The sequence below is a fragment of the Monodon monoceros genome, unplaced genomic scaffold (genome assembly GCF_005190385.1).
Source record: "Monodon monoceros isolate NGI ecotype Baffin Bay Population unplaced genomic scaffold, NGI_Narwhal_1 Super_Scaffold_12, whole genome shotgun sequence".
Lineage (NCBI taxonomy): Eukaryota > Metazoa > Chordata > Mammalia > Artiodactyla > Monodontidae > Monodon > Monodon monoceros.
Window position 1 is genome coordinate 151,320,720 of NW_021703768.1, and position 70,212 is coordinate 151,390,931.

Below are 70,212 nucleotides of genomic sequence, written 5' to 3' on the forward strand. Positions count from 1 at the left end.
CTGCATTGGGTCTTCATTGCTGTGTGCGGGCTTTCTCTAGTTGTGGTGAGTGGGGGCTACTCTTCGTTGCGGTGCACGGGCTTCTCATTGCGGTGGCTTCTCTTGTTGCGGAGCATGGGCTCTAGGTGTGCGGGCTTCAGTAGTTGTGGCACTCAGGCTCAGTAGTTGTGGCTCACGGGCCCTAGAGCGCAGGCTCAGTAGCTGTGGTACACGGGCTTAGTTGCTCCGCAGCGTGTGGGATCTTCCTGGACCAGGGATCGAACCCGTGCATTGGCAGGAGGCTTCTTAACCACTGCACCACCAGGGAAGCCCAAGGATGCACCTTCTAAGCATCCCTGGCCCTTCTCCCTGTGGCACTCAGAATCTGCTTGATATTGTGGTTGTTCTTTGGAGGATTTTCCCGCCCCTCCCCCAGTGATTAGTAGACCTCTGCTATCTCTTGGGATTATAAGCCCAAGAGAGTTGCTTGCCTGTATCAGTCAGGGTCTGGCCAGAAGACCAAAACCAAACAGGGAAATGTGAACAGAGAAAGTTTAATGTAAAGAATTATTAGCTATTTACAGGGAATTAACTACTAATAGAAGATAAAAGAGAATTCTAAAGAATACCCTAGGCTGAGAGAGAATACCTATGGATGGAACAAACTTAGTTGGGGGGATCCTTTATCAAAGGCTGGGATTTAGACATCCTTGGAGAGGGTGTGACTGCAGCTCACTCGATGGTGAAGAATTTTCATTGGCCTGTCTCAGGCCACAGCTGGTCCACATCTGCTGGACCGAGGGTGGTAGGCAGGTAACCACTGGCCAGAACTAGCAAGCTGGAAGCCCATGCTCAGGTCCTGTTGGGCCACAGACGGTAGGCAGGGAACTGTGAGCTGTAACTTGCTACAAAATTTTCTGGAAGACGAGCACCCCTGAATGTCTTGCACACAAACTGCTGCACTGTTGGAACAGAAGAAAAAAGACACATCTTGACCATGAAGAGAAGCCCCTTCCTCCCATAGTATCTGTCCAGCTTCTTCTACTGACAAAGCTTATTATCATGGCAGAGGGCAAAGAAAAATGTCTGCAGGGTCCAGCTCCAATATTCCAAGCAAGGCAGTGAAGGCTGGATTCGGAGCTAAGATGCAATAAATTGATAACTGACACAGTCTACCTCCTGGCTACTCAGCTTCCACAGGCAGCCTTCTATATAGATTAAACTTCTGTATGACAACAAATCAACTCTGCATTCCACCAACATACAGCTGTCCTTTCTACAAGGGAAGAAGTTATTATCACTCTTTCCTCAGCACAAGAAGAAGCACTGTCCCAACAATCACCGTATCCATTACTGGCTATAGCAATTACTCCTCAAACTCAGGTCACAGCCCCACTGAATATTGTTACGTAAAGAGTAAATTGTAAACTTAATCTCCAACCATTTGGACATAATAATTGGAATAAAGAAAAACAAGAGGGACTTCCCTGGTGGCGCAGTGGTTAAGAATCCGCCTGCCAATGCAGGGGGCACGGGCTCGAGCCCTGGTCCGGGAAGATCCCACATGCCACAGAGCAGCTAAGCCCGTGAGTCACAACTACTAAGCCTGCGCTCTGGAGCCTGCGAGCCACAACTACTGAAGATCACGTGCCTAGAGCCCGTGCTCCACAACAAGAGAAGCCACTGCAGTAAGAAGCCTGGGCACCGCAACGAAGAGTAGCCCCTGCTTGCCACAGCTAGAGAAAGCCCACGCACAGCAATGAAGACCCAACGCAGCCTAAATAAATAAATAAATAAATACAACTTTCTAAAAAACTTAAAAAGAAAACAGCATATACAAATAAACACTCACATATAGACCTCAAAAAGAAGACTTGCAAAGCCACTATAGTCCTCATTATTGGGCATAATTATTGGTACAATGAGTCATGCCCCTTCCACACCTTGATTTTCAGACTCATAGCTCTGAGGGTAACAGCACCATATAATGGCCTCAGAATTCTGTATGACAGAACCCCATTCTTTCGCAGTGTTGTCTCCCAGAAGGTACCATAGCTAAGTCTTCAGAGAGCTATTCCACATTTCCACTGGGTCAGCCACTCCTGGGTGACAGAGTATGTGGTAAGGCTGTGACAGAGAAGAACAAACCTGACTGCATATTGGATCTATTCCTTTAGCTCTAACCTTTGTGCCCTGTGGCCTGTTGAAAGAGTGTTGCCTAGAGCCTGAAATATACATAATAGGCCTTTCTCAATGCTCTGCCTTCCAGGCTTGACCTTTAAAGGTATAACCCTTTTCCATTCATATAGAGATAAAAAGTTGAAGAGCAGAAAATAACAATTGTCTTGTTGGAGGTTTACAGGAACATTGTGACCAGACTTACGCTGAGAGCTGCAAGAACAAAGGATTGCGGGAATATGGCACCAAGAAGTGTACAACAACCAGTCACACACCCCCTCCCCTTTTAGAATAAAAGAAGCCTGAATTCTGACTCAGGTAAAGTGGTCCTTTGGGACACTAGTCATCTTCTCAATCTGCTGGCTTTCCGAATAAAGTTGCTATTCCTTGCCCCAACGCCTCGTCTCTCGACTTATTGGAGCTGTAGGAGCTTGGACTTGGTAACAAGACCAGTAGTGGGCCCAATGCTGCTTCTTTGCTGTGGAATTAATTCCTTGGTCAGAAGCAACGCTGTGCAGAGTACCATGACAGTGGGTAGATCACTGTGTGAGTCCAGAATAGTGGAGCTGAAAGAAGTATCAGGGGCAAGGAAGTCACATCTAGTCTCAGATCTAGATCGAGGTTTGTGTCTATTTCGGTAAGGGTGAATTTCTGTCCCCTCTGTGATAAGACGTACACTGTAATCAAATAGAAACCAGGTGGATGGCTACTCCTCCACCAGGGACTCAGGGCTGGTCTCTGCAGTTGTCATATGGGTCACTCGGCGGCAGCGTTACCCCAGTCAGGTATGGTCAGGGGAAGTCCATGGTACTGAACCCTGCCCAGGCTCCACTGCTGCCACTCTGGCCACTTTGCTCATGGGTCCATTGAGCCTGCTGTGGCTGGGAAAAATGTTGATGGACACCCACAGAATGTCTCATTTTTTCCACCTGATTATGAAAGGCCTCCTCTGCACGGATGCCCTTTTGTGGGCATCCACACAGAACACAAAAACCTTCACAGTCTGTTCCCTTCCAAATGTCCATACATATACTTCTTCTCCAGACATCCTCATTATTAATTTTCCCATTCTGATCCTCTTAAGATCATGAGAATCCAGCCAAATCATTAGCCACTGCCCATACATCAGGTTACACCCATTATTCTGGCCATTTCTCACTCCAGACAAAGTGCACAATCAGATGTGCTGCCCAGAGGATTTCTCTTCACCACTGATCCCAATTCAGGAGGGTCAGAGTCAGAGAAAAACAGATTTGAAGATGTTATACTATTGGCTTTGAAGATGGAGGAAGAGGTTATAAGCCAAGTAATACAGGTGGCTTCTAGAAGCTGGACAAGGCAAGGAAATGGATGACCCCTTAGAGTGTCTAGGAGAAACCCAGCCCTGCTGTCCCCTTGATTTAGCCAGTGAGATTTCTGACCTACAGTAGGGCTGTAGCACTGCAGCTGTCCACTTCTGGATGCCAAAAGCTTCTCATGCAGACCATCTGTAAACCAAGTTCCTTCTCCCTCGGTCAACTGGCCATGAAGAATTCCCATAAAGTCACAGGCCTGGACTGAGGGACAGGAGGCAACGCAGCAGGAGTTGGCAGTGAAGGAGTCCAAGCCACCTCCTTGTGTACCCTACATGTACCTTTGGACACGCCCAGGCTCACTCTCTAATTTGCCATTGCCACTGCTGCTCTATTGCTGCTGTGTGCACCCAACTTTACACATAAGGAAAACAATGCCAGGTTTGTCGTGGGAAACTCAGGCTGCATCATCACCTGATGTCCCATGGTTTGGCCTTTCTGACCCAAAGCCAGAAGCTGTTTCTCAAAAGGAGAATGGTTATATGAAAAGGAGGGGGTGAATTTGCTCTAAAATCCTGAGGTCTGTGCTATAATTATCCTCTTGGTGCTTTCCAGAAGCTTCGCACAGCATTCCTATTTGCCACAGACATTGAAAGTGTCATTTTGTTCTGCTGGATCATGAGGCCCAAGTGTTGGAGCAGATTTTACTGCCGCACAGCCTGCCATTGCTCTGGTCTCCTCTCAAAACTGGGAGCTTTCCAGGTGGCTCGCAGTTGGGCAAAGGATCACACACAAACATGGTGTGTGTTGTCTCCCCAATCTGAAAAGACTCACCAAGAATTGTGCCTCTTTTTTTTTTTTTTTTTTAGGTGGTAGGTTGTGTAAGGTTCATTTGTCTTTTATCTGAGAAGAGATATCTTGACATGCTCCAGATCATCAAAGCCCCCAAGTGAGGAAGTGGTGGACCTCTGAAATTTTATGAGGTTTATTGCTCAGCATATGATTTGTGTACATCTTATTAAGATATCTGAAGTATTTGCTGTTTCCTGTTCATCAGACCAATCAGCATCATGCCAACGTAGAGGATCATTGTGATGTTTTATGGGATGTCAAGGTGGTCAAGCGGTCTATAGATTATATTATGGCAGAACGGGAGAGCTGACATAGCCCTGAGGCAAGACTGAAGGTGAGCTGTTGGTCGCAGCAGATGAAAAAAACTGCCTCTGGAGGTCCTTACAAATTGGTATAGAGAAAAAGGCATGAGCTAGATCAATAGCTACCAAGTGCCAGGAGCTGTGCTGACTTGCTCCAGTGAAGGTACTACACCTGGGACAGCAGACGCAATCCGAGTCACCAATGGATTAAGTTTATGACAGGCCAGTCATTCTCCAAGTTCCATCTGACTTCTGCACCGTCCAAACAGCTGAGTTAAATGGGGATGTGGCATTAACCTCTGCAATTACCCCTGGGATCCAGTATTGTTTCTGTGTTCTTATTTTGGTACAGAGGGGAAGTTTCTGGTGCTTACACTTAGTTCCCTACCATGGCAGCTTTCACTCCACGGGTCAGGGAGCCAACATCAACATTCTTCCAGTTGCCAGCTGTGTCTTTTGCAATTATACATTCAAGAATTGAAGAAGGGGCTTCCCTGGTGGCGCAGTGGTTAAGAATCCGCCTGCCAATGCAGGGGAAAGGGGTTCGAGCCCTGGCCCGGGAAGATCCCACATGCCACAGAGCAACTACGCCCGTGTGTCACAACTACTGAGCCTGTGCTCTAGAGCCCACAAGCCACAACTACTGAGCCTGCGCTCTAGAGCCCATGACCCACAACTACTGAGCCCATGTGCCACAACTACTGAGCCCACATGCTTAGAGTCCGTGCTCTAAGCCAAAAATAAATACATAAATAAATTTATGAAGAAAAAAAAGAATTGAAGAAATATCAATTGATTTTTTTAAATTAATTTATTGATTTTATTTTTTGGCTGCGTTCGGTGTTCATTGCTGCGCACGGGCTTTCTCTAGTTGTGGCGAGCGAGGGCTACTCTTTGTTGCGGTACGTGGGCTTCTCATTGCGGTGGCTTCTCTTGTTGTGGAGCATGGGCTCTAGGCTCTTCCTTACACCATGCATACAAATGAACTCAGAATGGATCATGGGCCTAGATGAAAAAGGTAACACTATAAAATTCTTAGAATGAAGTTAGGTTAGGCGAAGCCTCTTTAGATATGACACCAAAAGCACAAAAGAAAAAACAAATAAATTGAACTTCATAAAAATTTAAAACTTTGAGTACATCTAGTACTGAGATCTTGGTTTCAAATACCATTCTCCAGTAAAAGGAACCAGAGCTCCTTGGAGAAATGGCTGATTCTAGTACTACCAGGTAGGAATTACACAAGATGAGACTGAAACATCTTATAGTGCCAGAAAGTAAAGAAGTGATACACACACACACACACACACACACACACACACACACACACAGAGTGATGGGAATAATGTCAAAGGAACCCAGGACCAACTCAAAGCAGAGCTGGAACAATCTGAGCAACAAAATAAATAAAGTTGTATTGGTGTATAAAAATAAATATTGAAGTGTCTATACTGATATAAATAAATGATTGAATAAATAAATAAATGAGAAGAAGAGACAAGTCACCCATGCAGAAGCATTCTAAATAATTTATGTAGCTATTCTGCCCTCAAGGAGTTGGCATAACTCCACAGTCCTTAAATGTTGGCTGCACATAGTGATTTTTTTCCAAAGAGGACAGTATGGAAAGGGGGTGGGGGAGAGAGCAACTTTACCTGACAAACACTACCTCAGCCCAGTGGTCAAGTTCAACATCAACAGTGATAAATCATGTTGAGCGTATGTACCCTTAATGCGATGTAACGAAAATGGCACTTTGCCTCTGTGGTCTTGCTCCAGAAAAACACTTAACTCCAGTCTAATTAAGAGAAATACATCAGATAAACCCAAACTAAGGGACATTTTAAAAAATACCTGACCAGTATTCCTCAAAATTGTCAAGGTCATCAAGAACACGGGAAGTCTGAGAAATCGTCAGAGCCCAGAGGAGCCTAAGGAGACACAATCACTAAATGTAACGTGGTGCCCTGGATGGGATCCTGGCACGGAAGCAGGACACTAGGTAAAAACTAAAGAAATCTGAATAAAGCATCAATATTGGTTAATTAATTGTAACAAATGTACCATACCAATGTAAGATGTTAATAACACAGGAAACTGGGTGTAGCGTATATGGGAATTCTTTGTACTATCTTTGCAAATTTTCTGTAAAACTGTTCTGAAATTAAAATTTTATTTTTAAAAAATGTAACACTTTTGTTCTTCAAAGGACATCATAAATAAAGTGAAAGGAAACTGAGAAGATTCAGTATTTTTTCTTGGAGAGAGAGGCCCAGAGAAGCAGGCAGGGCCAACGATGTTGAGTATTTTTCATGTACTTATTGGCCATCTGTATGTCTTCTTTTGTTAAGCATATGTTCAAATCTTTTGCACTTGTATTATTGGATCAACTGCCTTATTACTGCCTTTTGTGTGGAATTTTATTGGCTTAAAACAACACAAATTTATTATCTTATAGTTCTGTAGATCAGAAATCTCACTAGGCTAGAATCAAGGAGACAGCAGGGCTGGGTTCCCTCTAGACACTCTAGAGGGTCATTCATTTCCTTGCCTTTTCCATCTTCTAAAGCCACCTGCGTTCCTTGGCTTGTAACCCATTCCTCCATCTTCAAAGCCAAAAATGTAACGTCTTCAAATCTGTTTTCCTCTGACTCTCACCCTCCTGCCTCCCTTTTCTAAGGTCACTGTGATTACATTGGGCCCAACCAGGTAACCTGGGACAGTTTTCCCATCCCAAGATCCTTAATCACAACTGCAAAGTTCCTTTGCCATCTAAAGTAACACAGTCACAGCTTTTGGGGGATTAGGATGTGGACATCTTTGGGGAAGCCATTATTTAGCCTACAACACCCACAATCTATTTATTAAGTATAAAAACTAGCAATAGAACAATGCACGTAGATTCACCCCACTTATATAAAAAAACCACTATTGAGTGTTAAGAGCTTTTTTTTTTTTTTTTTTTGCGGTATGCGGGCCTCTCACTGTTGTGGCCTCTCCCGCTGCAGAGCACAGGCTCCGGATGCACAGGCTCAGCGGCCATGGCTCACAGGCCCAGCCGCTCCACGGCACGTGGGATCTTCCCGGACCGGGGCACGAACCCGTGTCCCCTGCATTGGCAGGAGGACTCTCAACCACCGCGCCACCAGGGAAGCCCCTTAAGAGCTTTTTATATGCTCTAGATCAAGTTCTTTGACACGTATCTGTGAAAACCATCTCTCAATCTGTGGCTGGTCTTTACATGTTGTTGCTAAGACACACAACAGCAGAGACGGATCTCAAAAACATTATTCTGAGTGAAAATGGCCTTACACAAAAAATTATACTGTATGATTCCATTGAGAAGAAGTTCTAAAGGAGGCAAGACTAGACTATGGTGGAAAAAAAATCCAAACAGTAGGAAAGGCCCTGATATCTGTGCAGTTCAGACCCAGGGGAGCCTCTGCTCAGGGCAGCTACTCTGTGATCTTGGCTTCTGCCCTCCCAGCAGTTGTTGAATATAAATACTCAGCAGTCCAGGCAAGACCTTTACCCAGGTCTCAGCTTATGGACCATGGTAATAAGAATGATGGTCCCCAGAGATATCCACATCCTAATCCCTGGCATCACACACGTGAATATGTTAATGTTACATCGCAAAAGGGGAATTAGGATGGCTAATCACCTGACCTTAAAATAGGGTGATTATCCTGGATTACCCATGTTGGCCCAATGTAATGACATGGGCTCTCAAAAGCAGCAGCAGAAGTCGGAGTGATGTGATGATGGAAGAGATTCAAAGTGTAAGAGGGACTTGTCCACTATTGCGGGCTTTGAAGATGGGGAAAGCAGGTCACGACCCAAGGAATGCGGGTGGCCTCTGGAAGCGGGAGATGGCCCTAAGCTGACAGCCAGCAAGGAAGAAGGGACTCAGCCCTATGTCCGCAAGGAAGTGAATCCTGGCACAACCCGGATAAGCAAGCACACCATTCTCCCCTAGAGCCTCCAGAAAGGATTGTGGCCCTGGTGACACCTTGATTTCAGTTGGTTGGGCTTCTGACCAACACAACTGCAAGAACTAAACTTGTGTTGTTTAAGCCATCACGTTTGCAGGCATTTGTTACAGCAGCAACAGAAAACAAGTACATGAAAAAAAGAAAAGAAAACTAGTACATGGACCAAGCTATGTCCTCACAAATCTATTAATTCTGTTTCTCCAGATATATCATAGACTATTTCTAAGCTCATCTTATGATATACACACACCTTAATAAACCCTAAAGCCAAATATATATTCTGTGTGCATTTTTCTTAACCTAACACATTTCTCTTCTCAAATGTTCTGTCCCCAGGATATGATGCTGCCCCTAAGATCTACCCCTACCCCAAGCCCCAAACCTGAGTCCTGTGTCATTTTGCTCTCATCTGGGCCAGGTGCTCCTTAGGCCTCTGCCTCTCTGTGGGCCTGTGTCCTCCCACCACTATTATCCTGGGTTGGAAGAAACAACTAGAGGAGTTTAAAAAGTGGTTCCCTGAGGCTGGAGCATGGGGACCATAGGACTGATGTTTTTCATGCCAGAGAGAACAGCCTCTCTTAAGACTTTCTCCTGAACAAAGCACAAAGGCAAGGCTTACAAAAGCCAAAAGATCAAAAACCAAAATCCACACACAAAATTGAATGGTCCATTAGTAAAGCCCGTGGGTGGTCCATTCAGAACTGGTTGGGTGCAGCAGTGCACAGCTTGGGCTGGTTACTGATCTGTGAACTTGTGGTTTTCCAAAGGACTGTGTTGGTTGATCCAGTCTATTACACTTTGTTTTTTCTGAAAGCTGGGCTGTCTGTTCTCTGGTGATGTTGACAAAACCAGCCCGGAGCAGGAAACCAAGCAAAGATGGAGTCCAACACTTACTGTGGTCAGGGCCTTCCTCAGTTTCCCCTTTTGGTCATATTCTGCATTTGGCAGGGATGGGAACAAGTATTAGGTATCAGGGTTTAGGCTGGACTAGATGGGCTTCTAGGCCAGGTCCTCCCCACCCTTGAAAGTGGTGGCTGCAGTCAGGGCTTGTGTGCAAGTGGGTTATTTTGAGAAACAATCCAACGAAACAGAAATGGAGGCCAAGGAAATGAGACTGAGAGGCAGGGAAGTCAATAAATACAAGGGGGTGTCATGGACTTGGTCACCTCTGTAGGCCACTGAGGTTCAAAATAGCCAAGAGGATGGAGGAGGTGCCCTAGGGCATCCGGTACGAAGAGTTGCTTGGTTTCCGTCTGTCCTAGGACCGTGTGCCTGTCAAGGTAGAGGCTCGGACTGAACAGAATTTGCTCAATGAGATACTATGATCCAAAAGCACATGCAAGTACCTCGGACAATTACAGCTCCATCACCAACAACACTGCTCCTTGGAAAAGCCAACCCGTTCATCCTGAGACCATGTCAGGGAACCAATAATTCCACCAGTGAGGTAAGAACCTTCACCATGTTTTTCAATGTGTATAATTACCTTGCTGTGCAGTACTATTTGGCATGTTTTCCCTACAGAGGTGGAACAAAAGTTGTTCTTTAATACTTAGAGCCTCTTTAGGCAGTTGACAAAACTTGACCTTGGCGCTGAGGCTGGGGCTTGGTAAAGCCCCCACGGTCATAGTTTTCACAACTTCCGTCAAGCAAGAAGTATTATCTAAGATCCTAATCAGTTCCTCGTCTTTCTTGAGATCCCAAGTTCACCAACGTGCCTGACTTGCCAGCAAGTGACCTCCTTACTGCCCATAGGCTGGGAATTCATGGACCATCCAACCAACAGCAGGCCTGCTTCCTGAAACACTTTACAGGTATCTTTTCCACGTGTGCTCCCAGGGAGGGCAGCCAGCCCTGAGTGAGTGGGACACGGCTTGGGCGCGGCATGGTCACAAGTCCGGTCTATCCAGCAATACCCTGCAGGAAGGAGGGCCGACTGACTGGGCCTATGCCAGTGGTTACAGCACCATGCGAAGTCAGGTCACCTGTTTGAAGGTTCCTCAAAAAGTTAAACACAAAATTACTATATGACCCAGCAATTCTATCCTTAGGTTTATCCCCAAAAGATGTGAAAGTATGGACTCAGACACTTGTCCACCCACATTCACAGCAGCCTTATTCACCATAGCCAAAAGGTGGAAGCAACCCAAGTGTCTAACAGCAGACGAATAGATAAACAAAATGTGGTCTATCCATATAATGGAATATTATTTGGTCATCATATTCTGACACTTGTTAACCCTGATGACACTGAAGCCCTAATCCTAACCTTGAAAACATGTGAAATGAAATAAGCCAGACCCGAAAGGATAAATATTACATGATTTCACTAAATGTGGAATCTAGAATAGGCAAATTAAGAGAAAGTAAGTAGAATAGAGGTTCACAGGGGCTGGGGCAGCGGGGAGAGAGGAGTTACTGTTTAATGGGTACAGAGTTTCAGTCTGGGATGAAGAAAAAATTCTAGAGACAGATGGTGCTGATGGTTGCACAAAACTGTGAATGCAAAACTTAATGCCACTGAGCTGTATGCTGAAAAATGGTTAAAATGGTCAATTTAATGTTTATATACATTTTATTAAACATTTTTTTTAAAGTAAAGTGACTTAGCGCAGGCAGCTTGTTTAACATTTGACCACAAACCTGGGTGGTTTTGTAGATAAAGGCAAGTCAATATGTCCTATTTTCAAAGAATCAATATCTTATTAAGATCTCCCCTAATTATTAGCCTGTAATCTACATGATCTCCCAATGGATATTTTTCCTTAGTACTGATTGTTTTCATTCAGTTGGAACAATATAATCACTCAAAGACTGCTTCATTCTAGTTTGTATAAGGACAGCCTGGTAAACTAAAGACTAGAGACAGACAAGAAGAAAGTCAAGCTCTTCTTCATACGCCTCTTAGAAAAAAGAACATTAAAAAAATACCACCTATGGTTATGCATGGATGAAAAGTTATCAGAGGACTTCCCTGGTGGCGCAGTGGTTGAGGGTCCGCCTGCCGATGCAGGGGGCACGGCTTCGTGACCCCGGTCCGGGAAGATCCCACATGCCGCGGAGCGGCTGGGCCCGTGAGCCGTGGCCGCTGGGCCTGCGCGTCCGGAGCCAGCCTGTGCTCCGCAACGGGAGAGGCCACAGCAGTGAGAGGCCCGCATACCGCAAAAAAAAAAAAAAAAGTTATCAGAAATACCAACAGTACTCTAAAACAAATAACCTCATTTGTTTTTTCTCATTGTTCATCACACAAACCACAAAAAGGAAAAATATAGAGTATCTGAGCAATAGAATAAGGTTGATCTAACGCAAACAGATCAAGCTCCACCTCTGAAGACCAACTGTACAATCACAATGCAAGAGCTTATCTACATTTTACATCACAAAGAAAAGCTCAACTGATTGCCAGAAGAGTAATACAGACCAGATCCCAACAGAAGGCACATGTGTCTAATTCTCCCCTCTCCAAAAACCCCATTAATTAGAAAACACACACACACACACACACACACACACACACACACACACACACACCCCATAATGTTGAGAGAAATTTCGGGAAGTTGAGTACAGACTAACAGAAAAACTAAAGCAGAAAAAAACAAAACCCCAAAACCCACAGGATAAGACTGTTCAGAAGTAGATAGCACTCAAGGAAAGAGAACTAAAATAAGACACCGGTTTCCATCTGTGTGGTCTGGGGAGGTGGGCGTGTAATTTGCTCTACAAATAGTGAGCAGATCCAGGGGCAGACCAGAGTAAGTTGGGCCGCAAACGTTCGGGGGAGTAGAAGGGAGAGCACTGAAAAACTTCAGGGAAATGGGAAAGGCATGGGAAACAGAAGCAGAAATGCCAGCAGGGTTCTGCCCCTGCACACCTGGAAGGGCTTGCGGGAGAGCCAGGTGAGCCGTCTCCCCACACCGCCCTGCACACAGGATGAGGGGTATCACAGCTGAGTAAAATGCGCGAGCCCTTAGGTGAGACTCAGAGCATACAAGAGATAACTGCAGAATCGTAAACATTTTTCATGAAAATGTGGCGATTTCTTTTCTACTTTCAAATACGGCTTGATCCCACTGTATAGCACGAGAGAACTATATTTAATATCCTATGATAAACCATAATGGAAAAGAATATTTTAAAAAAGAATGCATATAGGGATTGACATGTATACACTGATGTGTATAAAATGGATGACTAATAAGAAAATAAATAAACATTAAAAGAAGAATGCATATATATGTATAACTGAATCACTTAGCTGTACAGCAGAAATTAACACAACATTGTAAATCAACTATACTTCAATAAAAATAAATAAATAAAAAACAAATAGGGCTTGAACCTTTCTGAGTTAAGAATTAGCTCCCAGACACATTTTTGGGTAAATGTACATCACTTCGTAGTTAACTGGGACTCTTCAGAATCATCCTTTAGGGAAAGAAGTCTTTTCATTAAATAATTGAAGTCTCTCACGCATCCGTTAGAAACTGAGTCAGGCTGCTGGTGACAGAGGCCAATCTGTGGTTTAATCACATAGGGCTTTTAATTTTTTAAATTGAAGTATGGTTGACTTACAAAATTATATTAGTTTCAGGTGTACAACAGTGATTCGATAATTTTATAGATTGCACACCATACAAAGTTATTATAACATAGTGATTATATCCCCTGTGCTGTACATTACATCCTTGTTTCTTATTTATTTTATACATAGTAATTTGTATCTCGTAATCCCCGTCACCAATTTTGCCCCTCCCCTCCCCCCTCCCCTGCGGTAACCACTAGTTTGTTCTCCGTATCTGTGAATCTGTTTCTTTTTTTGTTTTTCTTTTTGTTTTTTTGAGCCGCCGCGTGGCATGCGGGATCTTAGATCCCTGACCAGGGACTGGAACCCGCATCCCCCTGCAGTGGAAGTGCAAAGTCTTCACCACCGGACCGCCAGGGAAGTCCCAGTCTGTTTCTGTTTTGTTATATATTGTTTTTCTCTCAGGTAGAGGAAGTGTTCAGCATCAGGTGTGCGGAGCTGAACGGCTGCAGCCAGCAGCTCCTTCTGCCTTTCTGCTAGGCCATCCCTAGCATGGGATGCCATTCTGAAGTTCACCTCATGGTCTTAGATGGCCACTGCACTTCCAAACATTAGGTGGGCATCCCAAGAAGGAGCAGGGGCAGGGGCAGAAGGTTGATCTTCCAGCTGAGCCAGCCCCTTCAAAGAACATTCTAGAAGCACCACCTGATGACTCCCACTAACTTCTAACCACCATCAGGAAGAGAGATGGAAAAGGTCACCCCAGATGAAATCTAGGTTTTGACAGGAGGGAAGAAGGAGACAGTACGTATCCAGGAGACAGCTAGCAGTCTCCCAACTGCAATGTATGAAGCCCTTCTTTCTTTTACTTTTTAGATAGAAAATCTTTTATTGTTTGAGGGTGATATGACTAGAAAGTAAAAAAGATACTGGATTTCAATTAATTCAAAACAAAAATCGCCTATTTTTAAAAGAGAGATCAGAAAATATAAAGGATTTAATAAATAAACTAGATTGAGTTCAACATACAATAAAATAATTAGAATAAAAGTCATGAGAGGGCTTCCCTGGTGGCGCAGTGGTTGGGAATCCGCCTGCCAATGCAGGGGACACGGGTTCAAGCCCTGGTCCAGGAAGATCCCACATGCCGCAGAGCAGCTAAGCCCGTGCACCACAACTGCTGAGCCTGCGCTCTAGAGTCCGTGAGCTACGGCTACCGAAGCCCGCGTGCCACAGCTACTGAGGCCCGCGCACCTAGAGCCTGTGCTCTGCAATGGGAGAGGCCACTGCAATGAGAAGCCTGGGCACCGCAACAAAGAGTGGCCCTCGCTTGCCACGACTAGAGAAAGTCCGCACGCAGCGGCAGAGACCCAACGCAGCCAAAAAAAGAAAAAAAAAAGTCATGAGAAATAGAAATTTTTAAACAGAAAACTACCAACTTTTCTGAGGGACACAAAACTAATCTGCACAACCGGAGAGTCTATGTTACAAAATAGAAAGAATTAGCATGAGAATAATTTTTAATGATGGCAACAGTTACTGGGGGCTCCGTCTGTAGCAGACAGACATTACTCCGTGTAATGGGTTCATGCATGCGTTACTCTCAGCAGTCCTGAGGCAGACAGTGACATGACCCCCTATTTAAGATTACGCTGAGGCACACAGGATTTGGACTTGCTCCTTTCCTACATCTGGAAAAGGATAACGGAAGGATTCAAGCACAGCCAGATGTCTAGAACCACTGCATTTGTCACTATTTCAATCTAAAATTTCATGTAATTTCCCCCAGCTTTGCAGAGGTACAATTGACATAATGTTGTATAGGTCAAAGTACTTTCTTTATGGTGTGTTTGGGAAGGAGGGGCCTGGAGCTGTTGGGTGCATGTAACAGCCTGAGGTAGATGCTTGATTAGAGTTCTGTCTATGGTTATTCTAGAGTTGGGAGTAGAAAGAGAACCCAAGGTCACACCAGGAGTCAGAGTTTAGATTCTAGCAAAACTAGGAAGCTGTGCCTGGGAAGAGAGAGAATGAGGCCCTGGAGAGGTGGCTCCAACTCAGGAGGGCAAAGAACCAAGACCTGGGCATCGGGCAGCCACCCTGGGCCGGAGAGGGAACGACTGGGAAAGGAGGCGGAGATGACGTGAAGGAGCTTTAGGAAGAACTGAGGATTTGTACATGGGAAATATTCCAAGTTAAAAATGAGGCAAGTGTCAACTCAAGAAAAAATGCAAAGCTGCACAATCGGGGTGCTGTATCTGGGGCGCTCTACCTGGCTTGAGAGTAGAATACATTTGCATCTTGATAATTATCATGTATTTAGCTAAAAATAGGGACATAATCACACTTGGAGGTTGGAGAGAAGGCGGATGTAAAAGAGCTAAACCTCAAGCATCATACAAGGAAGTGAATATATAATGCTGAACACTTACAAATTAAGACAAAACAGGCATATCATTTAGAAATACAAAAGTAACTGCCAGGAGAAAGAGCTAAAAGAGTTGAAAATCACTGTCCCTGGAGAGAACTGGGGATCACGGGAGAGTGGTCATTTTTGTTGCTGCTGCTATGGCCTTTGGTATCTTTGATTTTTATTTTATTATTTATTTATTTTTGGCTGCGCACGGGCTTTCTCTAGTTGCGGCCAGCAGGGGCTACTCTTCATTGCGGTGCGCGGTATATTTGATTTTGTTTTTTGTTGTTTTGTTTTTGTGGTACGCGGGCCTCTCACTGTTGTGGCCTCTCCTGTTGCGGAGCACAGGCTCTGGAGGCGCAGGCTCAGCGGCCATGGCTCACGGGCGCAGCCGCTCCACGTCATGTGGGATCTTCCCGGACCGGGGCATGAACCCGTGTCCCCTGCATCGGCAGGCGGACTCTCAACCACTGTGCCACCAGGGAAGCCCGGTATATCTGATTTTTAAATAACTGCATGTATTATTTCTGTTTTTAAACACGGAACAGAATTGATACTACGTATAAATTATTTCAATTAACCCACATGATTGTTTTTAGCACAGTCTTTTCTTTCCTTGGTGAAAACTTCAGTTCCTGATAAGTTTCTACTTTGAGAGGGTCTCATCCTTTTTCAGAGTCATAAACATTTCTGGGGCATGACTCTCTCGCATCAGGGGGATGATACCCTCTTACCTAAATGGCGAGCTGGCTTATTTAAGGGAACTTGTACTGCTGTGCACACTCTGGGTGATATTAAATTTGTTTCCAAATCATGTGCAGGGATGAACAGAAACATAAGCAATTCAAGTAATGATGTTAAGAATTAGACTGCATCCTAAAAACGTTTATTTTTGCATTCCAGGTTGAAATTCCTATAAGTAGATTTTAGAGAGAGTCTCCTTATCAAAATCCTGAATCAGATCGCTCAAGGCTGCAGAGCTGGCTTAAAGTGTAGCTCCAACCCACAACTCTGGGGCTTCAAAAACCAGCCCAGGAAAAATTGGGGGCTCTCCCTCAAATGAAGTTCCCTTCAAGGGAGGCTGTGCTCTCGGAAACTGAGAGAACTCTGACATTGGGTCTCTGAGATAGAAAATATGAGATTAAAATTCCAACTGGATTCCGTCCTCAGTTTGCAAATTTTCTTACTAAGTGATTCCATATTTGACTCTGGAGTGTTAGCAGGAATGAGCCACCAGGGGGCGCTTTCTGGGGCTTATCCCAACCCTGTTCCTCGCACCCACCCTTAAGTGGAGATTGGCTAAGGAGATGGATGGGCTCTAGAGTTTCAATATTGTGCTTGTCTGCTTTCTGGGGGAGAGTAGGGAATACCATTACCAAATGGATTTTGTGTCCAAGATGATGAATATTGAAATTTCCCCAGTTTCATTCTAGACCAGATAAAGCATTACTTTTATTGGATTGTTTTACTATTATCATAGGTTTTCAGAATGTTTTGTAGTGGGTTTGTGTAAGCCACCAGAGAATGCTAACTCAGACAGCATGACTCAACCTGTGGTGTGCACAGGCCTCCCCTCACGTGCTTATTAAAAATGCAGATTCCCAGGCACCACCCCCAACAGTTTGGGTCAGTAGGCCTGGTGCCTCTGGGACCCCACTCTGAGAGCCATAGTCTACCTTATGCTGATTGCTTGGATTTTTGTACCCAACCTTCCCAAGACTGGAAAGGGGAACACTCACGGTCCTCAAAGACCTGGGCTTCGGCACCCAATGCTCTGAAGAACTTCTCTGGTTACTAGTTGCACAGCATGCTTGTGGTATGTTAAAGTAGGTGGGATAGGTCAGCAGCCACTTATCCTGATAATGCATCCCTGTGGCCCTGTATGTGCAGGGACTGCCCTTTCCTGCCAGAAGTGGGAGGAGGCCAGAGTGGTGGTGCCATGTCTCCAAGGGTCAGTACAACATTAGTCCAAACATCACCAATCTGAACGGCAGAGTCAACGTAAGGCACTGGCAAAAGGCTCACATCTGCTGTGGGAAATGTCTGTTTTCCAACGATCAGATGACCGAGAGCACAAGACCACAGGATGATTAAGGCCAAGGCCACTTCAACACTTTTTCCCCTCGAATGGAGCTTAGAAGGAGAGAATCAGGAGATGGTGAAGAGGGGTGAGGGGGTGTGTATGCTCCAATTATCTACTACTGCATAAAAGCCCACCTAAAGCTTGGTGGTGTAAAACAGCAATCTCCCCCCCGCCTTTTTTTTTTAACAATTTGTTTATTCATTCACCTATTGATGGGCATTTGGAATGTTTCTTTTTTTTGGCTGTGTCGCATGGCACATGGGATTTTAGTTTCCTGACCAGTGATCAGACCTGTGCCCCATGCAGTGAAAGCGCGGAGCCCTAACCACTGGACCACCAGGGAATTCCCAGCAATCCTTTTTTATGCTCGTGGATTCTGTGGGTCAGGATATGAAAAGAGCACAGATTGCTCCTCATCTGCTCCACAACGTCTGGGGCTTCTGCTGGGATGAACTGAACAGCTGATGTGGGAGCCCAGATGGCTTCTTCCCTCACACATCTGGGTTCCGATGGCTAAGGAAGGGGACCAGCTGGGACTGTCACCTGGAGGCCTGCCCAGGGCGCCCCGGTCTGGGGCTTCAGGAGGTAGGCCTGCTTCCAAGGTGCCTCCAAGGGCCAGTGTCCCAGATAACCAGGTGAAGCTGCCTGGCCTTTATGGCCCGGCATTGGAAGTCACAGACTGTCACCTCTGCCATACTCCACAAATGGAAGCAATCACAAACCCGCCAGACTCAAGGAGAGGGAAAGAGAACATGGACCCTACCTCTTGAGGGGAGAAACATCAAAGAACTTGGGGCAGTGTTGTAGAACCAACATAGTAGGTCATCAGAAGAGTAAATAATAAACGATAACAGGAGAAAATTTCCCAGAGCTGAAAAAAGACACAAGTTTCAAATCGAAAGAGGATTCCCCAGTGCCAAGTAGGAGAAAAAAAAAAGACTCAAATCTGGACATATCCTGGCAATGTTTCAAATCACCAAAGATAACTACTCCTAAAAACTTCCAGAAAGAAGAACCTACTCAAGAGGAACAAGAATCAGAAGATGACATCAGACTTCTAGTTGGCAACACTAAACACAAGTATAAGATCAAAATAAACCTATTTTCAGGCAGAGGAGAGTTCAGAATGATAACCTCCCCTGAACCATCTCTAAGAGAGTATCTAAAGGGCATGTGCCACAAAGGAGGATCCGGGACACAAGAATTGGAGAGCAAAGAGACAAGGAAGGCAAGTCAGTGCATATTTTTAAAGTAGCAGTTTAAAACCAAAATCCCAAATAATTTCTGTTGGCTTTCTGTTCCACCCCTCCCAGGATGGCGGTGAGGGCAAGATTATTACCACGGGATCCCTAGAGGACCCCGGTTCAGGTAAAGCTGAGACTGGGAGGGTCTGCCCCAAGCCACCCAGTTTATTATGAATCATCATCTCCCCTGCAAGGCTTCCGGCAAGGCAGTGTAGGGTTTGCCCCTTTCCCTCCTAACCTTCCCTCTCCGTGAGATCCACTCCCTCCCACATTCTCAATGACTGGTGAAATTTCTCCTCAATTTACCAACTTAGCCATTTAATGTATTTCCTCCTTCTACGTATTAGATGCTCCCTCTGATTACACTTGCACGAGTCAGAATTAGGTTCAACCACGAACAAAAGGAAACAACACATGCATGGAAGTTGATTTCTCTCCTTGTGAATGCCCGCTTCAGCAGTGGCAGGTCCAGGGACCCTGGTGTGCCACCCTCCAGGCAGCCTCGCGCCCAGCAGCCTGCTGCCTGTGGGTTATTCATCATCGCCTCTAAGCCACAAGTCCACTTTTCTATACTGTTTTGTGATTCTGGGTCTGGAACTATGTAAATTACGTTTCACAGCCTCCTGAGCCAGCCAGCCTCCTGCTGGGTTCTGCTGTTGGAAAGTACTAGATGCAGATTGGAAGCAGAAGGCAGAAGGGGCTGATTTCCTTTTCTCCAAGGCCGGCAGCAGTAGCCAGCTGGCTCCAGCCTCTTCAGCGGCACAGACCTTGCCCTGTCCATCAGTGTCTGTACTGCACTTCCTCCCCGCCCGGGCTGTGCCTCCTTTGGAGTCCAAGTATCTGCTAGTTCCCACCTTCTCAGAGGCCTGAGCACCAACCATAGGGCATTCCAAGCTCTTGAAGCCTCTTTGAGGATACAAAGATCCTCCACTGACTAGTAGAGAAACCCAAATTAAAACTTTTGCACCCTGTAAAGCAATTATACTCCAATAAAGATGTTAAAAAAACTTTTGCACCCAGCAGACTATCAAAAATTAAGCACTCTGATGACATCAAGTGCTAAGAAGTGGCAGGTAGCTGGCAGCCAAGATGGGTGCAGAATGGATGCAACCCCCTTTGGAGAGCACCCTGACCTGTAGTAAAACTGAAACGCACATGGGTTACAACAGTAGCTCCTGCGTAAAGACTGCTCACAAATGTTTAGAGCAGCGCTCTAAGGGAAAAACCTGGAAACTGCCTAAATGTCCAACAGTGCAGAATGGAGAACTAGAGTCTGCTCAGGCCACATCTTGAGCTACATGAGGTCCAAAGGCTCACAAACAATGCTGAATTTTAAACGCTGAGGAAGGGAATTCCCTGGCGGCCCAGTGGTTAGGAGCCTGCGCTTTCACTGTTGAGGGCGAGGGTTCAGTGTCTGGTTGGGGAACTAAGATCCCACAAACCGTGCTGTGCGGCCAAAAATAAATAAATAAACTTTGAGGAATACATCTGTGTGCCATTTATAATTTTTAAAAATGCAAAATAATACTATGTACTTAGGTATACATACTTCCACGGTAAAATTTCTCAGAAGCACATAAAAAGTCAGAACCAGGGGCAGTCACCTCTAGGGGGAAGGACACAGGTTTAAGGCAGGGGACAAAGAGGTATGCAAGCATGTCGGCAATGTTTTTTCCCATACTGCACAGCAGCTCCAGGGATATAAATTTATATGTAACTTTCAAACGATCAAATAACTCAATTTTTAAACACACTTGGCAAAAATGTAGGTTACAGCATCATGATCCCATATGTGTAAAAAGACAGATTAAGAACACACATCTAACCAACTAATCTTCTGAGGAAGCACCTCTGGGTGTGAACTTTGAAAGGGATGCAAACAAGCCCCTGAGCCAAGCACAGACCAGCACCATCACTTTAACCTCTGCCTTCAAATCAGTACCTTAACACCTGCTGGTTCTCAAGCCTGGATACTCATGAGAACCCTCGGGCGGGAGTGGGGGTGCTTTTAAAACTGTAAAACTGCCTTTGCCTGGGCCACCAACTTCTTAAACCAGAGCTGGAGAATGAGGCAGGCTCGCTTTCATTCTGCAGGTGACTTTAACACACAGTCAAGGGTGAGAACCATATAGTACCAGATGCCAACTTGCCTATTTCAGAAATTCGGGGGAGATCAAGTATGGCGAGTATGGTCCTGATGACATGGCTGCTGAGGCCACGGAGGGTTCCAAGCTCCAGGTCTCGGCCACGTGTATCAGCGTGGACACAGCGCTCCCCTCCAGGAGGGAGATGCTCGGTGAGGCGGAGCCACCCTCCCTAGAGGATTCTCTGCCTCCACGTGAGCAAATGGCATGGAGTGAAGTGAGTTAATCCACAACAACCGCTTAGAACCACACTTGGCACATAGTAAGCACTCCACATTAGCTACTTTTCAAGTAAGTAAACTGTTTTGAGGAAAGTGCTCAATAAAATATTTTAATGAGGATCATGTTTACTCTTATGGCTTCATGAGCAAGCTCCCAGACCCATGTGAGGGAAAGGAAAGGCAGCTCAGACCTCCTGGTCAAACTTGTGAACAATCTCTCAACACCTAACCTGTGTATGCTCAGGAAACATCGAGAGGGACAGGAGACAGTTAAGAGTAGATCAGAGAAGAGCTCTGGGAGTGAGCCTGAAAGATCGAGGAGAAAATAAGTTCTTACCCTTCACCTCATCTACTTCCACACGATCTATTTCACAACGAAAATCTAACTGATAACGTCAATTACAAAAAGCCTGGCCGCAACGGGGAGCAAGGGTTTGCACTTGCTTTAAGATGGAGGCTCAGTTGCTTCTGTGTCCTGGCACTGTGTCGATGCAGAGCCCGTGTGGTTCTTCAGCCAAGACGCTTAAGAAAACCCAGATCCAAGATGGAGGAGGAGGTTGAGACGTTTGCCTTTCAGGCAGAAATTGCCCAGTTGATGTTACTGAGCATCAATACTTTCTACTCAAATAGAGAGCTCTTTCTGAGGGAGCTTATTTCAAATTCATCAGATGCTCTGGAAAAAATCATGATATGAAAGCTTGACAGGTCCCAGTAAACTAGACTCTGGGAAACAGCTGCACATTAATCTCATTCCAGACAAGTAAGATCCAACCCTCACTATTGTGGGTACCAAAACAGGGATGACCAAGGATGATTTGATCAATACCCTTGGTGCTATCACCAAGTCTGGGACCAAAGCATTCATGGAGGCTTTGCAGGCTGGTGCAAAGCCTCCCTGTGACTGACCAGTTTGGTGTCGAGTTTTATTCTGCCTATTTGGTTGCTGAAAGTGGTCTTTATCACCAAACACATTGAGCAGTATGCCTAGAGCCTTCTGTAGAAGGACCATCTGGTTAGGACTGACACAGGCAAACCTATGGGCTGTAGAAGAAAGATTATTCTGTATCTGAAAGAAGACCAAACCAAGTCCTTGGAGGAAAGAAGAATAAAGGAGATCATGAAGAAACACTCTCAGGGACTTCCCTGGTGGTCCAGTGGTTAAGACTTCACATGTCCACTGTAGGGGGCACAGGTTCGATCCCTGGCCAGGGAACTAAGATCCTACATGCCTACATGCCTCGGGGCACAGCCAAAAAAAAAAGAAACTCTCAATTTATTGGCCATCCCATGACTCTTTTTGTGGAGAAGGAACATGATGAAGAAGTTAGTGATGGCTGAAATGTTGTTTAACTGTGAGTGGGAAGACGCTGGACTGGATGGAGGCCCTGTCCCATGGCGGGCAGGGGGTCAGGGGAGGACTGGACGCAGCAGTCAGCTGCACCGCGGGGAGAGCCTCAGAGGCTGCCACACATGGCACTCTCCACTGTGGGCTTTCTTCACTCCCTGAACCGCCTTTGACCCTTCATGGCACCAGTGGGAACACCACTGCTGACCCCAACCTGCCCTCCTGCACCCACAATCCCTTCCAGATCATCCGGAGCCCCTAGAGCTCCCCTGGGTGGAGGTCGCACCCACCACATGGGAACCACATCTTTACCTCACCAGATCCTTTCACACAGAGGCCCAGGGAACATGGAGATGGCGCAGGCCCCGCGTCCATGACGCCACCAGCTGTGTGACACTGGGCACGTTTTGCTTGACCTGCAAGAGCTGTGATTCCCTACCTGGGAAATGGGGACCACAGCGCCTGCCTCTCGGGGCTGTGCCGCAGGCCTGAGGGGACGAGGCTAGGAGCTGTAAAGCGTGGCCAGCTGGATGTCATTTGAAGAAAAGAAAAGCAAGTCTCTTAGGACAGCCACACAGCTGAGGTTGGTTATTTCACTTTATTTAGCAAACCGTCACACTATGGGCCCCACCAAACTGCTCCTCCAGCCTCCCCCAAGGGTCTGCCTTGGAAAGAAGCTCAGAGGGTGAACAGGAAGGCCCAGGCTCCCCAGCTGGCCTCCTCTTCTGTCACACACACCACACAGCACAGAACAAGATCACTGCTCATGTCCTCAGGTGCCCACCCCAGTGTGGTCTGGGGGCCTCCAGTGTTCAACAGCCACCTGCGGGGGTCTCGACCCAGCACCAGGCACAGACCCCCTGCTCCTGAGAGGCTGGCATAGGGCAAGGGCCTCTGCACCCAGCTGTGGGGATGTCAAACCCTTTTCCCCAGCCCTGAAGCCTGTCCCCACTGGGCAAGAAGCAAAATGTACGAAAATACTTCTTTAATTATTTCTTTGAAGTGGTTAAGAAATAAGGTCATCTTATTTTTCTTTTATAATCCTAGTTAAAAAAAAAAGTTCACATTAGCGCCAGGGCCCTTCCCCAAGCCGAGCGCCCGCTGCTCAGTAGAAACGCTTGTTCCGCTCCTGCCTCTTCTGAAACACCACGGCCCCCACCACGGCACACACGATGATGCCCAGGAGGGCGCAGAGCAGCAGCAGGAATACCCGCCACCCCGTCAGGGGCCCGCTGCGGAAGTTCCCCGTCGGGTCGTCCACGTTGTCTGAGGGAGGAGAGAGGGGGGAATGAGAGGCCGGACGGGCTCCCAGGAGATGGGGGAGCAGGGCGACAGCCCATTTAGGCCCCCACACCCACCCTAGAGGCGTCAGCTGTGGCCTGCTCACACCGCACCAGTGAGGGGCAGGGGCATGCACAGAGATTGTCCAACCTCACTGGGACCAAGGTTCCCAGGGATCAAGGCTCCCAGGGATCCAGGCTGAGGTGCTTTCTGCTACAAGGAACTGGTGAACACTGGACTCCTGGGGTCTCCTTGACAGCCTGAGTCTGCCTGAGGCAGGCCCAGGACCTGCTTTCACAAGCCCACTCCCAGCCCAATGCAGTGGTCTGAGGTCCCCGGCCACAGGCTGCCCTCAATCCCATCTGGGTGCGTTCGGTTTCTCCCAGGGCCCCGACCCCCAACCCCCATCCTTCTGCTTTGACCCTTTAAGCCCTGCTTGGCCAGCTGCGTGGGGCTGCTGGGGGGGCTAGAGCAGATGATGCGTCCGGAAACCCTCGGCAGCAGAAAGCCTTCAGCCAAAGGTCGCAAAACTGGTCTATGGCAGGATTTGTTTGGCCCCCAAAACATTTAAAAGCAACTTGAATCTTAGAAAAGTGAGATGTCACATAAAATGTTGGGTTCCACTGGTGCTCTATCACCTGCTGGGCCCACATGCACAACTTTGGGGCTCCTGGGATAGATTTCGCCACACACACACACACACAGGGGCCTCACTTCCCGCACGAGAACCCTTGCTCCATGAGGACGAAGTGGTGGCTGACTAGTACCCTGGGAAGAACTCAGGCTTGGGGTTTTGCCAAAACTCAAGTTCACATCTTGCCTTTTTACCTCTTTCTAGCTGAGGAAACCTGAGGATCAGCTCTCCCAGCAGTCACAGGACCTGCTTCCACGCCGTTCACTGAAGCCGCGCACTGAGGTATCAGAGTGCCCCACGCACCACCCACACCAACAAACAGCCCCTCTGGCTTCACTGGCCGTTATCCCAGCACTGAGTGCAGGAGGATGCAGACACCAGGTGCCCACACACCTGCTCATGAGCACTATTTGCTGATCCAAGGGCCTGGCTGGACCAGGGAAGGGCAGATGGACCCCGGGCACTTGCCCGAGCCGGCCCAGACCCCACCGGGAGCGGCTGCAAGTGCATACCTTTGGGCGACTTGAGCAAGTTGACGCTGGGCTCGATCTTGGTCCAGTCAATGTTCTCCTCGTCAGGCGTGTGCTCCACCATCAGCTGGAACAGCTTCATGGAGATGATGTCATGATTGTCTGCAGGATGAGAGTTAGCTTCTAAGGGGCCTGAAGACGCTTCGGCGCACGTGGCCCAACGACCACCCCCACCACCACATAAAGTGGCCAGGTTCCCTGGGGAGAACCCAGCAGCCCCCAGCAGGCAGCATTCCAGGGGCTGGAACACCTCCAGAACTCAGCAACAAGAAACCTGGAAGGAGGCAGAGCGGACAGGAAAAAGTAGGAGTTTTACAATCAAGATCATTGGGTCTAATCCTGGCTCTGCTGTCCTCTGTGAGGCTCAGTTTCCTCATTTGTAAATGCAGGTGGTAATCTCCATCTTGCATGGTTATCAAGGCATATAAATGAGAAAGTACAGACAAGGCACAGGCGTACTGCTTGCAGATAGTATGTCTTTGGAAACAGAACCAGATAAGGACCCACACATTGTTCTATGACTAGTTGAGAAGCCTGATCCTCCCAAGGGCAGGCAGCCCCCAGACATTCCTGTCACAGAGACCCAAATACAGAATGCGGACGAACGACTTGGCAGCCAGCTGAAAGCTCGGCCAGACACACAGTAAGCGACTGTACCTGAGGAGACTTGAGAAAGGCCTGGGTCCAACTAGTATGGGCAGGAGAGAACCTCTAAATGACACTGACAATAACTGATCAACCCATTTTTGAGATGGGGAGGTTGAGGCTCCGAACCAAGACAAGGGTCCCGGTCAAGGACCTGACTCCAGCTATCAGCTCAGCTAACTGACTAGAATCTGAGGAAAGGTCCAGAAAAGGGAGAGCCTAAAGAGCAAGGACCCCCGTGGCCGGATTGGGCAGAGCCCAGCCACACCTGACACCAGTATGCACAGCCCCTGGAAGCCCAGGGACAAGCATGGACTCTGGAGTCAGGCATCAGGTAGGTCCCATCTGAGCTCTGCCGTTCCCTGGGTGCATGAACTTGACAAGATCCCTTCAACTCCCAAATGCCCAATGGTCCCAGGTGTATAAAATGGGAAAGAGACCGCTACCTATCTAAGAACACACCACGTGCCTTTATGCATGCGATGCCTGACAGGAGGCTGGCGTGCACAACCCTCCAACTAATGGTTGGACACTACTGTGTGCATGGCTCCCTCCATTGCCCTTCCCGGGGCCTCTCTAAACAGCCTTAGAGAATATCCACCTGCCGCAGATCTGGCTCTGTTCCCAGAACCTTCTCATGACACCTGCTGAAACACTGTCAGATGGAATTCCAAGTAACCCAGAGGAGGGCTGAAGTGAATCCACAGATGGAACAAGACGGGCCATGAGCTGGTAATTACTGAAGCTGGTTAACAGCAACAAGGGGCTTATTAGACCACCTCCCCTCCTATGGGTATTTAGTGGAATTTCCACATTAAAAACTTTAAAACAAACCCCCCCCCCCCGCCCCGCAAAATAGACACTGGGACAGGGTGGACCCAGATATTTGCATGGTGAAGGGCAGGCTCCTGAACGGTGCTGGCTCACAGGCCCTGGAAACACCTATCCTGACAATAAACAAGCCTCTGACTGGTTCTCCACAATGCTTCCTAGCTCTGGTAGGCAGGAGCCAGCCCCAGGCTTGGTGCCTCCCAAGGGCCTTGAGAAGGGACTAAGGACCAAGGCCAAAGGCCACCATCAAGTGCCACCCAGGCCTGGTGGCCCCAAGAGGCCTGTGTAGGCAGGCAGCATCCCAATGCTTACAGCACGCACCGTGAGCCAAACAAGACAGAGCCCTGACTCTGTGGAGCTTACAATTCAGTGAGGGGGACACAGATAATGAAATAAATTACATGGCAGATTCCAGGATGGTTAAGTGCTATGAAGAAAGATAAAGCTAGGAAAGGTGATGGGAAGTGTGCAGGGGACTGGGATGTGTGTATGCGACTTTAAATGAGGGAATCAGGGACAGGCCCACTGAGGAAGTGACATCTGGGCGAGACCTGGAGAAGCCAAGGGAGAGATGCAAGCACAAAGGCCCAAGGCAGGAGGGCAGGGGTGGGTCTGAAGAGTGGCTAGGGGCAGTGTCACCAGGGAGCAGGGAGGATGAGCCAGAGGGAAGGGGGTGGGAAGGCAGCACACAGGCTTGGCAGTGTGCCACTGGGAGGGAGGTGGGAGGAGCAGCTCTGCTGCTGTGCTGGGAGAAACTGTTGGGGCTGGCGTGGGAGGAGGGACCCTCAGGAAGCTCCTGTGGTTGTCCAAGTGAGGGAGGATGGTGGCCCAGACCTGCCAGCAGTAAAGGAAGGGAGAAAAGTGGTCTGAGGCAGGGAGAAGACAAAGCCAGCAGGACCAGCCAACGGATGAGAGGTGGCGTGTGAGAGAAAATGCAGAGACCAGAATGATACCAAGGTGTTTTGACCTGAGCAACTACAAGGACAGAGGTTCTTTTCTATCTCTGGCTGTGGGTGTGTGAAGGCTGAGAGGCCTGCTTGGCACCAGGCGGAGATGCTGAGCAGGATGCTGGTGACACAGGTCTGGAGATGGAAATCTGGGGGTCCACTGCATCCAGATTCAAAGCACCCCAGCCCCTAGAGGACAGAGAGAGATGGCGGCTGAGGGACTGCTCATGGATATGGGAAGAGGAGGAAGAAAACCAGGCAAGCGTGGAATCAAATGAAGGAAGGTCAGAAGGAAAGGGACTGGCTGTGTCACAAGCTCCCAAAATACCAGGGAACGTCAGACTGAGACTTCACACCTCGCTCAGCCCACACACTCACCAGACAGGTCGCCGGTGCCGGCTGAGGCTCCAAAGTAGTAGCCAGTGGGCAGGCGCACGCCCGTGATGTCAATGCAGTTCTTCCACTCGTTCTTGTCCTCCAGGTCAGTCATCACCTGCGGCCGACCAGCAGGTCAAGGGCAGCCTGGGGCCGGCCTGCCCACCTTCCCAAGCCCCCCCAGAGCCGCCCCTCCCGCCCGCTCACCGTCAGGCGACCCCGGGAGTAGCGCACGGCCAGGAAAGTGTCGTGATCGCGGTTGCGGAAGTCAGCCGTGCAGCCTGCCAGCTCGGTCCAGCGGCCATCCTTGCTGTGGTCGTAGGACAGGGAGCCATTGTTCACCATCACGGAGATGTACGGAAACACGCGCTGAAACAAGACACGGGTTACTCTGAGGCCAGCCCAGCCCGTGGGAGGCCGCAGGGCACCCACCACCCTGATCCCTGGAGGCTCCTCTCATGCAGGGACCAGGGAGAAGTCCCGTTCTGCTCTGCAGGAGAGCAGGGGCCTACCTCTGTGGTCTCATCATTGGGATACGTGTCCAGGAAGATGGCTAAGCCATGGAAGTTGTCTTTGCTTCCAAACACAGGCCCTGGAATTAGAAGGAGATGCTCCTGTAACGGGAGAAACTGGAGTTGTCCCATGGATACCTGAAGGACAAAGTAATGCCAGCATGGGTGGGTTAATCTGTGGTCATTCTCCCAGGAAAGAGAAGGGATCTTTAAGTGGGGGTGGGGTGGGGGACTGGAGGGTGGTCTCAGGGGTGTGGCAGAGAGGACTCAAGTTTGAAGCCTGAACTGTGAAGGAACAGCACCTGCCTATGTGCTCTGAGGTGTCAGGTGACAAGGGGATACCCAACCTGTGAAAAACAGGTGGCCATTGCAGTAAGAACCATCCCTTAACCCTTCTGTCCAAGGCCAGACAGCAAACATTTTAGACTTTGTGGGCCACAGATGGTCTCTGTCACACAGTCTTCCTTGTTTTATCCTTTTTAAAATGGTAGAGGGACTTCCCTGGTGGTCCAGTGGGTAAGACTCCGTGCTCTCAATGCAGGGGGCCCAGGTTCGATCCCTGGTTGGGGAACTAGAACCTGCATGCACGCCACAACTAAGAAGTCCACATGCTGCAACTAAAGATCCCCCGTGCTGCAACTAAGACCCGGCACAGCCTAAATAAATAAATAAAATAAAATAAAATAAAATGGTAGAATGGTAAAACCATTCTTAGCTGGTGTAGAACACCAGGCCACAATGGGGCACAGAGTTGAGCCACAGGGTCATCTTCTAAAAGAACGCTCCCTTCAGTTGCCCCCAGGTCCCAGGTTTCCTCAAAGAGGAGCAGCAGCGCCCTAACAAGGGGTGCAGAGTGGAGGATCCTTGGCCACAGACGCACAGGTCCCACCTGTGCGAGCGCCACCCTACCTGGCACCAGGCGGTCCCGGGTATACCACAAGGCAATGCCATCACCATGGAGATTCTTCTTCCCTGCGCCATGGACTTTGAAGTGAACGTGCATCTCCCAGTCCTTGAGGAAGCAAGGCTAGAGGGAGAGCAGAGAGGGCTGTTCAGAGCTCCCCAGCTTGTCTGCCAGATGGAGGTGACCCGGCACAGACCCTGCACCGAGATGACACTCAGAACAGGGCCAGGCAGCAGGGTCATGAGTGTCACTGACCAACAGACCCCCCAGCATTCTCAGCAGGGAGAAAGGGGCTGCTGGGCCTCCCAGGTCAGGAGTGGGAGGCCACAGAGTATCCCAAGGCTGCTGAGGCAGCTTTTTAACAGAATGAGGGAGTTCCATAAGCACTTACAGTTCAAGATCAAGATATTAAAGATACTAAGAGAGGAAAGATAAGTTGCAAAACAGTATCAGCATTATGTGCTCATTTTTGAAAAAGAAAGAAATTAGCATATGTGTAGAGAAAGAAGGAACTGAAAGAAATATGAACCAACATTAATGAAAGCTAACTCTGGGAGGGGAATGTCTACTTTCTATGTCTGAATCTTCTGCATTGAACATATTACTTCTGTAATTAGAAAAAACTCAAATGAAAAATAAAAACCCTATGTCCCACTGTGGGTGATCTGGCTTGTGCATCACTGATTTACCAGATTCACTGTTCTGGGCCTGGGCACCAGGAGCCCAGGTGAGGAGACCTGGCCCCTGAGAACAAAGGGTTTGCAGGCACCTGCACTACAGCCTGACACAGTGTGAAGTCAGCCCTCCCAGTTCTTGACAGTTCATTGGCTCTGGGAGACCCTGAAGATTCTGGAGGGCGCAACTGTGAGGTGATAAGAACCAGGTCTCAAGGACATATGGGCACGGAATCTAAGTCCAAGACCTGCTGAGGGGATGGAAGGCCTGGTGAACCAGTCTTGCTTTGGACTGAGACGACAAAAACTGCAACGGAAAAGTAAGAATGAATGAGAAAGGCCTCCCAGGGATTGTAGCTCAGCTATGAGTCCTCACAATCCCTGAAATTAGACTAAACAGACTCACCCAAGCCTCACATTTCAGCAAAAAAAATCTTGCAAACACAGGGGCTTCCCTAGTGGCGCAGTGGTTAAGAATCCGCCTGCCAATGCAGGGGACACGGGTTCAAGCCCTGGTCCGGGAAGATCCCACGTGTCACGGAGCAACTAAGCCTGTGCGCCATAACTACTGAGCCTGTGCTCTAGAGCCCACAAGCCACAACCACTGAGCCCATGAGCCACAACTACTGAAGCCCACGCACCTAGCCCGTGCTCCGCAACAAGAGAAGCCACCGCAATGAGAAGCCTGCGCACTGCAACAAAGAGTAGCCCCCGCTCGCCGTAACTAAAGAAAGCCCGCACACAGCAACAAAGACCCAATGCAGCCAAAAATAAATAAATAAATTCATTTAAAAAAAGAAAAAAGTTATCTTTCATTCTTCAGGGAGAAGAAAAGTGATCCGGATCCAGACGTAAAGTCAGAGATTCACGAAGGAATGAAGAACAATGACTAAAGTAGATGTGAGTCTAAAAATCTAAATAAATATTTGACTGCATAAAACAATAATGCTTTGTGTGAGTTAAAACAGAAAGATTAATAACAACGGGGTAAAAAGAGTTAAAGTGCTCTAAAAGCCTTGCATTGTCCTGGAAGGAGTTAGAAGTATGCGTTATCATTAGGCTTTGGTAAAACATTATGTGTGCTTTAAACTCCAGAGAAACCATTAAAATATTGGGAAATAAGCACAGAACTTTCAACCTAATAGAAGAGTAAAAGTGTAATAAAAATTAGCCAACCCAAAAGAAGGCAAGACCTGAGAGAAGAATGAACAGAGAACAGTCAGTACAAACAGAAAGTGAATAGTAAGATGGCAGATTAAACCCAAATAAACATATCAGTAATTTTACTAAATGTAGATAGACTAAATGCTGGTAAGGGTACACATGATCTCCCTGTATTATTTTTTCTTCTTCTTTTTTTTAATGAAGTACAGTTCATATACAATATTAGTTTCAGGTGCACCACACAGGGATTGATATTTATATACATTACGAATTGATCACCACAATAAGTCTAGTAACTATCTGTCACCATAGAAAGTTACTGTAATATTATTGACCACATTCCCTATACTGTACATTACATCCCCACGACTTATTTATTTTATAACTGGAAGTCTGTACCTCTTAATCTCTGTATTTTTTCTTACAACTCCATGTGAATCTATAATTATCTCAAAATAAAAAGTTTAATTTTAAAAATAAATAACAGATCAAAGACTTAAGAGCTAAAACTACAAAACTCTTTAGAAAAAACAACGGGGGAAAATCTTCACAACACCAGATTTAGCAATAATTTTCTAGATATTACACCAAAGCACAGACAACAAAAAAATCAAATTGGACTTCATCAAAATTAAAACCTTTTATACGTCAAAGAACATGAAGAGAATGAAAAAACAATCCACAGACTGAGAGAATATATTTCCAAATCATAATAGATAATGTCCAGAATATATAGAAAACTCCTGAAACTCAACAAAAAACCCAATTCAAAAATGGGCAAAGGACTTGGATACACATTTTTTCATAGAAGAATATATACAAATGGCTAATAAGCACATGAAAAGACGCTCAACATCATTAGTCATTAGAGAAATGCAAATCAAAACCACAAGATACCACTCTACACCCATTCGGATGGCTATCATCAAAAAACTGGAAAGGGCTTCCCTGGTGGCGCAGTGGTTGAGAGTCTGCCTGCCAATGGAGGGGACGCAGGCTCGAGACCTGGTCTGGGAGGATCCCACATGCCACGGGGCAACTGGGCCCGTGAGCCACAACTGCTGAGCCTGCATGTCTGGAGCCTGTGCTCCACAACAAGAGAGGCTCCGACAGTGAGAGTCCCGTGCACTGCAATGAAGAGTGGCCCCTGCTCACTGCAACTAGAGAAAGCCCTCGCACAAAAACGAAGACCCAACACAACCAACAATAAATAAATTTTAAAAAAAAAAAGGAAAATAAGTATTGTAAAGATGTGGAGAAACTGGAACCCTGATGCACTGCTGGTGAGAATGTAAAATGGTGTGGTTGCTATGGAAACCAGTTTGGTGGTCCTCAAAAAGTTAAACAAAGAGTTACCATATGACCCAGCAATTCCACTTCCTAGGTATTTACCAAAAAAAAGTGAAAACAGCCACCTACGTCCACCCATGTATGTAGCAACACTGTTCACAATAGCCAAAAGGTGGAAACCACCCAGTGTCCACCAACAGATGAATGGATAAACAAAATGTGGTGTGTGCGTGCGCGCGCGCGCGCACACACACACACACACACACACACAGAGGAATGTTATTTAGCCATAAAAAGGAATGAAGTACTAACACATGCTACAACACGGATGAACCTTGCAGATATTATGCTAAGTGAAATAAGCCAGATATAGACAAATATTCTATGATTCCATTTATGTGAGGTACCTAGAAGAGTCAAATTCAGAAACAGAAAGTAGAATAGTGGTTACCAGGGGCTGTGGGGAGGCAGGGAACGGGGAGTTAGTGTTTAATGAGTACAGTTTCAGCTTGGGATGATGAAAAAGTTCTGGAGATAGATGGTGGTGATGGTTGCACAACAAGGTCAATGTACTTAATGCCACTAAACTGTACACTTGAAAGTGGTTAAGGGACTTCCCTGGTGGTGCAGTGGTTAAGAATCTGCCTGCCAATGCAGGGGACACAGGTTCATGCCCTGGTCCGGGAAGATCCCACATACTGCGGAGCAACTAAGCCCGTGCACCACAACTACTGAGCCTGAGCTCTAGAGCCCGCGAGCCACAACTACTGAGGCTGCGTGCCACAAATACTGAAGCCCGTGAGCTGTAACTACTGAAGCCTGCACGCTACAACTACTGAAGCCCGCATGCCTAGAGCCTGTGCACCGCAACAAGAGAAGCCACGGCAATGAGAAACCCGCGCACCACAATGAAGAGTAGCCCCTGCTCGCCGAGAAAGCCATGCGCAGCAACAACGACCCAATGCCACCGAAAATAAATAAATAGATTTTTTTTAATTATAAAAAGAAAAGTGGTTAAGATGGTAACTTTTATGTCATGCTATGTTACAATAAAAATATTTTGAGAAATTTTATTTTCTTTTTCATGCAGATACATATTTACAGTAATCAAAGTATTTACATTTTTTACAGTATTTACATTTTTTTAAATATTGAAGATTGATTTACAATGTTAATTTCTGCTGTACAGCAAAGTGACTCAGTTATACAGATATATATATTCTTTTTCATATTATTTTCCATTATGGATTATCATAGGATATTGAATATAGTTCCCTGTGCTGTACAGTAGGACCTTGTCGTTTATCCATCCTATATATAATAGTTTGCATCTGCTAATCCCAAACTCCCAATCCTTCCCTCCCCCACCCTCTTCCCCCTTGGCAACCACAAGTCTGTTCTCTATATCGGTGAGTCTCTTTCTGTTTCATAAATATGTTCATTTGTGTCATATTTTAGATTCTACATATAATTGATGTATTTATTTTTCTCTGTCTGACTTGCTTCACTTAGTATGATCATCTCTAGGTCCATCCATGTTGCTGCAAATGGCATTACTTCCTTCTTTTTTGTAGCTGAGTAATATTCCATTCTATATCCACACCCTTATCCATTCATCTGTCGATGGACATTTAGGTTGTTTCCGTGTCTTGGCTATTGTAAATAGTACTGCAATGAACACTGGAGTGCATGTACCTTTTCAAATTAGAGTTTTGTCTGGATATATGCCCAGGAATGGGATTGCCAGATCATATGGAAAATCTATTTTTAGTTTTTTGAGGAATCTCTATACTGGCCGCACCAATTTACATTCCCACCAACAGTGTAAGAGGGTTCCCTTTTCTCCACACCCTCTCCAGCATTTATTATTTGTAGACTTTTTAATGATGGCCATTCTGACCGGTGTGAGGTGGTACCTCATTGCAGTTTTGATTTGCATTTCTCTAATAATCAGAGATGATGAGCATCTTTTCATGTGCCTATTGGCCATCTGTATGTCTTCTTTGGAGAAATGTCTATTTAGGTTTTCTGCTGGGTTTTTTTTTGCGGTACGCAGGCCTCTCACTGTTGTGGCCTCTCCCGTTGCGGAGCATAGGCTCTGGACGCGCAGGCTCAGCGGCCATGGCTCACGGGCCTAGCCACTCCGCGGCATGTGGGATCTTCCCAGACCGGGGCACAAACCCACGTCCCCTACATTGGCAGGCGGACTCTCAACCACTGCGCCACCAGGGAAGCCCTCTGCTCATTTTTTGATTGGGTTGGGGTTTTTTTTTGTTATTGAATTGTATGAGCTGTTTGTATATTTTGGAAATTAAGCCCTTGTCGGTCGCATCATTTGCAAATACTTTCTCCCAGTCCATAGGTTTCTTTTCATTTTGTTTATGGTTTCCTTTGCTGTGCAAAAGCTTATAAGTTTGACCAGGTCCCATTTGTTTATTTTTGCTTTTATTTCTATTGCCTTGGGAGACTGACCTAAGGAAATATTGGTAGGATTTATGTCAGAGAATGTTTTGCCTATGTTTTCTTCTAGGAATTTTATGGTGTCATGTCTTATATTTAAGTCTTTAAGCCATTTTGAGTTTATTTTTGTACATGGTGTGAGGGTGTGTTCTAACTTCATTGACTGCAGCTGTATGGCAGCTGTCTAACTTTCCCAACACCACTTGCTGAAGAGACTGTCTTTTCCCCATTGTATATTCTTGCATCCTTTGTGGTGACCATTACATTTAAAAAAACTGTCCCAATGCCATTGAGTATTGTACTGAAGACAATGGTTTAAAAAATTAAAGTATTTAAAAGTAAAAAACAATAAAAGGTTAAATGGTAAATTTTATGTTATTGTATTTTACCACAATAAAAATAAATGAATAACCGCCCAAAAGCCTAATTTTATGCTGTTTACAGGAGACAACTCTAAAACATAAAGAAGTGGGAAAAAGAAAAGGATAGAAAAAGATATTGCATGCAAAAACTAAGCAAAAGCAAGCTTGTGCAGCTATGCCAATAACAAAGTTTAGAAGGGGACTCTTCTTAAGAACAAAAGACTCCATTTTTCAGGAAAATTTTGGTCTCAAAATATATAAAGCAGAAACTGACAGACTACAAAGATAAAGACAAATCCATACACAGGCATTTTAATACACCTCTCCTAATAACTGATAAAAACAAGCAAAAATGTCAGAAAGATATAGAGATTTGAACCCAATCAGCAAACATGACCTAAGGATCTAAATGGCACATTTCACTCAAGCAGTAAAGAATCCACATCCTTCAGAAACACACATGGAATGTTTCCCCAAAATCCTGATCATTCGAAGGACCATTTGCAAGTCTCAACAGACCTCCAAGGATTGAAATCACAGAAACTGTTCCTTGACCACGATGAAATTAAACTAGATATCAATAACTTAAAAAATAAAGATAACTAGAAAAGCCCTCATGTATTTGAAAAAACTTAAAAACATATCTCACATACACAAAAGTCAGCCCAGAAACTAAGATTTCAAATGGGCTCTTTGGTGCCCAGGAGTTTTCTATGGCTGGGAACAATGCACTGAGAATAAGACCCCAAGCTGGTGGGAGGTGTGCCTCTGAGAAGGGCAACGATGCACTGGAAGGTGGGAAAGGAAAACCTCCCCTCCTGTCCCTGGCATGTTTGCAGGGAGATCAGTTTCAGGAAAGAGTACACATGGAACTTGAGGACCTAGAAGACCTAGACCTAGACCTAGACCTCCAAGACTATCCCGGCCTTAGAAAGTCTCTGTGTACTGCAGGTAAGACTGCAGATCATCAGACAGAATACTGTGATACAGACAACATAAAGAAGGATTTTAAGCAGATGAGGTACGGGCTAGAACTGATGTAGAAGTTGATTTTGAGGGCAGAATATGACATGGCCATGGTTTTCCATCCTGGCCGCACAGCTGAGCCACATGGGGAGCTCAGAAATCTTAATGCCCTGGCCCTCCCCCAGGCCAACTAAATCAGAATCAATCATTGGCGGTCACAGACCATTTTACAGTTAGGTAGTTTCTGTGTCTTGACTTGCAATAAAGTGAAAGGCAGACCTAATCCTTTTCTTTTTTTAATTGGAGTATAGTTGCTTTACAATGTTGTGTTAGTTTCTGCTGTATAGCAAAGTGAATCAGTTATACGTATACATATATCCACTCTTTTTTGGATTTCCTTCCCATTTAGGTCACCATAGACCACTGTGCTATACAGTAGGTTCTCATTAGTTATCTATTTTATATTGTCTGTAGTAGTGCATATATGTCAATCCCAATCTCCCATAAGTTTGTTCTCTACATCTGTGACTCTGCTTTGCAAATAAGTTCATCTGTACCATTTTTCTAGATTCCACATATAAGCATTATACGATATTTGTTTTTCTCTTTCTGACTTACTTCACTCTGTATGACAGTCTCTAGGTCTATCCACATCAAGGCAGAGCTAATCTAACAGTCAGCTGATACACTGTTAAAATTTTTGATGAAAGATCACTACATGATTTAGGGTTTATAAACCAAAGAAGTTCAAAACATTGAGTGACCCTGCTATAACAAAACTCCCTGCATCTCCATCTACTATTTAAGCAAACACAAGTTCTCAGCATTCACACAGATAAGAACAAAAAGCAGAAGTCACGCTAAAGCTTCTCATTCTGCCAATGACATCCATCCAAACAGGCGTGGGGAGATGACAGCTGGATGAGATGCATTTCAATAAATGTTTACTTTGTGTAATAATTATTCAAAAATTGTGTAATTGTGTAAGGCATTTCTTTTGATCAATTGTATACCAATGATAATTATAATAATCCCAAAGAAAATATTAAAACTTAATTTCAAGGTCCCAACAAGGTTAAAAGCTTCAATTATTACACTTATTTTATTTGCAGAGGTACATGATAGGCTAATCAGTAAAATTTTCAAGCATTAAATATACTGCATTAAGTTAAAATTCTGTGTGGGAAATAAAATGAAAATACAAGTTCAATTTTTAAAAATGATGTACAATTTGGGCTTATTCAAGTGGAACTCAAAAGGGAACCCTCCTGCACTGTTGGTGGGAATGTAAATTATACAGCCACTATGGAGAACAGTATGGAGGTTCTTTAACAAACTAAAAATAGAATTACCATATGACCCAGCAATCCCACTACTGGGCATATACCCAGAGAAAACCATAATTCAAAAAGAGTCATGTACCACAATGTTCATTGCAGCACTATTTACAATAGTCAGGACATGGAAGCAATCTAAGTGTCCATTGACAGATGAATGGATAAAGATGTGGCACATATATACAATGGCATATTATTCAGCCATAAAAAGGAACGAAACTGAGTTATTTGTAATGAGGTGGATGGACCTAGAGTCTGTCATACAGAGTGAAATAAGTCAGAAAGAGAAAAACAAATACCGTATGCTAACACATATATACGGAATCTAAAAAAACAGTACTGATGAACCTAGTGGCAGGGCAGGAATAAAGACACAGATGTAGAGAATGGACTTGAGGACACAGGGCGGGAAGGGGAAGCTGGGAGGAAGTGAGAGAGTAGCATTGACATATATACACTACCAAATGTAAAATGAACGGCTAGTGGAAAGCTGCTGCCCAGCACAGGGAGACCAGCTTGGTGCTTTGTGACAACCTAGGGGGTGGGATAGGGAGGGTGGGAGGGAGGCTCAAGAGGGAGGGGATATGGGGATATATGTATACATATAGCTGATTCACTTTCTTATACAGCAGCAACTAACAACATTGTAAAGCAATTATACTCCAATAAAGATACCAAAAATAAATAAATAAATAAAAGAGTGGATCTCAAATTGCAATATTTAGATTCCACTGAACGGGAGGCGGGGGAAGAAAGACAGCACAATTATATTCCAGACTGAAAAACTTGATGAAGGCAAGTGCAGAATTCTCTCAGCCTGTGACACTGCCAACCACCAACTACCTCCAACCATAATTAAGTTACTTGGGACTGAACCAATTTCTAGCAGTTCCAGCACTATTTGTACCTCATTTAAAAAAAAATTTTTTTTTAATGTTATGCTGAACTCACTTCCTTGAAAAATATAAGGCTACATTATAATTTTTAAAAGTTATCAGAAAACATGGGGACTTCCCTGGCGGTCCAGTGGCTGGGACACCACGCTTCCACTGCAGGAGGCCCGGGTTTGATCCCTGGTTGGGGAACTAACATCCTGCATGCCACACAGTGAGGGCAAAAGAAAAAGTTATCTGAAAATACATGGGACCTAATTAAACTTAAAAGCTTTTGCACAGCAAAGGAAACCATAAACAAAACAAAAAGACAATCCACAGAATGGGAGAAAACATTTGCAAACAAAGCAATGGACAAGGGATTAATCTCCAAAGTATACAAACAGATCACGCAGCTCAATATCAAAAACAAACAATACAATCAAAAAATGGGCAGAAGATCTAAATAGACGATTCTCCAAAGAAGACATACAGATGGCCAAAAAGCACATGAAAAGCTGCTCAACATCACTGATTATTAGAGAAGTGCACATCAACACTAGAATGAGGGGGTGGCTGAGCAGGCAGGCAGGCGGCTAGGTGGGTGGCAGCGGCCTCTGAGCAGTAGAGGGGGCTCTGGGGTGGCACCACGGGCAAGGGTAGAGGGGCAAGTTGGCCACCACCGCTGCCGGGTGGGCGGGGGTTGGGGAGGAGAGCCACTTCCGGGTAGGGAGCGGGTGGGAGAAGGAAAGGCAGGCAGCCGCTCGGCTGCGGCACTCTTTAAATTTTTTGGGGTGCCGCAGAGGCGACCCCTGGAGCTGATGTTCCTGATCCCCAGGGTGACAATGGCCGCTGCCTAACCTGGAAAGAGGAATGCCAGCTCCTGAGCAGGCCTCATTGGTGGAGGAGAGGCAACCACAGACCCATCAGGAAGCTGCCTCCACTGGCCCAGGCATGGAACCCGAGACCACAGCCACCACTATTCTAGCTTCCACGAAGGAGCAGGTAACCCTGCATGTTGAAGAAAGTTGGAAACCTATCATGATTTTTGTTATGTAATTCCTTGATGGCCTCAGATGACTTCAAAATTTTATCTTTTGGCAAAGAATAGTATTCTGAATGGATGTTTTGTGGGAGAAAGCAAAAGGGGTTCTGGTTTCTCGAGAAAGAAGAAACCTACTTCTGCTCATGGGCTACCTCTTTTGTGAAGCCATGTTCACCCCAGCCTGAAGTCAACAAGTCAACTCTCTCCTGATCTTCTTTAGCACTTTATACCACTGCTCTCTTATCATACGCTCCTTTGAATGATGATATAATAAAAAGCTACCTAAGGATAAAAAAACTACAATGAGGTATCATCTCACACCAGTCAGAATGGCCATCATCAGAAAGTCTACAGGGACTTCCCTGGTGGCGCAGTGGTTAAGACTCCATGATCCCAATGCAGGGGGCCTGGATTCAATCACTGGTCAGGGGAACTAGATCCCACATGCATGCCGCAACTAAGAGTTCTCATGCCACAACTAAAAGACCCAGCACAACCAAATAAATAACTATTAAAAAAAGAAGTCTATAAACAGTAAATGCTGGAGAGGGTGTGGAGAAAAGGAAACTCTCCTACACTGTTGGTGGGGATGTAAACTGGTACAACCACTATGGAGAACAGTATGCAGGTTCCTTAAAAAAATAAAAATAGAACTACCATATGATCCAGCAATCCCACTACTGGGCATATACCCAGACAAAATTCTAATTTGAAAAGATACATGCACCCCAAAGTTCACTGAAGCACTATTTAAAATAGTGAAGACATGGTAGCAACCTAGATGTCCACTGACATGGATAAAGAAAATGTGGTACATATATACAATGGAATATTACTCAGCCATAAAAAAGAATGAAATAATGCCATTTGCAGCAACATGGAGAGACCTAGAGATTACCACACTAAGTGAAGTAAGTCAGACAGAGAAAGACAAACATCATATGATATCACTTCTATGTGAAATGTAAAAAAAAAAAAAAGATACAAATGAACTTATTTACAAAACAGAAACAGACTCACAGACTTTGAAAACAAACTTATGGTTACCAAAGGGGAAACGTGGGGGAGGGATAAATTAGGAGTTTGGGATTAACAAATACACACTACTGTATATAAAATAAACAACAAGGACCTACTGTATAGCACAGGGGACTCTACTTAATATTCTGTAATAACCTCTATGGGAAAAGAATCTGAAAAAAGAATGGATATATGTATAAATGAATCACTTTGCTGTACACCTAAAACTAACACAACATTGTAAATCAACTATATTCTAATATAAAATAAAATTTTTTTTAAAATTTATATGACAGAAAAATGTGACAGAATGTGACTCCGGGGGAAATAGTTAATGAAGTACCCTCTGAGTGGGTGGCACTCGAGCTGAGACTTAACAGATAAGAAGAAACCAAGCAAGCATGAAGAGACTGGAGACAGTGTCCCAGACAGAGGGAACAAGTGCAAAGGTCCTGAGGCAAGAAGGTAGCCAGAGAGGCTGGAACAAAATTAACAGAGCGAATGACTGGAAATGTCAGGCACTAGGGGCCGGACTGTGCAGACATAATGCATGTTTATCCCTTCACAGGAGTCCCCAGGCTCTGAGGATCAGAGTGAAAGCTAAACAAAGTATCCCCAGATGCCCCTAGCTGGAAGGAGAGGTGGAGCTGAGGTAACAGGCAGATGAGGCAACACAAGGACAGTGTGGGCTCTCAGAACTAAATGGGGACGTCATCCAGAAGGGACCAAAGAGCAGGGTAACAAAGAAAACTAGGACACTCGCCAACAGCTTAGGCCATGGGAACGGTTGGGATCAGGCAGGGTGAGGAAGGAATACATTCTGCCCCCAATTATTCCCCTTTCACCCCTTTCCTGACCTTCCTTGGTGTGGAGTCTGTGCAGCAGCTGATCTTGGCCACTGCTTATATATGACACACCAGTGACACCTGAGGCTCCCTAACCTCTGCAGCAAAGGTCACAGAAACTAAACTGCCCATGAGTCCACTGATGACTAGACCCTCAATCAAGCACTAAGGAAGGGGACTGAGTCTGCAAGTATTTCTAAGGGGTTCCTCCACTGTCCAGGCTGGGTCAAGTGTAGCAAATAAATTGCTGGGCTTGGAAATGAGACAGATCAGAGTTTAAACGTTGTTTATGCCATTCGCTGTCTGTTAGCTCTGCAAAGACTCAGGATAGCCATCTACATCAGTCTGTTTGAGAATTAAGTGCGATAAGGTACGTTAAAGTCAGTGCCTAACACACAAAAAATACCCAATGAAGACCCCACTCGTTCCATTTATCCCACTAATGAGAGGGTTCAGTTCAGGCAGATGACAGCCCCACTACTTACTGGCTATGTGATTTTGGGGAAGGCACTTTCAACTCTGAGTCTTAGCTTTTTAGTCAGTGAAACAGAGATAACATCAGTTACTTCACATGGCTTTTGAAGGAATGAAGTAAGAAGAGTGTACGAAATGTCAAGCACAGCTCCTTACACATGGTTACTTCAATTGTCATTACCTGTTATTACTGGCGGGTGTGACCAAGATGGGGAAGGGGGCGGAGGAGGGAAGGGCGGCCTTCAAACTAAGCTCAGGTCTAGGCTGCTGACTGCAGTGGCTTACTTAATGCTCTGCCTAGCCTCTTGGGAACCACTCACCAGGTGGTTCCAGATAGAGCCCTCTTTGCTGCGCTCGTCAGGAGTCAGACGCACGTACTGGCTCGTGAGCATTGTGCTGCCTTGGAAGTCCCAGAGGAGCGTGGAGCTGGAACCGACCCCTGTGGGCAGAGACACGGGCACAGACAGGTGCGTAAAAGGCCAGGCCAGGACTCGCTTTGCCAGAGGCAGGGAGCCCACAGAACTGCTCTGACCAGAATAAAAGGCACCCCTTCCCCAACCCCATCCAGCCTCGCCCTCACCCTGAACTCATTCCCGCCCCAGGCCTCACCGTGGTAGGGCTTGATGAGCGAATGTTCCCGTTTGAGGTGTTCACTGTTGCCGTCAGTTATATCGGCAGCCACCGGCCCCAGAAACAGGAGAAAAAGTAGAAGTGTAGTAGGGCCAGGGCCGGGGCCGGGAAGCCCAGGCCTCCCCGGGCATCGCCGGCCCCAGCCCCAGCGCCAAACCCAGCCTGCCGCCGCCACCGCCGCCGCCGCCGCCGCCATTCTCCGTTCCTCTCGACCACTTCCGTCTTAGGACTTCCGCCTTCCGGGTGTTCCATCTAATAGCCTCCGGCCGGAAAGCCCTCCAACCCTAGTGTCACCTGGGAACTGCCAGCAAAAGTAAAGCCTCGCTGCCGTGGAGACGGCGGCTGTATTTGCTGAGCAGCCTCCCATCCTGGTCGAGTGCCTTGGCGGCTGCGAGGTACCTGTCAGCCAGCCTCAGCAATGGGTTCTTATGAGCGACAAGAGCAGCAACCAATCATGGAACAGCACTTTCGGCTTGTGGGCCAACGGGGAGCAGAGGGATGATTTGTGTCGGCGGGCAGCGCGAGGGTCGTCTGTGAAGTGGGGCATGCTGGAACTTGTAGTTTTCATGGGCCGCTCGCGCGGGCTGGGAAGACGAAGCCTAGAACTCTCTTGGCCTCTGGCCACTGGTGGCGTCCCTGGAGTAACCTTTCCCAGTCCAAGCAGAAGTGAGTTCTAAATTGAAGGCGGAGACTAGAATTCCAACTCCCGCGCCACCTAGAACTCACTAGGGCGAGACTTTTTAGCCATTTCTGGCTCCACGCCTTTGGAAACAGAATTCCTTTACTTGATGGCGTCCAGCATTCCCAGTTCCTCAGGCCCAGTTGGGTTTCAGCAGGAGGAGCAGACCCGAATCCCGTCCCAGTGATAGCTGGGGCCCATTCGTATCCAAACGATTGTAGTGCCTGCCTGGCGCAGCAGGAAGCGTCCAGGAAAGGTCCGGGAAAGCTGTCCGTGGAGCAAAGGTGGAAAACTGGTGGCCCACAGCCAAATAGAGCTCTTGCTGATGCTATTTCAGTAAATGACTTAACTACCGATATTTTAGATCAGGAGACAAATTCAAATTAAAAATCCAAATTTCCAGCTTCTCAGGAAAAATTGGAAGACCCAACCACACTAGGCTCATGGGGCTGCCCTGCTAAAAATGCCTTACTTTTCTAAGCTAGTCTCCACTCTGGCCACTAATTTACAGCACCTGCCTGGCCCTTCTAGACACTTGAATTAATGACCCCTGTTATAGATCACAGGGTGGGACAGTTGGTTTCCTGCTCCTTTAAGAAGTCGTCCTGTTGAATGAATGAATTTCTTCAGGATTAAGTGCTGAGACATCTTTTTTAAATTAGCGATATATATATGTATGTATATTTCAGAGATTTATCTGTATCTGTGCAAACAAGGACATGTGCATTCCACTAGACCTCCATGAGGGCTTAGATTTTTACCAGCTATAGTCACTACTTAATCCCCAGCATCTAGAAAAGTGCTTGGCACATAAAGTTGATTAATAAGTAATTGGTGAAAGAATGAATGTTTGGTCTAGAGGTCATGTTAGGGGGGAGAGCTTGTAAACTTTAAAACCCCCTATGAGGCTAGGCCCTGATCCATGGCACAGCCACCCCCCATCACAGGTATATTGACACCGTCATGCACCTTATTAAGACCACCATTGGCAATGCTCCAGGCCCAAATGCAACTCCCAATACACACACCAAGTCTGACTTTATTGAATCCCTCTGTCTGTCTGGCCTGGAACAAGGTGTCTGGAAAGAAGTGAGTTAGGACTGGGTGAAGAGGTATATTAACTAGGATAATGCTAACTGCTATAACAAATAGACTCTAATGTGTAAAACAGCTAGAAGAAGTTGATTTCTCTCTCCCTTAACAGTCCAAGGCTGGTGTTCCTGGTTGATGGATGGCTTGCCTTCTTACACTAATGTGGAGACCTAGGCTCCTTCCTTTTTGTGGCTCCACAAGCCCTTAGGGTTTCATCATCTTCTGTATCCAGTCAGCTAAAGGGGAAGGAGAGAATGTGGAGGACACAAAGGGCTGAAAAGCCTTGGCACACATCACTCCACTCACATTCAGTTGGTGGGAACTAGTTAGCACATGGCCACACCTGACTGTGAGAGAGCCTGGGAAATTAAAGTTTAGCTGTGTGCCCAGGAGGACTAGGACATGAATTTGTGGTGAAGAATCACTCAGTTTCCACCTCTGAAGGTTTCAGGTCATGGCCCTAGAAGGGGGCAGTGGAGTAGAGGGTAGAATATGAAAGAGGGGTGTCACCTTATCCTTGTAGAAAGAGGGGTCCAAACTGGAGTGGTGGGTGACTTGAGGGCTCTAAGTAAGCCCATACTTAGGTAAAATACAAGTCCCATAGTGGGTACAGGCACATGTAAGAAAGAGGCCAACTGAGGACTGGGCCAGGCTGAGGAAGCAGGGTGTCCCTCTTCAGCCGACAGTACTACACCAAGGTGGGACTTTTATGTGAATGACTATAAACGCACACGTGTCTTTGGGCACAGATGCGCCTGATTTGTTCCCTGCCCAGGTGGGCGAGCGTGTGCATACTTGGTTGCACATGTCACTGGGGTGTCTGAGTTCATATGTGCCTGTGTTCATATGTGACAGGCAGATGTGTCTGTCACATGCACATGTCCGAAGGGCTGTGCATACATATGACCGAACGCTCAGGTGTTCCTGATGAGGGAGAACCTGTGTGTTTCTAACCTGTACACCTGAAGGGTCTGTGTGCGCATGACCATGCATGCAATGTATCTGTTTGTCCACACCCAGGAACAGGCCTGCAAAGGACAGCCTGGAGATGTCTCAGGACAGAGGTAGTAACTGCATGTGCACAAGTGCTGGGGGAGGGGTGCTGAGTGTGCACACGCCAAGCACACAGCCGGTGTGGGATAGGTATGTGCTAAGTAAAGTACACAAGTGGACACTCACCTCACAGTACACATGTCCCTGTGTCTATGGTAGCCCCTGCAGGGTGCATGAAGTTGCCTAGGTGTGTGAATGTGTACTTCTGTGTGCCCAGATGTGCCCTTGGAACTCCCCAGGCTTGGCCAGACCAGGCTGGGCTCCTTGTTGGGCACACAGAGGCCTCTGCTGTGTGTTGGTGCCTGCATGGGGCACTGCCAAGGGTGCATTGGCAGCATGTGTATGTGCGTGTGAATGTGTGTGTGCGCGTGCGCACGCGCACGTGTGTGTGTGTGTGTGTGTGTGTGTGTGTGTGTGTGTGTGTAGGAAGAAGCATTCGCTCTCTTAGACCTTGCTTCTTTCTGTGGTTCGGTTTCTATAGAGACACTTCCTGTGGAAGAGAAAAGAGGTAGTGAGCTGGTGTTTCAGGATGTGAGGGCCCGCAGGAGCGGAGCTGGGCTCTCTCTCTGCTGCCTGCCCTTCGCTGTGCAGGCTCTGGCCAGAGCTGCCCACAGTCCCCATGGTGGGCGCCCCCCGCAGTGGGGACCCGTGAACAGCAGCGGCATGCCAGGGAAGCCCAAGCACCTGGGCGTCCCCAACGGACGCATGGTGAGTGCGGGCTCCAGGCCAGGCCCACAGGGAGGGGGTGGGTACACCCAGGGTGGAGCCCAACAGGCACACCCGGCAGGGCTGGGCTAGAGCCTGCATGCTGCCAGCGGGCGGGAGAAGTTGGGGAGAGGCAGCAGCAGGTGGTAGAACCTGGCACCCTCATCCCAGGACCTTCCAGACGGTTCTGATGGGGACCTGGGGCCACTCCGGTGATGAGGCCAGAGGAGAGCAGGCATAGGCTTCTGGCCCAGTCCCCACTGCTCTCTTACCTACTACCTTGGCACCATCTGGGGCTGACTGCATCCTAGGGTAGCAGGGAGTCCTGGCATGCCCTTTGCCCCCTGTACACCCCTACGGGGACCCAAGCCCCCATACCTCACTTAACCTCAGCCCCCTCCCTCACCCAGTGTCCTGATGCCCAAGGTCAGGTAAGGGGCAGCCCTTAATGGGTCACTGACCTCCACCTAGACCTACTCCAAAGGCTTCCTGCCAGAGCTAGCAGTCCTTGGGCAGCCTGGGATGGGTCAGCAGGGTCAGGCCCGGTTGGCACAGCTTCTGTCTGTTCTATTCCTGGGCTACTAGGACGGGTGGGGGGAGCTGAGCACTAGGGTGCCCCTGGCTACTGCTAAATCCTCTCCCTGGCTGCTTGGCATCCAGGTGAGAGCTGCCCTTGAAGAGACCCGCTTCAGCAGATGGAACTGGCTGTGTCGGTCTTCTCTTCTCTCCCTAGGACACCAGGCCACTTGGCAGAGTCCCAGCCCCTCCTAAAAACTCCAGAAAGTCCAGTGTCCTAGTCGCCTACCCAGCCCCAGCCTAGTACTGTGGGACAAAGCCAATGGGTCCAGAGAGACCTGGGTTCTAATCTCAGCTCTGCTGTCCCTTACTAGAGGGTCCTCTCTGACCCTCAGTTTCTTCATCTATAAAAGGAGGAGTTTGAAATGGATTTCAAAGTCTTGCTGAGACGATTAAGTGTAATAATGAATATGAGCCCCCTGACCCACCATGGGGGTTCCATAAATGTCAGCCCAATGCCCCCCTTCATTCTCAGCCCCTTTTCAAGGATCCCCTGCCTCACCAAGAAGCTGAGCCACTCCCCACCCTTACTCCTCCTCCTAATTCCCAAGACCTGTCTCCATACCTCTTCCTCCAGCATCTCTTTATTGGGCAGGAGAGAGGCAAATCCCTCCAAGCTGGCCATGTCCCCCACCTCACTATCTCTACCATCAAAATGACTTTGGAAGTTCGAGCATCCATGGGCCTCGCACTCCCTGGAGGCATGATGCTTTGGCTCACCCCTCCCAAAGCATCCAGGCCAAGGAGGAACACACCCACTCCCACGCCCACCCCAGAGGGCAACTGGGTTGCTGCTTCTGGGCAGTGTCCAGAACTGCAGGGCAGCTGAGGGGGCCCAGAGAGAGATCCAGCCTCTGCCCGTCCCACATCAACTTATAGCTTCTCTACTCAAGAGTCATTCAGAGCAGGGAAGGCCCCCAAGCTCTACCCCCAGCCCTGCAAGCCCATGGACTTGCTTTTCTCAGCGACGTTCACACACAGGTTTATCTTTGCCCTTTCCGGACCCATTCTGAACTCTGTGCCACCTCTTGGAATCCCGAGGGTAACAGATTGGCCACTTGCTGGCCATCGGGCAGCCTTCTGAGGCCACACTCAGCTGAGACAGGGAGGGACAGACCAGCATCGGATATGCATAGATGTAGGCCAGCTGTCAGCCTCCTTCCATGAGTCACCTCCTAAGGGAGGTTCAAAGGAGTACATGACGTGCTAAGGGCAGCTGGCAAGAGAGGGATCCGCATTTGAACCAGGCCAATCTGACTCGATGCCAGGTCTCCTCCACCTCCCAGAACTGCCTGGCTCCGTCCTCCCCCACCTCCTCCTGCCACCAACCCCACCCACCACCACCATCATTACCTGCTGAGGCAACTTCATTTGTCAGCCTCGTCTTTCTGCCACTCAGCTTGTCAGGGGGTTGCAATGAAACCTGTCACTTACAGATGGCTCCCAGCCTCCCTCCCAGAGATGCCTTCACAGAGTCCCAACTCCCACTTCATTTGTTCACTCATGCATTCATTCAATAATCCCTCCTTAGGGCCTGCTTGGTGCTGGCCCTGTCCCAGGCATCAAGACCAAGGCCCATCGCCCTAGGCCCTGCCCTCAAACAGCTCCTGGTCTGGCAAGGCACAAAAGGCACGAGCGCAAATACCAGAATAAAATTAAGGTTTGGGTAAGAGCAGTAGGTCAGGAATAGAGAAAGCTTGAGGAAGACCGGAAGGGAGAACAAACTTCTCCACTCACTTCGTGCATTGTTGGTGTGGAAGATGTCCTGAAACGATGTGCCAGCTGGAGGAGGGAACAGCATGGGGAAAGGCCTACACACAGGGAAACAGGATGTGTGTACAGGGACAAGGCCCAAGGGCTGGCGAGCCTGAAGCCTGGAGAGGAGCAGTTATTGCATCCTGTCACTCTCAGGGTGCCCAGTTAGTCTCCCTGCACAGGAAGACCTGCAAAGCAGAGCCCACTGTACCTTGGCCTACATTCCTGGAGTCTAGCTCAGGGCCATAGGCCAGCTCCACAAAGCTGACTCAGGCTGAAGAGCCAGGCAGCCAGGGTTCTCAGTGGGTCTACCCAGAGAGGATCTCTGGGCCTCAGTCACCCCAAGCCGGGATGAAATAAGATGATATAGAGGGCCGAGCCCAGAAGATGCTCAGTAAATCAGCCCTCCCTTTGAAGTCACCCCTCCAGGGGGCAGAATTCATCCAGGAGCCCCTGAGCCCTTTACCCCAATCGACCTTGCCCATCTATGCCACAAGGGCTGAGGCCCTGGGGCTTCCAGGTCCCCGGTACGTCTGCTGTTCACCCAGGAAGGCAGCTCAGTGGAGGGGAGACATTAGGTTTCCAGAGTCAGGCACACTTTGGCCCTAATTTCAGCTCAGGCACTTCCCAGCTGTGTGATTTCTTTGGGCCAAGGTTTCCATATCTGTAAAATGGGCGTAATAATACCTGCCACATAGGATAAGGATGTGAGGTTGGATGTGTGACATGGATGTGTGCCGTCCATGTTCTCTGTCTGTCGGAGAGCTCAGGAAATGTCGGGTCACTCTCATCTTTGTATTCTCAGATACCAGTGGCTCCCCCAGGGCCCATTTCCAAGGAAAAATGTTTGGCAAACTGAGTCCAGAGCATGGGTTGGGGTTGCCGCTTGGCCACCACACCCTTCCTCCTCCTTTCTTCCCCTTTTCTCCCATTCACTCACCACTTCTCCTCAGGCAAGCCAGGGTGGGGCAAGGCCAGCCCTGCTCAGCACAACTTCCCCAGACCCAGGAGCCTGGGCAGATCAGAGCCCCAGGCAGCGGCAGCAGCAGCATGCCACTCTCCCTGCTGCACACCTGCCACATTCACAAATGGGGCCTCGCTGACTCACCCTTCCTGGCAGCTCCAGGAGGTTGGGAATGCTGAGCCCAATGCTACCCAGGGGGAAACTGAGCCCCAGAGAAGGGAAGTTACTTGCCTCAGAATGGTCAATCTGGAATTGGACCCCATCCCCGCTCCCTGCCACCTCTGGATCTGCGTCCTGTCTCAGACCAGGTTATTAATATCTAGTGGGGCAAGAGGGGCCCAGGAAGAACTGCATGGGGTATTCGGAGTCAAAGCATCCCTGGCAAAGGGGGTACCAGCGCCTCCTGTGAGGGCAGGGGAGGGCAACTTGGGCCCTTGTGGCTGCTTGGGAGCACCTGGGCAAAGAGGGTGCTCTTTGAGGAGGGAGTTCAGGCTGATTCTCTCCTATGGTATAGGCCTGCCCTCCAGGAGCTACAGGCTGGTAGGGGAGAGGCCTACAAATAGGTGGGCAGCAGTGTGGTGGGCAGGGGGATTCGGGGCAACTGGTGTTTAGGGAAGACTGATGTCAACAGGCAGAGACTGGAGAGCTGTAAGGTGGGGGAAGCAGGAGCAGATACCAGGCAGAGGAAACAGTAAAGCAGGAAGCAGGAGTGTGAAGGGGTGTGGGGAAAATAGAAGTTTGATGAAGTGTAGGGTGGAGGTGAGGGGGAGGGCAATGGGGGAGGCTGAAGGGGTTTATTAGTCAGGCTCAGGCAGAGCTTCAGCGGTAACCCAGCAACTGCTCTGCCTCCCAGAGTGAGGAGTGGGGCCGGAAGAGGGCCTGGGAGCCAGCCCCACGTAAAGACACGATCTATTCAACAGGATGTAAAGAACAAAATGAAATAGGAGTGAAGCCAAGCCCAGGGCCCTCTGCCTTCCCTGGGGTCCTGGGCTGCCCAAGAGCATCCCGTGCCCCACCCCCTGACACATGAAAAGTGCCGTGGAGAGCCCTGAGCAAGGGAGAGGCTGAGTCCTGGGTTGGAGGGCGGGCCAGAGAGAGGCCCGGTGTGTGCTTGGTGCGGGGAAGAGGGAGGGCCAGGTGGCCACCGCGGAGTGGGAGGGGAAAGTCAGGATGGTTCCCGGAGACCTGGACGGAGGGCAGTAACCAAGACTGGGAACAGCCACAGAGCAGCCTGGGGAGGAAGAACGTGGGACAGGCAGGTGCAGGCATGAGGGCAGCTGCCATGAAAGGGAAAGAACAGCTGGAAGGGACCTTGGGCTTCAACTTGTCCCCTTCACACACCCCAGGAGTTGAGACTTTGTCCTGCAGCCCCGGGAGAGAATTCCCATGAAGCTGTGAGATGGGCAAGTGCAAAGGCAGGAGGGCGAAGGCTGGGGCAGCCAGGGGAGGGCGTGCAGGGTAGTTCCACGTCCAGCCTCCCTCTGCACAAGCTTTCCCTCCTCCTCCATAATGTCTTAGCCCCATGCTCCAGCTTGGAGGCAGGCTCAGGGAGGGGCCCAAGGTTGTAAAACTAGAGAAGGACAGGGCTAGGATTTGAATCCGTGTCTGACAGACCCGATCCCTGTGTTCTTCCCTAGACCACAGGGCTTGGCAAAATTGAAAGCTGAAGCAGGGCCAGACACCAATACTAATGCGACAACAATAATAGTAATGTTCCTTGAATATTTTCCACATGCCAGACAGTGTTATGAGCTCTCTTTCTATGTATATTTAACTTATTTAATCACAGCAAGCCTTTGAAGTCCTGACCATTATTTGCCCCATCTGTATAGAGGGAGAAACTAAGGCACAGAGAGGTAAAGTACTCTGCCCAAGGTCACACAGCACAAATGTGAACTCAGGTAGTCTGGGGCCTGCCTCCATAAATAACATAAATGCATCAAACTGGCCCCAGAGACCTCTGAGGAGAGTGTGAACCCCTTCTAGGGAAAGCGGTTGCTGCTCAGGGCCAGCCAAGGTTGCCATGCTGGGAAGAAGCTCAAGGTAGCTGGGGCAGAAAGCTGGGGTTTCATGTAAAACTCCTGACTTTCATATGTGGGAAACCCCTTTAAAGTTAAAAAAAACCAAAAACATTCTGATATTAATAATGTCCTACTTATTTGCAGGCCAGCTCTGGCCCACAGATGTGTGACCCGGGTGCTCCCAGGTTGGGGAACAGAGAGGGAGATTCCAGCCGGGAGGGCAGGGAGAAGCTTCCTGGGGAGGAGATGTTTGCAGACTTGTTTCCAGTAGGGATGGAACGAAGGGACAGGTGGCAGAAGCTCCTGTGACAGGACCTAGTGAAAATGTAGGAGGTGAGAGGGAGGAAGGAACTGGGGATCAGTCAAGCCCTGGTGTTAGGAGCCCAGGTGATGGGAGGAAAACCAGATTCAGGGAAGTTGGTTCCGTGCCCTGCTTTGGTGGTGGCAGAGGTGGTTTCCAATTGGGACTGGCTGAGTTGGAAGGGCTTGTGGGGCATTTGGGTGGAGATGTCAGCAGGAAGTTGGCTATGTGTGTTTGAAGCTGGGGAGATGTGGGAGGGAGAAAGGGCCCAGAACAGAGTCAGAGAGGGGTAGAGACCACCTTGTGTGTATAGATGATGAGGAAGCTGGAGGATTTGCTAGGAAGGTAGGAAGACCGAGGGAAACCACTGCAAGAGTCATTTTGAAAGGAGGGTTTTTCTGTTTCACTAATGGTTGGGATTCCCAGAGAAGTCAGAGTTGTGCATGTGGGGGAAAGGGGGATGCGCAGAGGAAGGGATTGGCCTCTACAGCTACTCACAGGGTAGTCCATAACCAGCAGCATCAGTGCTTGGGATCTTGTCAGAAATGGAGAGTCTTAGGCTCTCCTGAAACTGAATCTCTGGAGGTTCCCCCCCGCCATCATTCTAATGCACACTAAAGTTTGAGAACCACTGCTCTCTACTATAAAATAGCATCCTATGCCCTGCCCATGGTGGGGTGTTTCCAAGAGGAGGCAGTTGCAATAAGGAGATCATCAGTTTCAGAGACACCTCTCCTTCCTCAAAGACAACAGCAAACATTGCTTATAACACCTGCCACATGCTGGCCACTATTCTAGACGCTGGAAATATATTAAACTGATTTGATCCTCACAGCGGGCCCAGGAAGTAAGTTAACTATTATTATCATCATCCCTCACTTACAGATGGAGACAAACAAGTTACTTGCCCAAAGTCATACAACTAGTAAGTGGCAGAGACAAGATTAAAAGTTTGTGTTCCTACCCACCATGCTCTACACCCAGGCTCACCCAGTGGGTGCTGGGCATCAACAGGGGTGACTGGGGTGTACCTGGTATAAGTCCCAGTGCACACAGTGGTTGGCACATGATGGAAGGGGAGCCAGGGGCAGCCTGAGCAAAACCCTGAGCAAGCAGTGACCTGGCTGAGAATGCCCAGGGCGGCCCTCCAGGCAGAGAACACAGCTCCAGTCCTGGGGGCTGGGCCTAGAACTATCCCTTGAGAATCCACCCTGGGCTCTACTCTGACTCTCTACCTCGGGTTTCTTGTAGGTTGTGGCTGTCTCAGATGGAGGTAAGTGACAGAGTATGTGGAGGAAGCCTGGCTGGGGTGGGGGTGGGGGCTGAGGGGGGTGTATGTGGAAACAGCGTGGGGATACCCCTGCCATTTGCTGTCTTTCCAGGAAAAGTACCTGAGATGGGATTGGGCCAGGGGCTGGGGAAGGCTGCAAGGCTTAGCTGCACTTGTCCATCCCCCTGCAGAGCTGAGCAGCACGGCGGGGCCCCAGGGCCAGGGAGAGGGCCGAGGCAGCTCCCTCAGCATCCACAGCCTTCCCAGTGGCCCCAGCAGCTCCTTCCCCACCGAGGAGCAGCCTGTGGCCAGCTGGGGCCTGTCCTTCGAGCGGCTGCTGCAGGACCCGCTGGGCCTGGCTTACTTCACTGTAAGCCCTGGGGTGGGATAGGGAGGGCAGATGGCAGTGGCCACCATGGGGGGAAGGGTGGGGGGCATGGGAGAGGGCATGGATGGAGTTTCAGGCTGGCCAGAGTGGGACTCCTCTGTCAGCTGCCTCATCTGGCCTTTCTTTGGCACTCTCTTACTCTTCTCCCAGCTGGGAAGTTTCCTTCTCTCTGCCTCTTATTTTCTTTCTGTGCCTCCGGATCTCATCCCATCTGCCTGTCTGACCCTATCTGTCTGGCTTGACCTCTTGGCCCTCTCTCTATACCAATCTCTTGGACCACATCCCCTGACTGGGTCTCTGTGTCTCGCCTCTGTGTCTGTGCCTCCTTCTCCCCACCCCCAGGAGTTCCTGAAGAAGGAGTTCAGTGCTGAGAACGTGACATTCTGGAAGGCCTGCGAGCGCTTCCAGCAGATCCCCGCCAGCGACACCCAGCAGGTGGGGAGAAGGGGGAACTGAGGTGGCGAGATGAGACCAGGGCCTGAGCCATGCCCCTGACCTTCTCCTGTCCGTCCTGCCCCAGTTAGCTCAGGAGGCCCGGAACATCTACCAGGAGTTTCTGTCCAGCCAGGCACTGAGCCCGGTGAACATCGACAGGCAGGCCTGGCTCGGCGAGGAGGTGCTGGCAGAGCCCCGACCGGACATGTTCCGGGCACAGCAGCTTCAGGTGAGCGGTCCCGGAGGCGCGGCCTGAGATAAGGGGTGGCGCCTTGGAAGGGAGCTCGGTGGAGCAGAGGCAGGGCCAGATCCAGCGGCGGACCCTGAGCGGCAGAGATGGTGGGGATGGGGTGGGGAAGAGTGCAAATCTGGATGCTGGGACCCAGCTAAACGTTGGGCAGGGCGCGGGTCAGAGGTAAGACTAGAGGAGACAGTGAAGGAGGGACTAGGGGCGGGACCTGGAGCAAGGAAGGGCTAGGGGCTCGCTCCCTAGGTTGCGGACGCCGCCAAGCCCCAGGGCCGGGTCTGGGACTCTGGCGGCTCGCAGAGCGCCCACTCCAGCTCACCGCCCCGGCGCCGGTTCCGCAGATCTTCAACTTGATGAAGTTTGACAGCTATGCACGCTTCGTCAAATCCCCGCTGTATCGCGAGTGCCTCCTTGCGGAGGCCGAGGGTCGCCCCCTGCGGGAACCTGGCTCTTCGCGCCTTGGCAGCCCTGACGCCACGAGAAAGGTGCGGACGACGGCCTGTGGGGGCAGGCGACCGGGTGCAGATCTGCGAGGGTGTGCCCACGGTCTGCCTGCGGGTGGGGCCCGGCCCAGTGCCAGTGGCTTCCCTGTATCTTGCAGAAGCCGAAGCTGAAGCCCGGAAAGTCGCTGCCGCTGGGCGTGGAGGAGTTGGGGCAGCTGCCTCCTGCGGAGGGCCCTGGGGGCCGCCCACTCCGCTTGTCCTTCCGCAGAGGTGAGGGCAGGAGCGGGCCGCAGAGATGAGCGGGGTCGGGAGTCTGGGCAAGCCTGGAGAACACCCTCTTCCTCCTACTGGTCCCGCAGTCTCTAGGACTGTGAAAATCGAAATGCAGGTCCGTGTGACCCCCATGTTCCCCTGGTGGTTCGGTTCCCACGCTAGACCCCAGAAGTTTGGGAAGCCCCCCCCCCCCTCAGCAGCGAAGCTTCCAGGAACCCAAACCACGTTAGACCCCTGTAAAGGGCTCCAACAGGGTCCGCCTGGCTGGGGAGAGGCCCCGGCAGAGGGGTTGGGGGAGGGGCTGTCCTGCTCATTCTCCCTCTCCCCTAGAACTAGGGGGCGGCGCGTCAAACTCAGCCTTGCGCCGAGAGTCCCAGGGGTCCCTCAACTCCTCTGCCAGTCTGGACCTCGGCTTTCTTGCCTTTGTCAGCAGCAAATCTGAGGTGAGCCCACTGCTGGGGGAGACGTGGTGTGGGCTCGGGCCACTACTCAGGCCCCTTTGTGTGGCCACCCTCATTCCAAGTCACCGGCCCCACTTCATCCTCCACTTGATCCACATGGCCAACCACTCAGCCTCCTCACTTTCTTCCTGTCCTCACCACATTGGGCCCCATGCATGTTATGGGTGCACATCCTCTTCAGCTGATGTGTGTGCACGTGTGGGTGCCCAGGTGTGTACAGCACGTGTGTAGCAGTCAGTGGGTGGACCCGTCTCTGGGTGCCCATACGTTTGGGTGAGCATACATGTATTCCTGTAGGAGGATGTATCCTGCCTGCCTACAAGTGTGCCCTTGGGCATGTGTATGCCTGTGTGTGCCCCAGTGAGCTTACGTTTTCTGTGTACCTGTCTGTGTGTCCTTGCGTGTGTACACATCACCTCCCTTGACACCTGCTCTGAATCAGAGCCACCGGAAGAGCCTTGGGAGCTCAGAAGGCGAGAGTGAAAGCCGACCAGGGAAGTATTGCTGCGTGTACCTGCCTGATGGCACAGCCTCCTTGGCCCTAGCCCGACCTGGCCTCACCATCCGTGACATGCTGGAAGGCATCTGTGAGAAACGAGGCCTCTCTCTACCTGACATCAAGGTCTACCTGGTGGGCAATGAGCAGGTGCGAACCTGGCCTGTTCCCCAACTCTAACTCCCTTTCTGATCCTGAACCCACCCCCATTCCTGTCTCTGCTCAGCCATGACCCCAACACCAATTCCACTCCTAATTCCAGCCCCATCCCCTATCCCCACCCCCTTCCTAACTCCAGCCCCCTGCCCCATGCCCAACTCCAAATCAACCCAGCACCAACTCCTCACTCAAACTCAGATATCCACTCTCATCCCATGAAAATCCTGTCCCCACCCCATTCCCATCCTGGTTTCCAGCTTCAGCCATCATCCTCACTGTGATAGTCTCTGGGAGGAAGAGTAGGGGAAAACCACTGCTGGAGCTGAGTTTTTCCCTGTCACTCCCAGAGTTCAGACTGCCCATCCCTGAAATGGCCATTTGGGGATCCCTTACTTCCTCTGCCACCAGGGGCACCTAACTGCACCCAACCTATGAAAAACTTTCCTTTAGGTACAAACTAGCATAGCTTTAAAGAGGAGGCTAGGGCAAAATTCACTTAAACTAAACCATCCAATAAGGGGAAATCTAAAGGAAGGATGCTGTATCCCAGGGAGACGCATCAGGATTTCATTCACCCAGTAAACAGTCCTAAGCCCCTGCCAGGTGTGGCCAGAGGGAGCCAGGCTGAGTTCTGTCCTCCAGGTCCAAAGGCTGGAGGTGAGCTAGGCAGGATGTGATCAGGAGGAGGAGTTGAAGTTCCAGAGAGTTTCTGGGTCAAGGAAGGCATTTCTGGTTGGTCCCAGGAGGCTTCATGGGAGAGGTGGCCGTTGATGAGGATGAGGACAAGTTTGCCTGGCAGAGCTGTGGGGGGAGGACAGTCCAGGCACAGGTGGGAAGAAGTGCAGGGTAGGTTCAGGGGCCTGGAGCATGGGAGTATGAGGGCCACAGTAAGAGAAGCTCTGCCCACTTTCTTGGGCCACCCAGGCAGCCTCTGCAGCCCTGATGGGTTTTCATGTCTGCTAAATATAACTTCACCACCCACACTCCACCTGTCCCTGCAGCACAGCACAGGCCTATTGCCTGGAAGAGGCTGCCTCCCAGCCCCGGGCTGGTGCAGGCAGCAGGGCCTCCAGGGGTGGTAATTACTACAGCTACTTTTATGTACCTACTGTGTGCCAGATACTTCGCATCTTTCTGGCCTCACAGCTGTCTTGCGGGGAAGAGCCCTTTTTGCAGTGAGGAGACAAGAAGTGTCCTTAGTAGGTGGGAATGGAGAGAAGTGGACAAGTGTAAAAAAAAGGGACAAGGCCTGGGTGGCTGACCAAAGGTAGGTGGTGAGGGAGGAAATGCGTCCAGCTGGTCCAGTTGGTTTTCCCATGCCTGAGGGACAAGGGGCAGCTGTCCAGGAGGCAGATCCTGACCTGGCTCAGGAAGAGGTGGCCCCATGATCCAGGACTTAAGCCTGCCCCTTAACCAAGCAGCCCCATTACCATTTCGTGCCCACCCCACCTCCATGTTTCTCATAACTCTGTTCCTTTTCCAAGTCTGTCCAGCATTCTTTTTTTTTTTTTTTTTTTTGCGGTACGCGGGCCTCTCACTGTTGTGGCCTCTCCCGTTACGGAGCACAGGCTCCGGACGCGCAGGCTCAGCGGCCATGGCTCACGGGCCTAGCCACTCTGCGGCATGTGGGATCTTCCCGGGCGAGGGCACGAACCCGTGTCCCCTGCATCGGCAGGCGGACTCTCAACCACTGCGCCACCAGAGAAGCCCCATGTCCAGCATTCTTGCCACTAGGCTCTGATCCAGCCCGGTCTTGTATTCTGTCGGCATCTCTATGGCTTACCCGGCCACCGGCCCTTCCCTCTGGCCCTTAGGGAGCCTCAGTGGAGGCCCTGGGAGGAAGTGATGATTATTCCCTCAGACCCCGGGGATGGGGGAGGAGGGAAGGAGAAGGAATTTTGAGATCCTGCCTGGCTCCTGCAGAAGGCCCTGGTCCTGGATCAGGACTGCACCGTGCTGGCGGACCAGGAAGTGCGGCTGGAGAACAGAATCACTTTCGAGTAAGTGTCTGTCGCTCCAGTCTAGGGTCCGGGGGTCCCAGCACTCGTTTGGGTCCCAGTTCTGGCGGCTGTTCTCTCTCCAAGTCCTGCCCCTGGTGCTAACCCCGCCCCTTAGGCTAAGGCCCCACCCCCAAGAGGTCCCACCTCCCCAGTTCAGGCTCCACCCTCTCTCCGGCCAGTCCCAGGTGGGTTGGGGGAGAGGCGCGGCGGGCTCTCCGACCTTCCGCAGCGCCAGGGTCCCGCGCAGGCTCGAGTTGGCGGCGCTGGAGCGCGTGGTGCGGATCTCCGCCAAGCCCACCAAGCGGCTGCAGGAGGCGCTGCAGCCCATCCTGGCGAAGCACGGCCTGAGCCCGCAACAGGTGGCGCTGCGTCGGGTGAGCCGTGTAGCCGAGGGGCAGGGGCGGAGCGGGGCGGGCTGCCTGTCCCGCGGGCTGCTGACCTGTCCCCTCAGCCAGGCGAGAAGCAGCCACTAGATCTGAGGAAGCTAGTGAGTTCGGTGGCGGCCGAGAGATTGGTTTTGGACACTCTCCCAGGTAAGGGACGTTGGCCCAGGGGCTCGAAAGGGACAGCTCTGGCCCAAGAGGAAGGGGGTCCAGGCGAGAGGCAGACAGGAACGGTGGCCCTCTCTGCCACAGGTGTGAAGATCACTGAAGCTGGCGACATATCCCCCTGCCTCAGCCAGGTGAGCGAGGGACTGGGCACCCTCTTTTGCCCGCCAGCCTCCCCTTCCGGTTGTGGCTCTAACCCCACATTCTCACAGGGTGGCCCGCCTACAATCCAGGACAAGGCCGCCCACCTCCCTCCACTGTCCCTGAACTCGCTGGCCCAGGCACCCAGTAGTATCACTGGGAAGCGGCAGACCTGTGACATTGAAGGTACTTTGGGGATGATGGTGGCTAGGGACCAGAAGGGTTGGGGACCGTTGAGGGTGGGTGGCCTTAGAGAGCCTTGAGCTGAGGCAGGGGCGTGGATGTCACTGGGGCTGGAACAGGGTCCACTGGGGTTGAGGGACCAGAAAGGCTGGGACAGGGGGCGGGATGGGGGCATTGGTGCTGGGGTCAGGGAGGCTGTGGCCATAGTAAGGGCAGCAGGACTGTGGTAGGCTAGCATAGGTGGGTCTGCACCCATGGTCCCCTTGACTCTGCGGCCATCCCCAGGCCTGGTGGAGCTGCTGAACCGGGTGCAGAGCAGTGGAGCCCATGACCAGAGGGGCCTTCTGCGCAAAGAGGACCTGGTGCTTCCAGAATTTCTGCAGCTGCCTGCCCAAGGAGCCAACTCCCAGGAAGCCCCACCACAGACTGAATCAGCGGCCCAGCCCAAGGGGAGCCCCTCAGACTCCACTGTGCACTCGGCCCTCTGACAGCTGCCCAACCGTCCAGGCCGGCTGCATGGCACCTGGCGGGCCAAGCATGCCATGGGCCCGCTCTGCATGCCCTGTCTGTGCCATGAGTGTCCCTGGCCCCTTCCTGCCACGGGCAGGCCCGCAGGAAGAGCTGGGAGGGGATGGAGAGGCGACTCAGAGGAGTGACACTCCACAGCTGCCACCACTTGGTCCCTTACAGGCTTGCTCGTCCATCCCTTGCTGCCAGGCCACCAGGGGGAAGTGGGCCTAGCCCCCAGTGCAGGTGTGCCCAACATGGAGGGGCGGCGTTGGCAGTGCCAGCCTCCCCACCATGTGCCAGGCCTCAGCAACGAGTAGGAAGAGGGGCCGGCTCTTCCTCGGGGAGCTGGTATGAGTAAGGTCTGGGGGTGCAGGCAGGCAGGCAGCCCCTCCCTCTACCCACAGAGATGCTACTGGACTTTTGGATTTTGCAGTTGGCTTGGGGCAGCTGGGTTTGTCCTGGATGTATGATATTGTTATAATAATAATTATTATTCTGCCATAGGGCGTGTTCCTTGTGTGCCAGTCTACCCTGTGTGCCGCCCCCACCCCCAAACTGTGTTGCCTCTGTCACCAGGGTCAACGCCAGGAAGCCCTTGGGGACCTCAGGATGTACCCCCTGACTTCCTGTTGTCAGAACCTGTCTTCCTGACTGCACAGAGTATGGGGTGTGAGTGTGAGAGACAGGCAGAGACAGCCAGAGAGAAGGAGGGAGGGAAGGAGGAAGCAGGGGAGGGAGGGAGGAAGAGGAGGGAGGGGTAGACCCCTCTGGGCAGCTGTGCCTCTGCTGGTGTCATTGTGCTGTTCTCTGAATCTGAGTAGTGTCTGGTCACTGTCCTGTTTCTACTGGGGACTGAAAGTGTCTCTGTAGACATGGCGGTGGGCTACTTTGGATTCATCAAAGGCCTCGAGGAGGACACTGGTTTTTGTGGTGGGGGCAGGTTCTGCCCCCTGCCTGCTTTGGCTGGGTGGTCTTCTCTGTCCCCCAGTGGCCAGAGAAGCCCACAGCCCACACAGGGAGGAGGAACAGGGAGAACCCCAGAAGGAGAGCCCCAGCCTGGGGGCAGAGAAGCTAGACTCAGTCCCGGTGCTGCTGTGACAGAGGAAACAAGGGGACGCAGGAGCCTTGAGAAGGCACTGGGGTAGTGAGGGGCCCTCTTGACCACCTCCAACAGGTTGAGCTCTCTTCCCCACTCTAGCTCTTTGTACTTTCTGTGCCCTCTGCCAGGGGCTCCCCATACCTGCCCCCTATCTTGTAACTGGCTCCTCACCCTTGAAGTTCCTGGGAGAGATCAGTGCGGTTTGCTGGCCTTTCTCTAGAAGTCGAGCACAAGCCTTCCTCAGGGGGCCTTCATGGCTTGTAAACAAGAAAAATTTATTTCTCACAGTTCTAGAGGTCAGAACTCCAATATCAGGTACAAACATGGTGGGGTTCTGGTGAGGACCTTGTTCAAGGTTGTAGACAGCCAACTTCTGTGTCCTCACATGGTGGAAGGGGTCAGGGAGCTCTCTGGGGTCTCTTTGTAAGGGCACTAATCTCACTACATGCTCATTACCTAATCACCTCCCAAAGGCCCACCTCCACATACCATCACCTTGGGCATTGGGATTTCAACATATGAATTCAGAGGGACACAAATATTTAGACCATAGCACAAGGTGACCAGGAAAGCTCTCCTGAGGTGTATAAGCTGAGACCTTCAATGAAGCGGGACTTCTGTGTTTGTAAGCCTTAGAAATCCCACTCAGAGTCACAAGCACACACACACTGAAAGAATGCATTGGCTTATCTAATGAAGAAGTCTAGGAGTGACTGGGCTGGGTAAACTTAGGAGTTTAGATCATTTTAGTCAGGAATCTCCATCCATCTCAGTCCTGCTTTCTTGTGTTGGCTTCATTTGCGCGCATGTTCTCTCCCTGCATGTCCTTTCTGCAAATCCCCAAAGGACGGTAGAAAATGACCAGGATTGGGATTCTGACTGGGGTCAGAGGGTCATTCCTGAACCACACTGAGTAGCCAAGCCTGGCTCATGAGATGACCTCAACAGCCAGAGGGCTGGGCCAAGCCAGCCAAACAAAATGGGCTGAGGGGCAGAGGGCTGAAGCCTAGGTAGAAGAGCCTCCATAGAGGTCAGCCCCTACAGGAGGAGGAATTCACATCTCCCGAGGTCCCCAAGTTAGGCATGCTCCATCCTTTATCTCATTTTGTCCTCACAACAAAACAGCCTGGTGGGGATGAAATCAAGGCTGCAGGGGGGTAAGTGACTAGTCCAGCATCATGCAGGGGATTGCCGCTGGGGTGTCACCAGCACTCAGGCTGTCTGACTCAGGGACACACACCAAGGAGGGCCTGGATGCTGTAGAAACCCCCACTGGGGAGCCAGGGCCCTCTCAGAGGAGGGCACATTGATGTGGCTACTCTGGGTTGGGGGGAGTTTGGGAATTTCTGCTAAAAATTAAAAACACACAGCATATGACCCCAGCAGTGCCACTAGAGAATCACTCACTTCTGGGCACGTGGAGGCCCATCGCTGCAGGGTTGTCTATTGTCTGAAAACTGGCAAAAGTGGATAGGGGTGGGGGGTAGGGTAACACACACATGCTCTGCGATACCACACAGCAGATAAAGAATTGGGTACAGCATGTCCTGCCATGGAAGGTTCTCCAAGACAGTTTGGTAAGAGAATGCAGAGCAATGAACATGGCATGATACCTTTATATAAACCACAAACACACAGGCACTTATAAATGTACAGAAAAGAGAGAGAATGTTCTAGAAGGATACATACCAAACTGACAGGGAGATGGGAAGCAGACCAAGAAGGGGTAGTGGTCAAAGGAGACTTTCACCTTTGCTTTAATATTTTTTAAAGGATGCAATTAAAAATAGTTATAATATCACAAAGAACTCCCCAAAGCCACTTCTTTGTCACTGCTGGCCTGCCATCCCTTTCTCCAGAAGTGGTACCCAACTCTTCCATTAGGGGCTTCAGCCCACTGCCCCCTCAGCCCATTTTGACTGGCTGGGTGTGTCCCTCTGCCACAATCCCCTCGTGATCTCCTCCCCATCATGCCCCCTGAAGCAGCCCTGAGCCCTCACTGTCCCAGCCTGGCCAGGCCCCAGCTACAAGGAAGGGGGCCAGGAGCACCAGCTGGTTAACCCCTGAGGCCATGTTTCAAAGTCACTGCACAGAGGTGGACTCCTGGGTGGTCGGGAAAGTTAGCAGAGCTGCTTCCCCTCATCCCACCAAGTGGGAAGCCCGGAGAGGAGTCGGCCTGTTCACCCAGCACCCAGTGTGAAGGAAGGGAGAGAACACACATCTGCTGACCACTCTGCAGCCTCCAACACCCCCATCCTACAGAGTTCACAGGCTGAGAGAGGAGGCGTGACTTCCTCAAGGACACCCCTGGGGCCCAACCCCATGTGGCTCCAAGCCTCTAAGAAAGAATCTGTCTCTTGTCCCCACCCCCCCACCTTAATAGCCTTGGGGTATGGGATGGGCACAGGGTGAGAACAGGGCACACAGTGACCTTGGCTCTGGGCCAGCGTGGGGGCAGTTACAGGCATTGGCTGCTCACCTGGAGCTGGGCTGCCAGTGCTGATGCACTGTTCTCTGGGGACAGCCACCCCACCCCCAAGGGCGAGCACAGAGTGCACCCGGTAGGGGGCCTGGTCTGGTGATCAGGTGACTCAGACTTCTGGGGGATTAGAGGCTGGAATTCAGCTTCCACAGGGAAATGAAGGCCCAGATGGGGAGGAACACATATGGTTGGTTACAGTGAGTCAAATGTAGCCAGAGCTGGGCACAGGCCCATACCACTGTACAACCACAGGGGCGCCATTCATGTCCACCATGGTCCTGGGGGTGTCCAAGAAGAGCTAGGGACATGAACATGTGCATGTGTCCTGTGACTCCTGCAGGGAGGGACTGAGTGAGTGGTGCTCTGTGACCATCTCAACTCCTGTCTCCAGAGAACTGACTTGGGGGTAAAGCGGAGGCAGAAAGCCAAGGAGGTGAATGAGCGTCCTACCTGCAGGCCAGCCCAGAGTGCCAGCTGCTAGGACAAAGTGGCCAGCTAAGATTGGTGGACCGGGGTAACCCTACAAGCCGAGGAGGCCCCCATCTTCCTGCCCCATTGCCAAAGCACTGAAGGAACCCAGAACCCAGACCAAAAACCTGAAGCTTGGAGTGTGGAACTGGAGCTTGGAATCTGGAGCACAAAGCCTGGATCTGGGGCCTGAAGCACAGACCCAGAACCTGGAGGCAAGAGCCAGAAGCCCAACCTGGTGTCTGGAATCTAAAATTGAAGATTAGGGCTCAGAACCCAGAGCCCAGCGCCAAGAACCAGAGCCCCAAGCTTGACATCTGATGTCTAAAACTGAAGCCCGAGACTGGAACTCAGATACTGGAGCCCACTTGAGGCCGGAACCAGAGTGGGGACCCCAGAAATTGGAGACAAGCTCCAGGCCCAGAGCATGAAAGCCAGGACCTGAAGTCTGAAGCCAACCTCCGAGCTTCAGGTCTGGAACCCAGAAGCCAGAGCCTGGGACCACCAACTGGGAGTCCACAGCCTCCCGTTCAGGCCTGGTGCCTGAGGCCAGCAGGAAGGGCATAGGGCTGGGGCCATGTAAGGAAGGGAACTGCGGGGGAAGAGGTGATTTCTGAGAAAAGCCCAAAGCAGCCTCAGCTCTTTTGGCCACAGACTTTGGCCTTGTCAGTCAATGAGTGACCGGCACTTGGGCCACCAGGATTAATCATTACATGGGGCACTTATCCCCCAAACAAGGACAGGGCATCCTCAGGTCAGCCGCCCCTGCCCTGGACCCAGAGGATCTAATGTAGCCTTGGGCTACCCCTCTGGAAAGTGGGGCTCAGATGGGACAATGTCTCAGGGCCCTGCTTGATCTGTGCCGGGCAGCTCAGATCAAAATCCAGGCTCTCTAAGAGAGGACAGTCAAGAGGGCCAGGGGAGGGACTGCTCTGTGTCCAGAGGGAGGTGACAGGTGACCCCTACCGTGTCACTCAGCCTGCTGGTGAGAGTGGATGCTTTGACCACAGACACAGAGAGGATGCACCCATGTGTGCAATGCACACTTATGCTGTGTTGGTGTGCAGTTGTGCTGGCTGCATGCCGGGCAGGAATGTTGATGCCCATATTCCCGATGTACAGCACTGTGCCGCCTCCGTGGGGCTTATATGTTGGTTGAATATTAAATAAACATATTGATGAGAAGAGGCACAAGTTTCTCAAACTGTGCTGATGGGAAACCCTGTTGTCATTAACCAGATCCCCTCAAAAAATCCAGGTCATGAACAGATGGTCTGGAATGTCAATTTTTCCTCCTTTGATTGTTGTTAAACTTTAGGTCCTGCAGAAAACTTACGTGCAGCAAATTGTGTGTATTTAAGGAGCAAATGGATCTTAACAGAGAATTGTAGAAAGGGAGAATAACTGGAGCTGGTTGTGCCAGCTTCCACAGATTGCTCCCTTTCTGGACCACACACTTGCTCTTGGGACCATTCTCTACTCCGTTCAGCAATCATGCCGCTCCTGGAGAAATCCTTGTCGTCGGTGTGACGAAATTCAGTGTCTGTCAGCCTGTCCCATGCACGTTAGCCATGCTATCTCTGCTCCCACCTCCTTTTCCTTCCCCTCCTACAGCACTGCCCCGACTAGGCTCTCGAGGGCCACTAAATCCACTCTGTTCTCACGTTTCCTGACACCTCAGCAGCATTGGATCTTGCTGACCAGGGTATCTCTTTCAAAACGTGGGCAAGCCTGGCTTCTGGGGCATCTGCTTTTCTGCTCTTCCTCCCTATCCCTGCTGTGCCTCTTCCTGTGTCCTCCCTCAAATGTGGGTGCTCCTCTGGGCTTGGCTGGGTCTCTCCTCACTGTGCACACTCTCCCTGGGGGCACCTTCACCTGAGGCCACTCAGGCAGGAAGCCAAGTCACGCTACACCCTGAGGCTGTGACAGGATGCTTGTCTTTGGGCTAGCAGGGGTAGGATTTAAAAGGAAGAGGGGTGACATGGTGAGGTTTGCATTTTGGAAGGCTGGCTGGCTGCTTTTTTGGAGACTAGATTGAGGGGAGCCATCAGAGAGAAAGGCTACTACAATAACCCAGCTGAGAGATGGTGGCCAGACCGGGGAGGGGGCAAAAGGATTAGGGAGCTCCCAGAAAAGGAGAATTGGGAGAATTGGGGGATGAATTTGAGACCAAGGGGTAGAGAAGTAGCGTGTGTCAAAGATGCCTCCTCCATGTCTGGCTCCGTGTCTGGACCACATGCTGCTCACTGAGGTTGGAACATGCAAGAGGCCCCATTTGGGGAAAGGAGAACATCGCGTGCTTCAGACCCGCAGCTCCAACTGCTCGCGCCAGAGACACCTCAGACACAGTGGTACAGTTCAGTACAGACGGATCTTTGCATCTTCCCTCCAAAACTGCTCCTCCTCCTGGGTGCCTTTCTCAGTGTGAGACACCACCAGCCACCCAGGCTCCAGGCCCAGAGGTCTGGGGGAAGCCGTGGCCAGAGTGCAGGTGAGCAGACAGGGCAGGACTCACCATTCAGGGGAACACAGGGTCTGTCACAGACAGAGAGGAGGCAGGCCATGAGCAGGAGTGGGCTGAGATGAGCAGAGGGGCTGAAATGCTTGGGGTCTGGGGTGTGGCCACCTTCTCCACTGCTCTCAAGGGTCCCAAAGGCAGCTCTGGTCAGCTCCCAAGTCTCCATGCTTTTGCTAGGGCTGTGGGAGCCCCACTCCCCACAAAATATTTTTGCAAGTGGTGGAGATCCATAGCATTATGTAATTGTTTCTCTTGCGATGCATTTGATTAATAACTGCCTCTCCCGCTAAACCCTGAGCTCCACGAGGGCAGGGAAGGTAGGCTTCAAAGCTGTCAAAGATCCAAACCTTATTAAAAAGGAGACACACCCCCAGCTCATAAGGAGTGCCTTGGATACCTCTGCTCCTGCCCGGGGTCTGACTGGAGCAGGCAGGGGAGAGGACCATGCCTGTGGGCGGGGGTGCACGTACCCAGACAATCTCTGAGCCCATCAGCTCAAGGATGAATCCAACACAAGAACTCAGTAATAATTGCATTTCCCTGGATCAGCAACGCCCCTCCCACCCGTGCATGAATGCCAGTCTTACCCAAATCACTCCTTCCAGGTAGGAGAGGTTCTAGGACACCCAAGGGTTCACCATGTAAATTAGGGTTCATGACAGAACGTGATGCAACCATTAAAAGCAACATCTGTGCTGAGTGTAAAGACACAGGAAAAGGCTTATGTTATAATGTTAGATGAAAAAAAGCAAGATGCAGTCTTCCAGAGACAATAAAATCCAAAGTAGATAGAAAAGGCACAGGGAAAAGGACAAAAGGCGGTGTTTTAAACAACACGGTGATGTTTTTGAGAAGCAGGATTGTCTTTATTTTCCTTTTTGATATGAATGGAACCTTTCTAGCAAGCACTGGGTAGCTGATTCCCTGCCTTATTTCCCCAGAATCTTCCAGAACAAGCCATAAGACTATATGGCTTATTGTCCAAACCAGGGCACTTTGCAGAGTGAAAGGGGACTCTGGGCCAACAGTCATAAACCCGGACTTGGCCAGGCAAACCAGGACTTACAGTCACTCTCCTCAAAACCAGTCCCAGCTGCACCTCCGCCCCCCAACCCCTCTCTACCCTGTGGGTTCTGTGGCCTAAACTACCACGGCCACAATGTGGTGGCGCTGGGATCCAAACCCAGGCTGGCCTGTTCTCCGCTCTTAGCCACTTCGACAGAGTCTGTTGTCTGTGTCGCCCTAAGATGTGTAAGATGTTGAGTAAGATTTGTAGCTCAGGGGACCCTGAGCAAACAGAGTAGCTGGTGAGCCAAGAGTTGTTGACCTGAAACAGGGCTGAGAATCTAGAGGAGATGGGGCCATTTCTTTGGCGGGGACACTTCAGCCACCCTGGAGACAGTGAAAAGGGCATGAGGGCATGAAGAGAACAAACATGCTGAGGGACTTTGTTCTAGGCACTGAGATGGGTCATTTATCTCATTGAATCCTACAACTCACTGAAAAATTCATGCTCATTGCCATTTTATAAGGGAAGGGACTAGGGCTCAGGGAGGTGAGTACTTAGAATCCCAGGCCGACTCAGGGACTGGACCATTTCTTGGATCAGGAGAGAAGCTGGCCTTGCAATCTTGGCTCAGCTTGGAATAGGAACTCAACTACTGTGCTTAGAAATGGATGGATAGACACAGGGCTGGCTGGCTGGCTGGCTGGCTAAGTGGATGGATGGAAGGATGGATGGATGGATGGATGGATGGATGGATGGGCCGATGGATGGATGGATGAATGGATGGATGGATGGATGGATGGATGGATGGATGGATGGATGGATGGGCCGATGGATGTTAGGTCACTCAGACAGTTGCCCAAGCTAGATCTTGAACGGAACTCACCACTCCTGGATCTGAGAAAATCTTAGTCCCTTAGAAGGGAAGCTCCCTTCTCATCTCTCTGTGAATATGGGCCCCAACTCAGGCTCCAAGGTCCTGTAAAGAGCAATAAGCTTCTCAAAGACTCCCTAAGACCCCTGTCTGGGTTTCAGGGACTCTACAACAGACCTCATGTTATCATCAACTTCCTGATCCAGAAGCCCAACTGTGATATATTTCCTCTCCCTCCCACCCTCCCAACACCAATTGTCCTGCCCAAGTATCCCTGGGATGCATCTTCTCCTCTCCATCCCTCTTCTTCCCACTTAGATTCAGACCTCATCCTCTCTCACCTGGACCATCTCATCACCCTTTTAACCGGTCTCTCTGCTTCCAGACTCACTCCCTTTGACACATCCGAACCCCACACACCTGGGACCATTCTAAAATGCAGACCAGGCCCTGCCCCATCTGGCCAGGGGCAGATTCTCTCAGGCTCACATCCTGGATCTGTGGTCTTGGACCCTCCACAATTTAGCGCTACATAGCTTCTCTGGGTTTGTCTTCTGTTGCTTCCTCCATCACACACTCCCTCTCCTCTAAATGCCCCTCAAGACACACAGAGAGACCCATAGACACTCAGATGCAAGGCAAGGCTGAAGAGTGTTTGTGTTACTCCTTGCGGAGTACTGTCAGGCCAAGAAGGAGGGAAAGGGGCCAGAGCCATGGAATCTCTGGGGACCCTGGGAACGAGGTGCCTGAGTGGCATCAGGGTCTCTGCCTGGGGGCATGGGATGCATCTGTGCCCTCCTTGCTGGGTCTGGGTCATGGTTCTAGCTGAGTATCTGTGTGGGGGTGGGGAGAGCCTGTCCACAGACTCCCCCTGCAGAGCTGACGATTAGCAATTAACCGGGAGGAATTTAGGGGGGTGAGGTTAATTGGGGAACAGAGGGAGGGCAGCTAGGGTTCCAGGGACTTTGCCCTTGACCCGAGGGTATAAAGAAGAGGATCCCAGGTTCTCCTCAGGCCCCTAGGGTTTCCCTGAGCATCTGAGCAGGAGCTGAAACACAGAACACCAAGGTGAGTCCAGGGTCCCCACATCCCAACCCCATCCCCAACTCTTAGTAGGAAACAGGCTCCTCACCTCTGTCCTTACTGTGCCTCTTGTTTCCTGTCCCCTATAACATCTCAGTCCCAGCCCAGCCTGGCTCACTGCCCCAGAGTAAAACAGACTCGTGCTCTTCCAGGGCTTGGAATTCAGCTCTGCATGCCCCACAACCCCACAGCCAGGGCCCTTGGAATAAGGTTGGGGGTGAAGGGTGGGGTGCTGAAGCAGACTGGGGCACTCCCACCCCAACAGCCGGGAACTCCTGTGGCAATTCAGGGGCAGCTAAAGCAAGTCAAGGGCTTCCCAGACTTGGGGACAGGATGGGGGCCCTCCTTAACTAAACAAGTCCTGGTCTGAGCCTCATTCATGGCAGAAAGGCCCATCAGTGCTTGTTTATTGCTGGGGGGTAAGGGTGGATGGGGAAAGAAGTTCATTTGTGAGGATGAACCCCTGTGCCCCAGGGGCACTCTGGTGACACCTGCATCTGTCATTAGAACATTTGCTCCCATTGCCATGTTCCATCTATTTGAGGGATTATTTCATTGACATCTGATTCTCCACTAGACTTTGAGCTTCCTGGGGGAAGGAGCTGCATCTGTACTTAGCCAGCTGTACCCCAGCATCAAGCTCAGTGCCTTAGATAGAGTAGATGCTCAATAAATACTTGCTGAATGAATGAATGAATGAATCCCCAAATCTGTGCTGAGACCTGAGTGTGCAGCTCTGGGTTTGTGTGTGTGGGGTTGGAGGGTGTGCTTCGCTGGAGGTATGTTTGTGATCACACACCATGGGTGGTTGCACACGTGAGTGTATGGGTGTGGGTGTGGAGGGATGGGTGTGTGAGTGTGTATGAGTTTCCAGGACACAGCAGTTCTCACTCAGTGTTGCTGTGCCCCTGATGTGCAGGGCCCACAGTGTGTACCCAGGATGATGTCCTACGGAGAGAGGCTGGAGGGCCGGGCTGTCTCCCCACTCTCAGTCTGTGGGGGGCACATGACGTGTGGGGCGGCGTTTACCTATGTGCCCAGCCCACAGGGTGAGTGCTGCTCCCACCCCTGGACCCTGCTTGCCCTCAGTTGCCCACGTCCTGCCCCGGTGGGGAGGCCTCCACCCCTCTGCCCACCCCTCCCAACCTCCCCAGGACCTGGGGCCTCAGGGGACTCCTGACCAGCCTCGCTCCCCAGTCCTGCACAGGATTCCAGGGGCCTCAGCCTATGCCTTCCCCAGCCTGGGCCCCGTGGCCCTCGCCGAGCAAGGCTGCCCCTACGGGGAGGTTCTGGAGCACCATGACCCGCTGCCTGCCAAGCTGGCCCAGGAGGATGAGCAGAAGCCAGGTGGGCCTGGGTAGGGGTGGCAGGGGTGTCGGCAGTCACTGGCAGAGCCCTCCAGCCACTGTGCTCATGACTGGCCCCTCTCCAGAGCCTGGGTTGGCCCAGAAGCTGTGCCGGGCTGGCTTGACGCTCCTCAAGGTACCACTGATGCTCGTCTTCCTCTATCTCTTCGTCTGCTCCCTGGACGTGCTCAGCTCAGCCTTCCAGCTGGCCGGAGGTAGGGGAACAGAACCAGAGGAATTATAGAAACAGAACCTGCAGGAGATATAT

General features: G+C 49.9%; 3 protein-coding genes across 7 annotated transcripts in view; 2 read left to right on the forward strand and 1 right to left on the reverse strand.

Annotated features, from left to right (window-relative positions):
* Nucleotides 1–23,149: 23,149 nt before the first annotated feature.
* On the reverse strand, nucleotides 23,150–42,757 carry LMAN2 (lectin, mannose binding 2). Its single transcript, XM_029218768.1, has 8 exons — nucleotides 42,348–42,757; nucleotides 42,059–42,177; nucleotides 29,235–29,352; nucleotides 28,326–28,405; nucleotides 28,021–28,182; nucleotides 27,817–27,931; nucleotides 24,998–25,117; nucleotides 23,150–23,836 (listed from the first exon to the last, which is right to left on the reverse strand). Exons 1-8 carry the CDS (start codon nucleotides 42,562–42,564, stop codon nucleotides 23,676–23,678), a joined length of 1,092 nt encoding a protein of 363 aa, XP_029074601.1. The 5' UTR covers nucleotides 42,565–42,757; the 3' UTR covers nucleotides 23,150–23,675.
* Nucleotides 42,758–45,699: 2,942 nt separating this feature from the next.
* On the forward strand, nucleotides 45,700–59,568 carry RGS14 (regulator of G protein signaling 14). Of its 2 annotated transcripts, none has more exons than XM_029218134.1 (15): nucleotides 45,700–45,900; nucleotides 52,766–52,787; nucleotides 52,976–53,154; nucleotides 53,515–53,607; nucleotides 53,693–53,836; nucleotides 54,196–54,339; nucleotides 54,456–54,567; nucleotides 54,901–55,013; nucleotides 55,474–55,677; nucleotides 57,610–57,686; nucleotides 57,934–58,060; nucleotides 58,138–58,219; nucleotides 58,322–58,368; nucleotides 58,447–58,561; nucleotides 58,844–59,568. In XM_029218134.1, exons 1-15 carry the CDS (start codon nucleotides 45,856–45,858, stop codon nucleotides 59,044–59,046), a joined length of 1,707 nt encoding a protein of 568 aa, XP_029073967.1. In that variant the 5' UTR covers nucleotides 45,700–45,855; the 3' UTR covers nucleotides 59,047–59,568. The 2 variants fall into 2 exon arrangements, with proteins under 2 accessions (XP_029073967.1, XP_029073966.1); XM_029218133.1 differs by having other exon boundaries at nucleotides 45,845–45,900; nucleotides 52,897–53,154.
* Nucleotides 59,569–68,532: 8,964 nt separating this feature from the next.
* SLC34A1 (solute carrier family 34 member 1) overlaps nucleotides 68,533–70,212 on the forward strand; it is a 12,841-nt gene continuing 11,161 nt past the window's right edge. The window contains exons 1-4 of one of the 4 annotated variants that reach the window (XM_029218250.1): nucleotides 68,533–68,583; nucleotides 69,518–69,647; nucleotides 69,796–69,945; nucleotides 70,031–70,159. In XM_029218250.1, coding sequence (XP_029074083.1) covers nucleotides 69,539–69,647; nucleotides 69,796–69,945; nucleotides 70,031–70,159 — 388 coding nt within the window. In that variant the 5' untranslated portion in view covers nucleotides 68,533–68,583; nucleotides 69,518–69,538. Of the gene's footprint in view, nucleotides 68,584–69,517; nucleotides 69,648–69,752; nucleotides 69,946–70,030; nucleotides 70,160–70,212 lie in introns of all 4 variants that reach the window. The other 3 variants (XM_029218253.1, XM_029218251.1, XM_029218252.1) reach the window with 3 other exon arrangements.

Coding starts and splice junctions, on each gene's coding strand:
- LMAN2 (XM_029218768.1), bottom strand. CDS start 42,564: ATGGCGGCGGCGGCGGCGGCGGTGGCGGCGGCAGGCTGGGTTTGGCGC. Junction 27,932..28,020: donor ACTCCCGGGGTCGCCTGACG/GTGAGCGGGCGG, acceptor GGTCGGCCGCAG/GTGATGACTGACCTGGAGGA. Junction 25,118..27,816: donor CGGCACCGGCGACCTGTCTG/GTGAGTGTGTGG, acceptor CTCATCCTGCAG/ACAATCATGACATCATCTCC.
- RGS14 (XM_029218133.1), top strand. Junction 54,340..54,455: donor GCCCTGACGCCACGAGAAAG/GTGCGGACGACG, acceptor TGTATCTTGCAG/AAGCCGAAGCTGAAGCCCGG. Junction 58,562..58,843: donor GCAGACCTGTGACATTGAAG/GTACTTTGGGGA, acceptor GGCCATCCCCAG/GCCTGGTGGAGCTGCTGAAC.